This window comes from Triticum urartu, chromosome 3A (genome assembly GCF_056163025.1).
Source record: "Triticum urartu cultivar PI428250 chromosome 3A, HENAU_Tu73, whole genome shotgun sequence".
NCBI lineage: Eukaryota > Viridiplantae > Streptophyta > Magnoliopsida > Poales > Poaceae > Triticum > Triticum urartu.
This window is the reverse complement of record NC_141875.1, coordinates 467,825,759-467,887,905: the sequence shown is the minus strand read 5'-3', so window position 1 is coordinate 467,887,905 and position 62,147 is coordinate 467,825,759. Positions and strand designations below refer to the sequence as shown.

The 62,147-nt window shown below is 45.2% G+C and overlaps 1 protein-coding gene across 1 annotated transcript; it reads right to left on the bottom strand.

The window, feature by feature from the left end:
- Positions 1 to 16,249: 16,249 nt before the first annotated feature.
- LOC147980113 (uncharacterized) lies at positions 16,250 to 29,298 on the bottom strand. The gene is made up of 2 exons (XM_087515482.1): positions 27,438 to 29,298; positions 16,250 to 16,344 (listed from the first exon to the last, which is right to left on the bottom strand). Exons 1-2 carry the CDS (start codon positions 29,296 to 29,298, stop codon positions 16,250 to 16,252), a joined length of 1,956 nt encoding a protein of 651 aa, XP_087371608.1.
- Positions 29,299 to 62,147: the final 32,849 nt, after the last annotated feature.

The window sequence follows — 62,147 nt, the reverse complement described above, 5'->3', positions numbered from 1 at the left end:
ATCTTGTTGTTTTTTATTGCTAATTTCATTATCCTAACAATCTTTCTGAGTTTCTTGACTTGATTGATATTCATGGACAACTCATTTCCCCATATGCAAAAAGGGTCGAACAGTGGGTCAAAACCTCTGACAGCAGGACCTACATGTGTAAGACCAAATTGTTAAAAACCTAAATATTAGAATGGTTCGTGCAATTGCAAAATAATGTGCTATTAGACAACGGACCATGCGCGTGCAGTTAACAAAACACCACAACAAATGAACCAAATGTTAACTGAGCACCATATTGCACAATATAACATACTCCTAATAGAAGATCAGACAGTTAACCAAACCAAGCATGCTTAACAACTTGGAAATATAGCAATTGTATTTGTTTCTCATGTATTTAGTACAGCCAAATTCAATTTACTTTTCACATGGTATACAATAACAGAATGCACTCACAACAATTCAACATCGCATTGCAGAATTGAACCAAACAGTTAACTAAACACCACAAGAAATGAACCAAACGTTAACTGAGCACCACATTGCACAATATAACATACTCTTAACAGAAGATCGGACAGTTAACCAAACCAAGCATGCTAGACAACTTGGAAAATTGCACCCTAAAGAATTGAACATCACATTTGCAGAATTGAACTAAACAGTTAACTGAACACCACATTGCACAACATATAGAACATATACTCTAGAGCAGAAGATTGCATGGTAAAAGTAGATAGCACAATTCACTAGAATTTGTTAAGGAAAGGCAGTAGCTAGCAAATTGAACATGGGTCCTTATAGTGAGCTAATAAGACAAGCTACTCCTCATTGTCGGAGATATCAATGACGATTGGCTCCTTGGACATGGAAGAGGGCGAGGCCTCCGCTTCGTGGGTGCCCATGTCGTAGTGGTGAGTTACCTGAGCCGCTCCAGGCACCGACCTGCTGGCTCTCGAAATGAGGTAAGAACGTGCACGCTGAGAAAACACCTCGTAGTCTTCGTTGAAGGCACCGACAATGGCCTCGAGAAAACACCACGAACTGTCGTTGAAAGCAGCCAACCGCGTCGCGGCGTCAGCGCGCGAGGCGTCGATAGTGGCCTCGACGGCGAGGTGCTTCTCCGCTGCCAAATGCTCCTTGGGATCCTGGCTATACTGTGTGCACCATGGCTTAGGGAGGTGCTTATTTGGTGGAGGGGTCGGTGATTTGGGTGGAAGGTGTCGCGCTCATGCCGGCGGTCGGGGCATGTGGGATGTGGAAGGAGGAGGAGGATGGGGGTCGGGTGTGGATTACCTACCTGGATAGGCGAGGCCGAGCAGCGTGAAGGAGGGTCACCGGCGAGGAGGCGGCGCTGCAAGCAAGGAGTGAAGGTTTCAACTTGGAAAGGAAGGCGGAAACAGGGGAAATGTGGCTTTTGGTAAGGGGGGTGGGCGGGGAGGTAGATATTTCCGCGGAAGCCAAAAATTTGGAATCACTTGAGCGAAAAAAGTGGTGGGCAAAGTGTCATCAGACACAGTCCCTTATTCAGAATTGCGTACGATATGTGAACATCGCAAATGATTCAGATAGTTTAACCCATGTGTGTTGAGTTTGAACGTCAAAAATTTTGTTTCGAAATTTCCTGGTTACAGTGGTCATCCACGTCATTGCATAATTTGGGTACACAAAGGAGACTACAGCACACCCACACTTCTTAATCGAGCAAGTTTAGCAATTAAACAAAGCTAGCTGACCTAAACATTACTCTAACAAATTAAAGACCGTTGCTCTTAATTAAACAAAACAAAGAGTACTACTATGGCTGGTGCTCATTGATCTTTGCCGCCTCCATGTCCAGCTCGCGCCCGATGATCACCTGGGGAAGGGGCTCCATGGCATCTATCGCACCATACTCGTCAAGCATCTCGCCATCCGCGTCCGCCATCTCTTTGGAAAAGGCCGCCACGAGCTGGGCATGGGCGGCCGTGATCTGGGCCTGGACGGGCTTCGTTGTCGCAAGGTATGCGACGGAGGAACGGACGGCTACTCGAACACTCTCGGCGATTGGCAGCTCTTCGACCATGGGTTGCCGACCATTGTCGGAGAAGCTTCGTTTGATTTGTGCGGTGACCGCCAGGAGCTGGGCATGGGCGGCCTCGACATGGACGTGGGCGGCCTCCATCAGGGCTAATGCTGCTTCTACGGAACGGACAGCTGTTGTGCTGCTCTCGTCAGTTGCTATCCCTGAGGCAGATGTTGTTGCTGCCACCTGAGAAGCAAGAGCGACCGTTTGGGCTGCCTTTGCCGCCCGGTCACAGATTGCGGCCGCGCTCATGCACCTTGTTAGCACGTGCAGTGCGGCTGAGGCCGCGCTCTCGCCGGAGTGGGCCACCGAAGTTGCCCTCACGACACGGGTCCACGTTCCCATCTTTCACCGGCGATGATTGAATAGTGAAATGATATTTGGGGAGCGAGCTAGTGTGCTTGAGACGCCGGCTGTGGACTGTAGCCGACGCACCTTCTCGCCTAAGCCATAGGCGTACTATACACCAACGGTGCTCCAGGATATTTTGTGATGCATCTCACACGGTTGGTGATAATAAACTATGTGCGGTCTACTTGATTTTTCATATTGATTTGAATTACATAATGTGGTCACAGCGGCAATGGACGCTGTTTGAATTGCTAGACCTTTTATCTGCAGTGAACATGCACTATATGTGTGTCAAAAAAGAATTGGAATTAACTGAGTTTTCAATGCATTTATGCGCATAATTCAAATTTGAACTACATGCACAGCTCTAATGCATATAAATTGGTTGAACATTCAAATTTGTGTCCTTGGTTGCATGCTTAGGTCCCATGCAAGAAATGGGGATGAATGTCAAACACCCTGCCACGGTTACTCGGCCGCAAATGTTGAGATACCTGGTTTTTAAATTCTAGTAAATCCAAAGCTCGTCTGAAATTCATGAAACTTGGCATGCTATCATGGAGCGGCATCAGCATGTCATGGTAATTTTTTTTGTCCCATTTGGGGCAGGTTTGGGGATATGCTTCTCACAAACCAGAGCTTCTCAAAACAAGCCTGATGGTTTTGGTAGGGAACGTCCCACCTTTGGGGACGAAATGATATCCATTGCCTCTTATTGCTTTCAAATTTTTCTTGTGTCAACATAGAACAACAGGAGTGTTGTGTCAATTTTTGGGATTTTTCAGGGTTCGTTTGGACATTTTTATGCATTAACTGAGTTTTCAATGCATTTATGTGCATAATTCAAATTTGAACTACATGCACATGCTCTAATGCATATGAATTGGTTGGAAATTCAAATCTGTGTCTTGGTTGCATGCTTACGTCCCATGCAAGAAATGGGAATGAATTTCAAACACCCTGCCATGGTTACTCAGCCGCAAACGTTGAGATACCTGGATTTTAAATTCTAGTAAATCCAAAGCTCGTCTGAAATTCATGAAACTTGGCATGCTATCATGAAGCGGCATCAAAATGTCGTGGTAAATTTGTTATCCCATTTGGGGCAGGTTTGGGATATGCCTCTCACAACCAGTGCTTCTCACAACAAGCATGATGGTTTCGGTAGGGAACGTCCCACCTTTGGGGACGAAACGATATCACTTGCCTCTTATTGCTTTCAAAATTTTCTTGTGTCAACATAGAACAACATTAGTGTTGTGTCATTTTTTGGGATTTTCGGGGTTTGTTTGGACATTTTTATGCATTAACTGAGTTTTCAATGCATTTATGTGCTTAATTCAAATTTGAACTACATGCACATGCTCTAACGCATATAAATTGGTTGAAAATTCAAATATGTGCCCTTGGTTGCATGCTTAGGTCCCATGCAAGAAATTGGAATGAATGTCAAACACCCTGCCACGGTCAGTCGACCGCAAACATTGAGATACCTGGTTTTTAAATTCTAGTAAATCCAAAGCTCGTCCGAAATTCATGAAACTTGGCATGCTATCATGGAGCGGCATCAACATGCCGTGGTGAATTTTTTGTCCCATTTGGGGCAGGTTTGGGGATATGCTTCTCACCAAGCAGAGCTTCTCACAACAAGCGTGATGGTTTTGGTAGGGAACGTCCCACCTTTGGGGACGAAACGATATCAATTGCCTCTTGTTTCTTTCAAAAAAATTCTCGTGTCAACATAGAACAACAGGAGTGTTGTGTAAATTTTTGGGGGTTTTCGGGGTTTGTTTGGACATTTTTATGCATTAACTGACTTTTCAATGCATTTATGTGCATAATTCAAATTTGAACTACATGCACATCCTCTAATGCATATAAATTGGTTGAAAATTCAAATATGTGTCCTTGGTTGCAAGCTTAGGTCCCATGGAAGAAATGGGAATGAATATCAAACACCCTGCCACGGTAACTCGGCCGCAAACATTGAGATACATTGTTTTTAAATTATAGTAAATCCAAAGCTCGTCTTAAATTCATGAAACTTGGCATGCTATCATGGAGCGACATCAACATGCCGTGGTAAATTTTTTGTCCCATTTAGGGCAGGTTTGGGGATATGCTTCTCACAAACCAGAGCTTCTCACAACAAGCCTGATGGTTTTGGTAGGGAACGTCCCACCTTTGGAGACGAAACGATATCCATTGCCTCTTATTGCTTTCAAAAAATTTCTTGTGTCAACATAGAACAACAGGAGTGTTGTGTCAATTTTTGAGATTTTTCGGGGTTCGTTTGGACATTTTTATGCATTAACTGAGGTTTCAAAGCATTTATGTGCATAATTCAAATTTGAACTACATGCCCATGCTCTAATGCATATAAATTGGTTGAAGATTCAAATTTGTGTCCTTGGATGCATGCTTAGGTCCCATATAAGAAATGGGAATGAATGTCAAACACCCTGCCACGGTTACACGGCCAAAAACATTGATATACCTGGTTTTTAAATTCTAGTAAATCCAAAGCTCGTCCGAAATTCCTGAAACTTAGCATGCTATCATGGAGCGGCATCAACATGCCGTGGTAAATTTTTTGTCCCATTTGGGGCAGGTTTGGGGATATGCTTCTCACAAACCAGAGCTTCTCACACCAAGCATGATGGTTTCGGTAGGGAACGTCCCACCTTTAGGAACAAAACGATATCCATTGCCTCTTATTGCTTTCAAAACTTTTCTCGTGTCAACATAGAACAACAGGAGTGTTGTGTCAATTTTTGGGATTTTTCAAGGTTCGTTTGTACATTTTTATGCATTAATTGAGTTTCAATGCATTTATGTGCTTAATTCAGATTTGAACTACGTGCACATGCTCTAATGCATATAAATTGGTTGAAAACTCAAATATGTGTCCTTGGGTGCATGCTTCGGTCCCATGCAAGAAATGGGAATGAATGTCAAACACCATGCCACGGTTACTCGACCACAAACATTGAGATACCTGGTTTTAAAATTCTAGTAAATCCAAAGCTCGTCCGAAATTGATGAAACTTGGCATGCTATCATGGAGCGGCACCAACATGCCGTGGTAAATTTGTTGTCCCATTTGGGGCAGGTTTGGGGATATGCTTCTCACAAACCAGAGCTTCTCACAACAAGCGTGATGGTTTCGGTAGGGAACGTCCCACCTTTGGGGACAAAACGATATCCATTGCCTCTTATTTCTTTCAAAACTTCTCTTCATCAACGTAGAACAATAGGAGTGTTGTATCAATTTTTGGGATTTTTCGGGGTTTGTTTGGACATTTTTATGGATTAATTTAGTTTTCCATGCATTTATGTGCATAATTCAAATTTGAACTACATGCACATGCTCTAATGCATACAAATTGGTCGAAAAATGAAATATGTGTCCTTGGGTGCATGCTTAGGTCCCATGCAAGAAATGGGAATGAATTTCAAACACCAGGACACCGTTGATTGCCGGCAAAACATTGAGATTCTTTGTTTTTAAATTCTAGTAAATCCAAAACTTGTCTGAAATTCATGAAACTTGGCATGCTTTCATGGAATGGCACCCGACATGTTGTGGTATTTTCCGTGTCCAGTTTGAGATATGGCACACTCGAATAACAGCCAACAGAGGCATTTTGAACAAATAGCTGCCACATTAATATCTCAAACGGTTGTACAATTCAAATCGTGTGCGTTCTGTTAACCATTCATGTGATGCCACGTGTCTTCGTTTTAATGGCTATAGGAGGTGCCGTGCGGACAGCTGCTTGACCTTAACTAAACGGGAGGCGTGCGAGCGGAGTCCCGTGCGTACGCTGATCGAGAGGCGTGCAAGATGTCCTCCAATGCGCAGGCTCACCGGGAAGTGTGCGAGCTGTACGCTGCACAGGCTCACTGGGAAGCGAGTCCTTTGACTTCCATGGCCGCTCGCCTTCCTCTCCATTAATGGCGCCCGAGCCGCTTTTTAATACGGGCAGCCTTACTGTTCGCATCCTATATTCCCCTCCCTCCCGCAGACCTTCATAACCCACAAGTATAGGGGATCGCAACAGTTTTCGAGGGTAGAATATTCAACGCAAATTTATTGATTAGACACAAGGGGAGCCAAAGAATATTCTCAAGTATTAGCAGTTGAGTTGTCAATTCAACCACACCTAAAAGACTTAGTATCTACAACAAAGTAGTTAGTAGCAAAGTAGTATGGAAGTAACGGTAACGGTGGCAAAAGTAACAGTAGTAGCTTTGGTAGCAATCGTAACGGTGGCAACGAAAAAGTAACTAAGCAAAGATCAATATGTGAAAAGCTCGTAGGCAATGGATCAATGCTGGATAATTATGTCGGATGCAATTCCTCATGCAACAGTTATAACATAGGGTGACACAGAACTAGCTCCAGTTCATCAATGTAATGTAGGCATGTATTCCGAATATAGTCATACGTGCTTATGGAAAAGAACTTGCATGGCATATTTTGTCCTACCCTCCCATGGCAGCGGGGTCCTATTGGTAACTAAGGGATATTAAGGCCTCCTTTTAATAGAGTACCGGACCAAAGCATTAACACTTAGTGAATACATGAACTCCTCAAACTACGATCATCACCGGGAGTGGTCCCGATTATTGTCACTTCGGGGTTACTGGATCATAACACATAGTAGGTGACTATTGACTTGCAAGATATGATCAAGAACTCACATATATTAATGAAAACATAATAGGTTCAGATCTGAAATCATGGCACTCGGGCCCTAGTGACAAGCATTAAGCATAGCGAAGTCATAGCAACATCAATCTTAGAACATAATGGATACTAGGGACCAAACCCTAACAAAACTAACTCAATTACATGGTAAATCTCATCCAACCCATCACCGTCCAACAAGCCTACAATGGGATTAATCACACACGGCGGAGAGCATCATGAAATTGGTGATGGAGGAAGGTTGATGATGACGATGGCGATGGATTCCCCTCTTCGGAGCCCCGAACGGACTCCAGATCAGCCCTCCCGATGAAGATTAGGGCTTGGCGGCGGCTCCGTATCGTAAAACGTGATGAATCCTACTCTTTGATTTTTTTCTCCCTGAAAGTGAATATATAGAGTTGGAGTTGACGTCGGTGGAGTCTCAGGGGGCCACGAGGTAGGGGGCGCGCCCTGCACCCTCGTGGACAGGGTGTGGGCTCCCTGATGTTGATTCTTTCGCCAGTATTTTTTATTAATTCCAAAACGTGTCTCCATGAATTTTTAGGTCATTCCGAGAACCTTTATTTCAGCACAAAAATAACACCATGGCAATTCTGCTGAAAACAGTGCCAGTCCGGGTTAGTTCCATTCAAATCATGCAAGTTAGAGTCCAAAACAAGGTCAAAAGTGTTTGGAAAACTAGATACGTTGGACACGTATCTACTCCCCCAAGCTAAAACCTTTGCTTGTCCTCAAGCAAGTCAGTTGACAAACTAAAAGTGATAAAGAAAAAACTTTTACAAACTCTATTTGATCTTGTTGTTGCAAATATGTAAAGCCAGCATTCAAGTTTTCAGCAAAGATTATGAACTAACCATATTCACAATAACAATTTAGGTCTCATTTTACTCATATCAATGGCATAATCAACTAGCAAGCAATAATAATAAATCTTGGATGACAACACTTTCTCAAAATAATTATAACACGATATAACAAGATGGTTTCTCGCTAGCCCTTTCTGAGACCGCAAAACATAAATGCAGAGCACCCTTGAAGATCAAGGACTGACTAGACATTGTAATTCATGGTAAAAGAGATCCAGTCACAGTCATACTCAATGTAAATTAATAGCAATACATGGGAATGATAGCGGTGCTCTCCAACTAGTGCCTTTTAATAAGAGGATGATGACTCAACATAAAAGTAAATAGATAGGCCCTTCATAGAGGGAAGGAGGGATTTGCAGAGGTGCCAGAGCTCGAGTTTTGAAATACAGATAAATAATATTTTGAGTGGTATACTTTCATTGTCAACATAACAACCAAGAGATCTCGATATCTTCCATGCTACACACATTATAGGCGGTTCCCAAATAGAATGGTAAAGTTTATACTCCCCCACCACCAACAAATATCAATCCATAGCTTGTCCGAAACAACGGGTGCCTCCAACTAACAACAATCCTGGGGGAGTTTTGTTTGCAATTATTTTGATTTGAGCATGGGACTAGGCATCCCGGTTACTAGAAATTTTCTCGTGAGTGATGAGCGGAGTCCACTCATCGTGAGAATAACCCACCTAGCATGGAAGATATAGACAGCCCTAGTTGATACATGAGCTATTCGAGCATACAAAACAGAATTGTATTTGAAGGTTTAGAGTTTGGCACATACGAGTTTACTTCGAACGAAAGGTAGATACCGCTTATAGGAAGGTATGGTGGACTCATATGGAATAACATTGGGGTTTATGGAAGCGGATGCACAAGCAGTATTCCCGCTTAGTACAAGTGAAGGCTAGAAAGAGACTGGGAAGCGGCTAACTAGAGAGCAACAACAGTCATGAACATGCGTTAATATTAATAAACAATGAGTGCAAGCATGAGTAGGGTATAAGTCACCATGAACATAAATATCGTGGAGGCTATGTTGATTTTGTTTCAACTACATGCATGAAAATGTGCCAAGTCAAGCCACTCGAATCGTTCAAAGGAGGATACCACCCTATCGTACCACATCACAACCATTTTAATAGCATGTTAGCACGCAAGGTAAACTATTATAAACTCCTAGCTAATTAAGCATGGCATGGGCAACTATAATCTCTAATTGTCATTGCAAACATGTTTCATTCATAATAGGTTGAATCAGGAACGATAAACTAATCATATTTACAAAAACAAGATAGGTCGAGTTCATACCAGCTTCTCTCATCTCAATCAGTCCATCATATATCATCATTATTGCCTTTCACTCGCACGACCGAATGGTGTGGATAATAATAATATTGCACGTGCATTGGACTAAGCTGGAATCTACAAGGATTTAATACAAGGGAGAAGACAAGGTAATATGGGCTCTTGGTTAAATCAACAATAATGCATATGAAAGCCACTCAACATTTTTATCATGGTCTTCTCCTCTCGACCTGCACACAATAAGAAAAGAAATAAAACTATTTACATGGGAAAGCTCCCAACAAGCAAAAGAAGAACGAGAAATCTTTTTGGGTTTTCTTTTAATTACTACTACTACAAGCATGGAAAGTAAACTAGCTCAAAGCTACAACTATTTTTTTTGGTTTTTCTTAAGGTTTTTCAAACACACAAGAAGAAGGCTTAGAAGAGAAAATAAACTAGCATGGATAGTACAATGAAAAAGTATGAGCACCGACAACTAGAATGAGTGTGTGAACATGAATGTAATGTCGGTGAGAAACACGTACTCCCCCAAGCTTAGGCTTTTGGCCTAAGTTGGTCTATGCCCACGGATCGAAGCTACTCTCTCCGGTGTACTGAGGAGGGTCCTCAGGATGCCACTCGTTGGCGATCTCCTCCGGATCCCACTAATAAACTGACTATCGATAAGGGTCAAGTGATGGCTCAGGCTTAGGCTCTGGGACTTGTGTCAGCCTCCAGTATGCATAAATGGCCTCGGGTAAGATGAGGTACGTGCCTGAAAGTATGTTAAACAAAGAGGGTGCAGGCAAGGTAATACTCTCACAGTGAGTTTTATCAAATATCAAATTATACTTAAGCATCTTCTTCTTATTTTTAACAATAAAATCATGTGCTGCCATACTCTTATAATCTAGAAAAATAGGGGGCGGCAACTTTTCCTCTTTCTCATAATGCCTGATAGGTATCTCAAAATGTTTAGCAAGGCGTGAAGCAAAGATGCCTCCGAAGATGGGGCCCTTTGTACAGTTCAGATTTAGTTGTTTAGCAATAATAGCGCCTAAACTGAAAGTTGTATCACGAAACAAATCATGGCGCAAAATGACAATATCAGGAGTATTAAGATTTCCACTGTTCCCGCAACCAATTAAGCATCTACTAGCAAATATCGCAAAGTAACATAGAACGGGAAAATGTATACTGGTAATTCTTGCATCGTAAACTTTCCTAGTTTCTCCTACATCAATTCTATCAATAAACCCATCCACATCACTACGATGTGGTTCCTCGATGCTGCCCTCAAAGGGTATCTTGCAGACCCGACAAAACTCATGGAGTGACATCTCCTTAACCTCATCATATAAGTGAAACTCCACTGAAGGTGGTGATTTCTTAGCATGGAAATAAAAAATTTGCATGAAAATATTAGTGAGTAAGAGATACTGTTCGCGCTGGACGTGGAGGAAGTCGGTGAGGCCTGCATTCTCAGCCAAATAATAGAAATTATCGTAAATTCCGGCGATTCTCAAGAACTCATCACAAGGTCATTCGCATGGCCGAACCTCCGTAGTGCGAGGAAGATTGTATTTGGGATTTTTATTCTCCTCATTCTTCTTATCTTTCAAGCTTCGGCTCGAAGAGCCTCTCAACAATCTCTTCAACATTTTCTCCCTCTGAAAATTTCTGAAATTTTTAGTGACTCAAAATAAAAGTGGACCAAACTCAACAAAATTCTTAGCAACAACTCCTACAAGTGCCTACAGGCCATATCATGCATTAAAACTACTTTAGACCATATAAATTTGACATGCAAGCTCAAGAATAGGGTCATCTTAGCAGCAAAAAAATTGCAATAAATAAAGCACTAGAACAAAAACTAATTGGACCATTGGAGGATTCACATACCGAAGAACAATCTCCCCCAAACAGTTTCGTGAATGAAGCTTTGAGCAAGGAGATCGAAAATGGCTGCAAGATGAGCTAGAACACGGGTTTGAGCTATGGGAGGATTTTTTTCTCTGGAGGAAGAAGAAGTGAGTGGGTGCTGGAATAAGTGGGGGTCCACGTGGGGTCCATGAGGCAGAGGGCGCGCCCCAGGGGGTGGGCGTGCCCTGCATCCTCATGGCCAAATGGTGGGGGCCCCTGGTGTGTTCTCAGTGCCAGTAATTCTTAAATATTCTACAAGAAAATCATATTTCATTTTCAGGACATTTGGAGAACTTTTATTTTTGGGGTATTTTTATTGCAAGGATAATTCAGAAAACAAACAGAAAATACTATTTTTGCTTTATTTAATCTAAATAATAGAAAGTAAAAGGAGGGTACAGAGAGTTGTGCTTTCTAACTTCATCAATCTCATGCTCATCAAAAGGAATCCACTAACAAGGTTGATCAAGTCTTGTTAACAAACCCTTTTCAAATAACATGAAACCGGAGAATTTTTGAATAACACTAGGTTACGTCAACGGGGATGTGCATGTCCCCAAAAATAAGAATATCATATTTCTTCTTGACGGTAGGAAGAGGGAATTCAAAACCTCCATTAGTTATCGTTGAAATTTTTCCAATAGAATTGATATTGTGGACTTGAGGTTGTTTCCTCGGAAAGTGTACCATATGATCATTACCATTAACATGCAAAGTGACATTGCCTTTGTTGCAATCAATAACAGCTCCTGCAGTATTCAAAAAGGGTCTACCAAGGATAATTGACATACTATCGTCCTCGGGAATATCAAGAATAACAAAGTCCATTAAAATAGTAACGTTTGCAACCACAATAGGCACATCCTCACAGATACCGACAGGTATAGCAGTTTGATTTATCGTCCATTTGCAAAGATATTTCAGTAGGTGTCAACTTATTCAAATCAAGTCTACGATATAAAGAGAGAGGCATAACACTAACACCGGCTCCAAGATCACATAAAGCATTTTTAACATAGTTTCTTTTAATAGAGCATGGTATAGTTGGTACTCCTGGATCTCCTAGTTTCTTAGGTATTCCACCTTTAGAAGTATAATTGGCAAGCATGGTGGAAATTTCAGCTTCCGCTATCTTTCTTTTATTTGTAACAATATCTTGCATATACTTAGCATAAGGATTCATTTTAAGCATATCAGTCAAACGCATACGCAAAAAGATAGGTCTAATCATTTCAGCAAAGCACTCAAAATCCTCATCATCCTTTTTCTTGGATGGTATAGGAGGAAAACGCATGGAGAATCTTGCTCAACTCTCTTCTTAGAAAGGCTAGGTGCCTCAACATTAGTTCTCTAAGAATCTTGCTCAACTCTCTTAGGGTGGCCCTCAGGATACAAAGGTTTCTGAGTCATTTTACCCCCTCTAGTCACAACTCTAATAGCATTATCGTTTTTTCTTATTATTTAATTCATTGAGCAAATCATCTTGTGCTTTAAGCACTTGTTCTACTTGAGTGGTAACCATAGAAGCATGTTTACTAATAAGTTTAAGGTCACCTTTAACTTTAGACATATAATCACTCAAGTGTTCAACCATATAAGCATTATGTTTCAATTGCCTACCAACATAAGCATTGAAATTTTCTTGTTTAACAATAAAATTATCAAACTCATCCAACCATTGGTTAGCAGACTTATTACGAGGAATATCACCTTCATCAAATCTATAGAGAGAATTTACCTTTACTACCTGTGTCGGGTTATTAAGACCATGTATTTCTTCAATAGGTGGTAAATTCTTAACATCTTCAGCTTTAATACCCTTTTCTTTCATAGATTTCTTTGCCTCTTGCATATCTTCGGGACTGAGAAATAGAATACCCCTTTTCTTCGAAGTTGGCTTAGGAGTTGGTTCAGGAAGTGTCCAATCATTATCATTACTCAATATATTATTCAATAGCAATTCAGCTTTATCAACAGTTCTTTCCCTGAAAACACAACCAGCACAACTATCCAGGTGGTCTCTGGGAGCATCGGTTAGTCCATTATAAAAGATATCAAGTATTTCATTTTTCTTGAGAGGATGATCAAGCAAAGCATTAAGTAATCGGAGAAGCCTCCCCCAAGTTTGTGATAGACTCTCTTCTTCAATTTGCACAAAATTATATATTTCCCTTAAGGCAGCTTGTTTCTTATGAGCTGGGAAATATTTAGCAGAGAAGTAATAAATCATATCCTGGGGACTATGTACACAACCAGGAGCAAGAGAATTAAATCATGTTTTAGCATCACCCTTTAATGAGAACAGAAATAACTTAAGGATATAGTAGTAATGATTTTTTTCCTCATGAGTGAATAGGGTGGCTATATTATTCAATTTAGTAAGATGTGCCACAACAGTTTCGGATTCATAGCCATAAAAAGGATTAGATTCAACCAAAGCAATTAACTCAGGATCGACAGAGAAATCATAATCATTATCATAAATACAGATAGGTGAAGTAGCAAAAGTAGGGTCATATTTCATTCTAGCATTCAAAGACTTTTCTTTCTGCTTAGCTAACAATTTTGTAAGATCATATCTATCTTTGCAAGCAAAAAGGTCTCTAGCAGTTTCTTCATCCATAACATAACCCTCAGGCACATCAGGAAATTCATATCTAGAGGGAGAATCTTCATCATCGCTTTCATCAATATTATCTATTTCAATAATTTCATTCTCTCAAACCCTAGCAAGTTGTTCATCAAGAAATTCACCTAATGGCACAGTAATCTCAAGCATAGAAGTAGTTTCATCATAAGCATCATGCATAGCAGAAGTGGAATCATCAATAACATGCGACATATCAGAATCAATAACAGGAGTTGGTGTCGCAAGTTTACTCAAAACAGACGGAGAATCAAGTGCAGAGCTAGATGGCAGTTCCTTACCTCCCCTTGTAGTTGAGGGAAAAATCTTGGTTCTTTCATCTTTCAAGTTCCTCATAGTGATCAGCATATATAAATCCCAAGTGAATCAAAGAATAGAGCTATGCTCCCCGGCAACGGCGCCAGAAAATGGTCTTGATCACAAGTATAGGGGATCGCAACAGTTTTCGAGGGTAGAGTATTCAACCCAAATTTATTGATTCGACACAAGGGGAGCCAAAGAATATTCTCAAGTATTAGCAGTTGAGTTGTCAATTCAACCACACCCGAAAGACTTAATATCTGCAGCAAAGTATTTACTAGCAAAGTAGTATGGAAGTAACGGTAACAGTGGCAAAAGTAACAGTGGTAGTTTTTGGTAGCAATCGTAACAATGGCAACGGAAAAGTAACTAAGCAAAGATCAATATGTGAAAAGCTCGTAGGCAATGGATCAATGATGGATAATTCTGTCGTATGCGATTCCTCATGCAACAGTTATAACATAGGGTAACACAGAACTAGCTCCAGTTCATCAATGTAATGTAGGCATGTATTCCGAATATAGTCATACGTGCTTATGGAAAAGAACTTGCATGGCATCTTTTGTCCTACCCTCCCGTGGCAGCGAGGTCCTATTGGAAACTAAGGGGTATTAAGGCCTCCTTTTAATAGAGTACCGGACCAAAGCATTAACACTTAGTGAATACATGAACTCCTCAAACTACGGCCATCACCGGGAGTGGTCCCGATTATTGTTGCTTCGGGGTTACCGGGTCATAACACATAGTAGGTGACTATTGACTTGCAAGATAGGATCAAGAACTCACATATATTCATGAAAACATAATAGGTTCAGATCTGAAATCATGGCACTCGGGCCCTCGTGACAAGCGTTAAGCATAGCAAAGTCATAGCAACATCAATCTTAGAACATAATGGATACTAGGGATCAAACCCTAACAAAACCAACTCAATTACATGGTAAATCTCATCCAACCCATCACCATCCAGCAAGCCAACGATGGGATTACTCATGCACGGCGGAGAGCATCATGAAATTGGTGATGGAGGAAGGTTGATGATGACGATGGCGACGGATTCCCCTCTCTGGAGCCCCGAACGGACTCCAAATCAGCCCTCCCGATGAAGATTAGGGCTTGGCGGTGGCTCCTTATCATAAAACGTGATGAATCCTGCTCTCTAATTTTTTTCTCCCTGAAAGTGAATATATAGAGTTGGAGTTGACGTCGGTGGAGTCTCAGGGGGCCCACGAGGTAGGGGGCGCGCCCTGCACCCTTGTGGACAGGGTGTGGGCCCCCTGATACTGATTCTTTCGCCAACATTTTTTATTAATTCTAAAACATGTCTCCGTGAATTTTCAGGTCATTTCGGGAACTTTTATTGATGCACAAAAATAACACCATGGCAATTTTGCTGAAAACAACGTTAGTCCGGGTTAGTTCCATTCAAAGCATGCAAGTTGGAGTCCAAAACAAGGTCAAAAGTGTTTGGAAAAGTAGATTCGTTGGAGACGTATCAGACCTCCACCACCGCCATGGCGCAGAATGATCATCTACCACTAGTCTTCAAGTTTGGTGAAGTTGACTCCAAGCTGGAGGAGACAAAAAATAAGGAGGAATGGGGCCTCATGGACATGGCCTAGAATGAGCTGGTCGCGGCTGTTGCTGCCCCTACTCCTGTCCCAGCTCCCATCCCCACGCCCGCGCCAGGACCATCCCCGTAGCATTGACGGGCTGGTCGCCGAGCACTATCGCAGAGCTGGAAGCCACGGGCGTCAGTGAGGTCTCCCCGGACCTGCGCGAGCTCGTGTACATGCCAGTGCCAGCGCCCGTGCCCATGCCCATGCCCGTACGCGCCCCTCCACCCACCATGGCGCCGGACCCCGTGCGTTTGGCTGCACCCGCCGCGCCCGTGCCCCTGTCCGTGCGCGCCCCTCCACCCACCGCAGCGCCGTTCCTCGTGCGTTTGGCTGCACCCGCTCGCCCATGCCCGTGCCTGTGTGCGCGCCCCCCTCAGCGGCATGGGACGTTGCCGTCGACCGCTACCTTTCAGCGGCGCCAGTTGCCGTCCTCCCGCGCCCCGCCCGTCGATCGCGCAACGACGTGATGTTTGATTTAGAAGTGAAGAACATTTTGTGTTGCCTTGAAGACTTCAACAACGGCGCCCCGGAGGACGACAATGACGGCGCGGCATGCCGCCTCCGCCGCCGCTGGAAATAGTTTTTTTGGGATTTTAATACTGTATCTCGAATTCTCGATCATATGAATATAAATTCGCAGTGTGACTGAATGAAAGATATGGTTTGAACGAACTTGCATTTTTCTCTCTTAATGTACAAACTTATCAAAAGATTTTCTTTTGAAAAAAAACGTCAATGGTATTTAAATATAAAATACTCATCGTAAACGTTTTAGTTAGATACAGTTGCTTCTCATAAATGGTAGTAACGTTGTGTCAACATCAGTTGGATCGCCGCCTTTCACCATCATTGGATAGTTTTGTCCAGGGAAGAGCGAGTTTCCTCCAAGACTTTCAATACTGAACCAGGGAGAAGGTGTTGGTGCTAGTACACTAGTATCCATCCCGAATACCCTACAATGGATGTTGGAATAGGTCCGGAGAGTGCGACCATGCGATACAACACCCGCTTCCTTAGTAACATCATAAGTGCCCTGTATACAGACAAGAAGAGGTGATCCATCGGAATAAGTTTACAGGAACCACTGAGTATATGGGTCCTGGTCGTCCTCATGCTCGTGATCATCAGCATCTTCATCTCCCCCTTGGTTATAAAAAATTTCAAGTATAGGTGGTGGAATGTTCACAGGACCTTGGAAACACAAGAAGGTTAATTAATTAGTAAGGGAAAGTAGCTAACCCACATGCATGTGGATGAAACAATTATAATTATGGTGGGAGACCGTACCAAAAGCATGATGATTCCATGCAAAAATAGTGCCACGAGTGGTGGCAGCAAACACAAGACCCTCGTATTGAATTGCATCACAATACTCATCCGTGTACAGAAATTGATTTTTGAGCAATATCCACCGAGGCATGGAAGTAAGGAGGGCAACAAGCTTGTCGAAGATAGCAACAACTTCATAGTTTGTGTAATCCCAAGAGCGGTTGGGAACTCGACAAATTGCTATATTCCATAGACGACGGTCACCATGATCGTATTTGAACTCACGTAGAATACCGGTGTACTCAACCTTTGGGCAGTCATCTAAGATTTTTGGAAGTGGAACCCGGTGACGAGTGTACACATTCACAAGTTCCCACTCGCAGTTGTACCCAATATAAATAACCCAATCTCCATTTGCGCCTACCCAAGCCTTGCCCTCAAGCGATGGCATCTTAACATCACATGTATCATTATCAAGTGACATCAACTTGCACAAGGTGAGGCTTCCCTAGTCCCCGCGCCAGTCAGCAGGGTCACGACGAAGAAGATAGGGGAGATCAAACCTCTCCAGGACCCTTGGGTTGCTTGTAATGATGTTATTAGTTGAGTTGAGAATGGTCTTGAACGAACCTGCCATGCTAGCCGAGGTGATGACGTCGCACCGATCAATGAGTTCCTCCACCACGTCAAATTTCAGATCTAGGCAAGAATAACGGGGTCGTTTCCGGCCTGTTCCCTCCATGGAGAAGATGATCAAACAATGGCATAAGGAAGGGTGAAGGCAAATGGAGGGAGGAAGAGCGTGCGAAAGCAGTTCCAAATCGAGAGGGAAAGGCGAAGAGGCGATGGATGGTTGCCACGGTACAAGAAGAGGCTAGTGGGGAGCGAACGGTTGCCACAGAGGTCACACACTGACGACAAGGCCGAGTGAATGATGTCGCTTGAAGCTACGTCGGTATTTCCCCAAAGAGGAAGGGATGATGCAGCACAACGGCGGTAGGTAGTTCCCTCACATAAGAAACCAAGGTTATCGAACCAGTAGGAGAACCAAGCAACACAACGTAAACAGCCCCTGCACACAAATAACAACCACTCGCAACCCGACGTGTTAAAGGGGTTATCAATCCCTTTCGGGTAATGGCGCCAGAAATGGCATGTGGACGGGAGAAAGTTGTAAATATTGATAGATCAAACACCAAATAAAATAAATTGCAGCAAGGTATTTTTGGATTTTTGGTTTAATAAATCTGAAAATAAAAGCAAATAAAAATAGATCACAAAGGCAAATAATATGAGAAAGAGACCCGGGGGCCTTAGGTTTCACTAGTGGCTTCTCTCGAGAAAAATAGCAAAGCGGTGGGTGAAAAAATTACTATTGGGCAATTGATAGAACTTCAAATACTCATGACGATATCCAGGCAATGATCATTATATAGGCATCACGTCCAATATTAGTAGACTGATTCCTGCCTGCATCTACTACTATTACTCCACACATCGACCGCTATCCAGCATGCATCTAGTGTATTAAGTTTATGGAGAAACGGGTAATGCAATAAGAACGATGACATGATGTAGACAAGATCTATTTATGTAGAGATAGACCCCATCATTTTATCCTTAGTAGCAACGATACATACGTGTTGGTTCCCCTTCTGTCACTGGGATCAAGCACCGTAAGAACGAACCCACTACAAAGCACCTCTTCCCATTGCAAGACAAATAGATCAAGTTGTCCAAACAAAACCCAAATATCATAGAAGAAATATGAGGCTATGAGCAATCATGTATACACTGGTGCACGTCGGTCCTAAACAAATGGTTTTTAACCCCTTTTCGCGACGGCATTTGGAACCGTCGCCAAGTGAGTGTGTGCGATAGGGTGTCCTTCTCACATGACCTAGAAATCGTCGAGGATAGGCCCTCCTGGGACCCAGGCTGGGGCCGTGTGAGATCGGGGGAGGCATCGAAACCCAATCATTTCTGTAGGTATGTACATCCCACACGGTAATCCGAGAAAATCATTTCCGTAGGTATGTACATCCCACACGGTGAATCCTAGAAAAAATATTTCCGTTCGTATGTATATCACACGCAGTCAATTCAAGGAATATGTTTCTGTTCTTATGTACATCCCACATAGTCAATCCAGGGAAAACGTTTCCGTTCGGACGTACATCCCACACAGTTTTATGTGTAGGCTCGTGTCTGAAAGGTGTAACTATCACACACGGTCTTCCTTGGTTAACTGTTTGCTTTTATCAACTATATCACACACGATTTGACGAAGAAAACTATGTGGCATTGGGCTATCCATCGCAAGCGCTTTTACTGCTAGAACCGTTTGCAAAGATCCATGACACATTTAGCAGGTTTATTAGTTTACAATTAATAATTCCAGTATTACGCAAATTCACATTTCATATCGAACAGCTGTTTGCCAATTTCATATGAGGCACATAAATATATTATAACATCACAGTACGGTAGCTACATGAAAACAGCACAGTACAACATATAGCTAGTTCAACTTCATAAGAAAAATATATTCATTTCCCTAATCGAGATCATCCAGGCTCGTCTTATCCACCTTTGCTTTTAGTTCAGTAAGAACCCGTTTTGCACGGGCCAACTGGGAAAGTGCCTCCTCCTTCGCCAACACCATCTTAGCAAAGTCTGATTTAAAAAATATGAGCTCATTCTCCACCTTCAACTTTTTATCCCGCATCTTGAAGTATGCTTCAGTGTCGACAAGACTTTCTCTAAGCCTACGTGTGTTCTCTTCCTCATACATGCTCCAGAGCTTCGTTAGGCACATCTTCAAAGACTGTGGCAGTTCTTGATCAACCCACTCCAAGTAAGAATACTTCCGTTCATCCTATAATATTTAAACTAGATCAGTAATGATAGTAGGGGAAACGGGCTTATAGCAACATACAAAATCACCAATGCTTAGTTTGAAAAACTGAAGAAACATGTTAATTATGACATATCTTCTCAAAAAGATCAATGTGCAAATGAAATAATCGGTACTGAGACAACAACCGAATTATGGAACATCGGAAGCTATAATTAACTACAACGGCGCTACAAGTTCTTACTCATGTACAATAAATAACAAATTGAACATTTTATGACGAAGGTAAATATAACTGCAACAGCATCGTGACAGTGTTTGGATGACAGCAAATTGATACTAACAGGTGTATACATGCACAAATTTAGTAACATGGAACTAATAGCACTAAGGTCGTCCACTATGTATGCCAAAACTGGGGTAAAGACAATTGTTCCTACATCTCGCACTAGTGCCCTGCACTGGCGAGCCGATGCAGTGGAAAAAAATCAGGGACCCGGATTCTAGAGCACGTAGTTGCTCCGATGCCCAGTTCCTTCGTGCCATAAAGATTTAGTATTTTACTGCTTGGCTGCTCGGATGTGTGGACCAAAGTTGGCTGCACAAACTGCTGAAGCGGTGCCAAATAATTTTCTAATGGCACCGCTGATGAGATGGCAATAATTTAAGATACTAGGTACAAATTGTGACACTGTCTTAGGATGCGTTTGGTTGAAGGTGTGGTATGAATGGGTTGGGACCGTGATAGTGTCTGAATCACATCTAACAAATGATTTGTAACAACGAAAGAGGGTCTAACTTTCTCTACACATGCCAGAAACTTCCTCCCACTGTCCACAGAATCAAACGCAACGAGCTTCACGCATGGAGATTGATGGTGACAACGAGCAGATAGATCTTCAGCCACCCTGCCCTATTCGTTGCCACTGATGGTCTTAGGGAGCTACAAGAGGAAGAAACGACTCAAATCAACCTCCGGGTAAAAATCCTTCATTCCAAGTCATAGCCCGAGAGGGAGAAGAGAGGCATACCCGGGTGGTGAAGGAGTAGTCGCCGGAGGAGGAACCGTTGGAGATGTCTTTGAAGAAGACCATGGCGACCCCGGCGATAGGATGCGAGACGGCGAGAGCGAGGAAGCGACTATAGCTTAGCAAGGAAGGAATGAAGGAGGAAATAGGGGAAATATGACTTGTGGTCGGGGATAAAAGGGGGTGGGTGTAGGACCAAAAGTAAGTCTAGAGGGGGTGATTAGACTACTTGACCAAATAATAATCTAGCCTTTTCCCAATTTTAATTCTTTGCAGATTTTAGCAACTTAGCACAAGTCAAGCAAACAACCTACACATGCAATTCTAAGAGTATAGCAGCGGAATGTAAAACAATTGCATATGAAGGTAAAGGGAGGAGTTTGGAGGGAGCAAACGCAATGTAGACACGGAGATTTTTGGCGTGGTTCCGATAGGTGGTGCTATCGTACATCCACGTTGATGGAGATTTCAACCCACGAAGGGTAACGGTTGCGCGAGTCCATGGAGGGCTCCACCCACGAAGGGTCCATGAAGAAGCAACCTTGTCTATCCCACCATGTCCATCGCCCACGAAGGACTTGCCTCACTAGGGTAGATCTTCACGAAGTAGGCGATCTCCTTGCCGGTACAAACTCCTTGGTTCAACTCCACAATCTTGACGGAGGCTCCCAAGTGACACCTAACCAATCTAGGAGACACCACTCTCCAAGAGGTAACAAATGGCGTGTTGATGATGAACTCCTTGCTCTTGTGCTTCAAATGATAGTCCCCCCAACACTCAACTCTCTCTCATAGGATAGGATTTGGTGGAAAGATGATTTGAGTGGAAAGTAACTTGGGGAAGGCTAGAGATCAAGATTTATGTGATTGGAATGAAGTATCTTGACCTCAACACAAGTGTAGGTGGTTCTCTCTCAGAAAACGTATGTTGGAAGTGTAGAAATGTTCTGATGGCTCTCTCCACGAATGAAGAGTGGGTGGAGGGGTATATATAGCCTCCACACAAAATATAACCGTTACACATAAATCACCAAACTCGGTGGGACCAAATCATACAACTCGGTCAGACCGATTTAGTTCATAATGTGACTGTTAGGGTTTTCGGTGGGACCGACATGTCAACTCGGTGGGACCAATATCATTAGGGTTAGGGCATAACGTAATCTCGGTGAGACTGATTACACAAACTCGGTGAGACCGATTTTGGTAATAGACTAACCAGAGAGTTGGTTAGGCAAACTCGGTGGGACCGATTTGCTCTCTCGGTAGAACCGAAACGTTACGAAAGGGAAACAGAGAGTTTGCATTGCAATCTCGGTGGGACTGATCGCTCATCTCGGTTTGACCGAAACGTTACGAAGGGAAATAGAGAGTTTGCAATCCCATCTCGGTGAGACCGAGATCCCTATCGGTAAGACCGAAAAGACAAGGGTTTCTTGCAGTGGCTATGCCAACTAAACTCGGTGTCTCGGATAGACAGTTTCGATGGGGCCGAGTTTGACTTTTGGTTTGGGACATATGTGGATGTGAGAAAGTAGTTGAGGGTTTTTGGATCATATCACTAAGCACTTTGGGCAAGAAACTTGTTAAGAAACACCTCACCCCGTCTTGATAGTATTGGTTTTTCCTATGGACTCAATGTGATCTTGGATCACTTAAAATAAAAAATGTAGAGTCCTGAGCTTTGAGCTTGAGCCAATCCTTTGTCCTTAGCATTTTGAGGGATCCACTTTCTAATCCATGCCATGCCAATCATTGAGCTTTTCCTGAAATATTTATCTTCAAGTAGCATTAGCTCAATGAGCTATATGTTGTTAGGAATTACCAAAACCACCTGGGGATAGTTGCACTTTCAATCTCCCCCTTTTTGGTAATTGATGACAACATATAGATCAAAGCTTCGACAAATGATTATAAGTTTTAAAAACATCGTCGCTTTGAGAAGTATGTGATAAGCAAGAGCTCCCCCTAAATTTGTGCATTATTTAAAATTTGCTTTTGAATGCAAATGCACAATCGATTAGGATCATGGGTTATTCTTCCATGTCACATACATCTTGGTGGAGCGCTCAAAATGATAGAAATTAAAAGCATGCACTCATCACCAAGCAAGTGAATGATCATATAGGGAATATAAAGGATAGCATCATTCAACCAAACATTAATGTAGCATATGATCAACCACATGATCATATAAGTATCTCACAAGGACATAATAAAAGTAGTTCAACCAAAATAGCAAGAGAGATAAAAACAAGACACTCTCTCTCGAAGCCTACACTCTCTCTTGAAGCCTATGATCTATACATTTTTATCCCTCTTTGGCAACAAGTTACCAAAAAGTTTGAAAATGCATAGTGCTATACGTCTCTCAGGCTTGGTCTTCGGGAGGAGGTGTGGATAGAACTCCAAGGACGAAGGCTTCCGATGAAGTAGTTGGAGCTGCTGGAGTGGGTGCTAGAGGTGGCACTGGAGCTGTAGCTACTAGTGCTGACACTGAAGCTCTAGCATCTGAGACTGGCACTGCAGCAGACCTTGGACCTCGTGTCACACGCTTGAAAGCATCAATTGTTGCTTTTCCTCTCCTCTCCTCTGCTTCCTCCTGAAGCTGCTCAACTGCAGTCTGAATCTCAGTCACCTTCAGATCAACATCATAGAATTTTGTTTCCACAATCCTCTCCAGGCTCTCCTTATTCCGAGTCAGGGTGGCCAAGACCTTCTTAATCCTCAGTGTAGCTTGAATCAGATATCCAAGCTGATCTTGCTTGCTCTTCAGGAATACTTGAGATGCCTCTTCAGCAGTTGGCATCCTTGCAGCTTTCCCTGCCCTTGCCTTCTCTCTCTTCTCATGTGCTTGCACAGATGATGGATCTTCCTCAGTCATCACAACGGTATTGCCTTCAAAATCAGGATATATGGGTAGATGCTCCTTGTCTAGCAAATAAGTTCATGTGCCCATCTTAGAGTTGATGAGCTCCTGAATGTGTGGAGCATACCCACAACTTCTCTTCTGGTCAGCAGCAGCCCTCTTGATTGTTTCTACCATTAAGCTCATAACCTTGAACTTCTGAGGGACATCAAACAGTTGGAGCAGATTGATAGAATGCCCTCTGATCATCTTGTGATCTCCTGACTTGGGTAGCAGAGTGTGCCTCAAGATCCAGTTGATCGTAGGCAGACCAGACAACAAGAAATGCACAGATCCAAGCTTGTGAGTTTCCAAAGCCTTGTCGGGGATCTCCTTGTACACGTTTGCCATGGAGTTGTGGTCTTTCTTCTTCTTGGCATATACATCCAAGTCATCTTCATGCTCTGCAGGGGCATTGATCAGCTTAGCCCATTCATCAATTGTGGACTGGTACCTGGTACCCTCAGACATCCAAACTACCCTCCCATCTGGATAGAAGTGGGCAGTGGAGTAGAACTGCATGATCAACTCATCATTCCACTTGGTGAGCTTTTGTCCAACGAATTCATCAACTCCACATGCCTTAAAGTTGTCATACACTCCAGGGAAGTGATCTTCATTTTCCCAGATGAACTCCCAGTCCACCCATTTCATGTCACACACTATGGGATTCTTGTCAAGCAGAATGGTTTCATAGAAATCTTGTTGTTCCTTTGTGTGAAACCTGTAATCCACAATAGTTCTCCTCCTGACAGCATATGGGTCAGACTGTCTCCATAACCTCAATCCTGCATCTTTCCTGATGTGCGTGTCCTTAGCGACTGGATGAGCATCATTATGGTCAGGAATTTTGGGCTTCAACTTCCGCAAAACATGGGATTCATCATCCTCTTCTTCAGCAGCTTCGGGCACTGGGGCCTTGTTCTTTTCCTCGGCTGGTATACTCCTAGTGTTCCTCTTGGGTTTTGGAGGTTTCTGAGCAGCAGCTTTGGGAGCAGGTTTGGGCTTAGATGGAGCAGCCCCTGACTTGATTGCATCTCCCATAAGCTTCTGAGCCTTAGGAGCTAGTGCAGCATCCTCTTCCTCTTCATTTGAACCTCTCATTATGGATGATCTGCCAAGCACTCTAGCAATGGTCTTCTTGACCCTTTCCTTCCTTTTATTCCCTTCTCCAACTGCCTCTTTAGTTGGCTTGGAGGTTACAATAGTGGATGCTCTGGCCTTAGACATAGGAACTCTCTTTGCTGGTGCCTTCTTGTGCATCCCTGACTTAACTGTAGCAGCTGAGCCATACTCCTTTTTAGCACCTTTTTCCTTGAAGTGGCCTCACGCTCAATGGCCACATAATCCTCATCCTCAGATTCTGAGGTTTTCTTTTTCCTGGATCTAGTTGCTGCCTTAGGTAAGTTGCTTGGAGTGCTCCTGCTTCCATCATCAGAAGAGCTGGAGGGACTAGTTCCCTCACTCATCTGGACTTGTTCTTCAGATTTGTTCTGACTGTCACTTTGATCGGACATCTTGCAGGCAAACTGTCAGCAGACCCTGTGAATAGATTGTAGATGAGGTATAGTAGATGAGCATCACAAAGTACGGAGGTTTTGCAAAATAATTGAGTCAAAAGCTTAGTTTTAGTTCTCTACAGAAGTGATCTCGGAGCTACCGAATTGACCAACTCGGTGGTACTGAAGCAACACTTGGAACCTAAACTAGTGTACTCGGTAGGGGCGAGTCACTGTTCAGTGGCACCGAGATTGCTAGGGTTTCATAGAATCTTGAACTCGGTCACACCGATTTGCACGTTTCGGTCAGACCGAAAAGGGCATGTGCAATGGCCAAGGCCGAATCGGTGAGACCGATTTCTACAGTTCGGTCGGTCCGAGATGAGTTCTGCGGAGAGCTAACCCTAAAATTTTCGAATAAATCTAGACCTAAGGGAATTTTAGCTGGATGAATCAATCTCAATCATGGCAAGAAACATGGCATTGTCCTTGTGCTAGGAATAGGAGTGAAGAAGACAGCTTAAGGGGTCGAACACTTACCCTAGAGCGGCGAGTGTTCGCTACGGTGGCAACGGCGAAGCAGATTTCCGTTGATGGTGGCGGAGACCAGCGGTGGGAGGTCGCTGGCAGTGAGAGGACGATCCAGAGACCCGAAGAGGCAGAGCAGGTTACGTGCGGGTGAGGGGTTTCGGAAAAAAATTCCAAAATTTGACTCGTCAGTATATATAACCTGACCCTGTCGGTGTGACCGAGTGGAACGACTCGATGGCACCGAGATGCAGAACTGCAAGCGGTTACTGCAACTCGGTGTGACCGAAACGTTCTAATCGGTTGCACCGAGATTGAAAACCTAGATGAACTTAGTGGTCTTGGTGTGACCAAAATGGATGACTCGGTCATACCGAAATTCACAAAGAGATTTTGTAAGTTTAAGTCTATGACGAATCAGGGACTCCGAGTGCTCCTCACACAGAGTGGTTCGAATATGACTTGATCAAACTTTGTGATGTAGCATGAATAGAGTTTGAGACGAGGAAAGCATAGATAGCTAGAGGGAGTTCTTAGGCATTCTTGTCCCTCCATTTGGCAAAAGAGAAAAAGGCAAACAATCAAAGCAACAAATGGATGCCCTTGAATGAGTAAAATATGCATCCAACATGCTCACACAATAAGATGGTAAACGAAATATGTGAAAAAGCATGCACAAACACTCTAGCATCTACCAAGCAATTTGGCGATGACTAGGTCATCTATATATATGAGTATATTGACTTAGGAGTCAAATGAGAACATTTGATCATAGGTCATACTCATCGTTAAGCGCAAGTGGGGTTGCCACTTTTACAAAGCATTGTTGTGTTCACACCATTAGAGTTGTTTTAGCTCAATTGATTGGAGCAAAGCTCCCCCTAGATGTGATATCCCCCCTGAGAGGGATGAACTAACCTTGGGTTTTGTCGATGATGACTTCATGTAGGTGTTGAAGATGTAGATGCTCAATGTTGATGTAGATCCTTTGGAGCAATCCTTTGGAGTGAGTTGCACTTTCAATACCTACATGGGTTAGTCCCATAAGGAACAAACAAGGATATCCATAGACATAGAGTAATGTTCACATAGAATGATGTCCATGAAAGCATTGGGTTACCTTGTCCCTTGTCTTACCAACAAGAGGGTTTGTGACTCCTTAAACTAGTGCAAGATATGGAAGTTGTTTGCACTTGTCCTCGCCAAAATGATATGAGTGAAGTATGTTGGCGGAGTCACCCTCAAGAACTCTCTAGTTCTTCTTCTTCAGGATCCACACCATCTTGATGGGAATCCTTGGAGTTGTAGTCGTACTTGATGAAGTAGAACTTGATGTAGTCTTGGGAACCCACTTGACCAAGGCTTTGGGAGCTTCTTCAAATGCATCAATCTCCTCTTGAAGCTTGTCCTTGCCTTTTAGCTTGTGGTCTTGTGGTGGAAGATCATCTTGAGCTTGTGTTCCTTGGAAAGAAGTAGGATCGTACTTCTCTTGTTGAGGAACAAACTTCGTCTTGGGGTATTGATCTTCTTCCACTCAACTCCATGGGCATTGAACTTTCGTTCAAAACCAACACCTTGATTCTTCTGGTGTCTTCCTTGCTTGCGTACAATTTCCTCAAATTGCTTACTTCCGGCAAGGCTCTTGTAAACACCTTTCTCTATAATTCCCTTCAATAAGCTATTTTCTTGCTCAAGTGTAACTTGGCTAAGAGAATCATTAGTGGAATCAAGATAACTACTAGAAGCAACATCATTGAGTTTAGCATGATTATTGTTACTACTAGAAGAAAAATATTTCTTACTCTTGTTGCTAGATTTAACTTGTGGCATGTAATTAGACAAAAGTAAACGCTTGGCAATGTAAGAAGAACTTTTCTTGCGAAGATCATCATTGATCGCCTTTAAGAACTCATGCTCTTGCTCAAGGTTGAGCTTTTCAAAGCGTAGCTTCTCATGAGTCTTTAAAAGCTCTCGATGATTTTCCATGGTAGTTTCATGAGTTAACTTAAGAGTGTTTAGCTCTTTAGTTAGACGCTCAATCTCCTTCTTATCATCGTCATTCATTTTGTCTTGATTAGCATGATTATTAGCAAGTTCATCATAGTTTTCATCACTAGAATTGTCAACAAGTAAATCATCATCACCTAGCAAGTCATCTTCATCACTATTGAAATCAACATACTCGTGGTGTGATAACTTTGGGCCTTTAGCCATGAAGCATCTTCCACTTCCTTCATTTGGTGACTCAAATATGTCGTAGGAGTTGGTTAACACAAGTGCTAGACCGGCAACACCTTCATCTTGAGTATATTCGGAGTCGGAGTGATAGCTTCTTTCAGAGTGACTGTCGGAGTCGGAGCCGGATACCCATTCACCAACATGAGCTTGATGTCTTCTTTTTGTGTATCTCTTTGATGATTTGTCCTTCCTCTCCGAATCCTTGCTTCGTCGAGAGGATATTCGTTCATAACGATCATCTCTACTCCTTCTCTCTCTTGGCGGTGATTCTTCTCTCCTACTTCTTCTTTTGGGAGAATCTTCTCTTCTTTTGTAAGGAGCCGCACACTGATTTGAATAGTGTCCGGGTCTTCCACAATTGTAGCAGTTACGCTCATGACTAGAAGATCTTTTGCCATTGTAGGACCTTGACTTAGAACTTCTTTCCTTGCTTCTATTCTTGTAGAACTTGTTGAAGTTCTTCACCATTAGGCTCGATTCTTCATTGAAGGTTTGCTTCTCATTTGATGATGTGGGGGCATCACATGAGGCCTTGTAGGCACCACTTGACTTGTTGTGGAGCTCTTCCTTATCCTTGAGTGACATCTCATGAGCGACAATTCTTCCAATGACTTCCGTTGGCTTGAGATCTTTGTAGTTAGGCATCATTTGGATCAATGTGCACACGGTATCATATTTTCCATTCAAGGCTATTAGGATCTTCTTGATGATGAATCTATCGGTCATCTCTTCACTTCCTAAGCCGGCAATCTCATTTGTAATGAGAGCAAGCCTAGAGTACATTTCAGCGACACCTTCACCATCCTTCATTTTGAACTTGTCAAGTTGACTTTGAAGCACATCCAATTTGGATTCCTTGACGGAGTCGGTACCTTCGTGCATATCAATCAAATTATCCTTGATTTCCTTTGCATTCTCAAGACGGTTGATTTTGTTTAATTCTTCGGGGCACAATCCGTTGAAGAGAATATCACGAGCTTGAGCATTGTATTGCAGCATCTTTAACTCTTCCGCGGTAGCTTCACGGTTCGGTTCTCTCCCATCAAAGAATTCACCTTGCAAGCCAATACACACAATAGCCCAAACGGCGGGGTTATGTCCAAGAATATGCATTTTCATCTTATGCTTCCAACTAGCAAAATTAGTACCATCAAAGTAAGGACCTCTACGGTGGTAACTTCCCTCGCTAGACACCATACTCTCCTAAGTTGTGAAACCAAGGCTATGACCACCAAAAGCTATGGAAATCAAAGCAAATGGAGACCAAAGCTCTGATACCACTTGTAGGATCGAAAGTAAGTCTAGAGGGGGTGATTAGACTACTTGACCAAATAAAAATCTAGCCTTTTCCCAATTTTAATTCTTGGCAGATTTTAGCAACTTAGCACAAGTCAAGAAAACAACCTACACATGCAATTCTAAGAGTATAGCAGCAGAATGTAAAACAATTGCATATGAAGGTAAAGGGAGGAGTTTGGAGGGAGCAAACGCAATGTAGACACAGAGATTTTTGGCGTGGTTCTGATAGGTGGTGCTATCGTACATCCACGTTGATGGAGACTTCAACCCACGAAGGGTAACAGTTGCGCGAGTCCATGGAGGGCTCCACCCACGAAGCGTCCACGAAGAAGCAACCTTGTCTACCCCACCATGGCCATCGCCCACGAAGGACTTGCCTCACTAGGGTAGATCTTCACGAAGTAGGCGATCTCCTTGCCCATACAAACTCCTTGGTTTAACTCCACAATCTTGACGAAGGCTCCCAAGTGACACCTAACCAATCTAGGAGACACCACTCTCCAAGAGGTAACAAATGGTGTGTTGATGATGAACTCCTTGCTCTTGTGCTTCAAATGATAGTCTCCCCAACACTCAACTCTCTCTCACAGGATAGGATTTGGTGGAAAGATGATTTGAGTGGAAAGCAACTTGGGGAAGGCTAGAGATCAAGATTTATGTGATTGGAATGAAGTATCTTGACCTCAACACAAGTGTAGGTGGTTCTCTCAAAAAATGTATGTTGGAAGTGTAGGCATGTTCTGATGGCTCTCTCCACGAATGAAGAGTGGGTGGAGGGTTATATATAGCCTCCACACAAAATCTAACCGTTACACACAAATCACCAAACTCGGTGGGACTGAATCATTCAACTCGGGCAGACCGATTTAGTTCATAATGTGACCGTTAGGGTTTTCGGTGGGACCAATATCATTAGGGTTAGGGCATAATGTAATCTCGGTGAGACTGATTACACAAACTCGGTGAGACCGATTTTGGTAATGGACTAACCAGAGAGTTGGTCAGGAAAACTCGGTGGGACCGATTCGCTCTCTTGGTAGAACTGAAACGTTACGAAAGGGAAACAGAGAGTTTGCATTGCAATCTCGGTGGGACCGATCTCTCATCTCGGTTTGACCGAAACGTTACGAAGGGAAACAGGGAGTTTGCAATCCCATCTCGGTGAGACCGAGATCCCTATCGGTAAGACCGAAAAGACTAGGGTTTCTGGCAGTGGCTATGTCAACTGAACTCGGTGGCTCCGGATAGAAAGTTTCGGTGGGGCTGAGTTTGACTTTTGGTTTGGGACAAATGTGGATGTGAGAAAGTAGTTGAGGGTTTTTGGAGCATATCACTAAGCACTTTGAGCAAGAAACTCATTAAGCAACACCTCACCCCCTCTTGATAGTATTGGTTTTTCCTATGGACTCAATGTGATCTTGGATCACTTAAAATAAAAAATGTAGAGTCCTGAGCTTTGAGCTTGAGCCAATCCTTTGTCCTGAGCATTTTGAGGTATCCACTTTCTAATCCATGCCATTCCAATCATTGAGCTTTTCCTGAAATATTTATCTTCAAGTAGCATTAGCTCAATGAGCTATATGTTGTTAGGAATTACCAAAACCACCCGGGGATAGTTGCACTTTTAGTGGGGAAGGGGGGCGAGGGTAGATATTTTGGCGGTAGGCCAATATTTTGGAAAACTGGAGGGAAACTTTGCACGCGGTGCCGTCAGACTAAGGGAGTCCTGGATTAGGGGGTCTCCGGACAGCCGGACTATCTCCATTGGCCGGACTGTTAGACTATGAAGATACCAGATTGAAGACTTCGTCTCGTGTCCGGATGGGGATCCACTTGGCGTGGAAGGCAAGCTAGGCAATACGGATATGAATATCTCCTCCTTTGTAACCGACCTTGTCTAACCCTAACCCTCTCCGGTGTCTATATAAACCGAAGAGTTTTAGTCCGTAGGACAACAACCATAACATACAATCATGCCATAGGCTAGCTTCTAGGGTTTAGCCTCTCTGATCTCGTGGTAGATCTACTCTTGTACTACCCGTATCATCAATATTAATCAAGGAGGACGTAGGGTTTTACCTCCATAAATAGGGCCCGAACTTGGGTAAAACATCGTGTCCCCTGCCTCCTGTTACCATCCGGCCTAGACGCACAGTTCGGGACCCCCTACCCGAGATCCGCCGGTTTTGACACCGACATTGGTGCTTTCATTGAGAGTTCCGCTGTGCCGTCGCCACCAGGAAGGATGTCTCATCCCGTCTTTAAAGACGGCACTATCGCTGAGGGAGCTTTGGCTATCGGCCAAACTCTCCGGCTAGGTGGTTTTCTTATGACCGCCTGTTCGGCCGCCGCGCCGACGATGACTTCTCGGGTCATCGAAAGCAATATTCACGTCAACTCGGAACTCGCCGAGTAGTAAGATCCAATGGAGCTCTCTTCCCTGAACGAGCTCTTGGATCGCATCGCCGCCCTGGGAGTCGCTACAGACTAAGATCAGATTGGGCCTAAACCCGATCTGAGAGAGATCAACTCTCCTCAGGTCACCCATCACATTGCAGTGGTGGAGGAACAATGCGGCAACCCTTCATCTATCTTAAGGACTAGCTATGTCCAGATTCCCGATCCCTCCAAGCCGGATACCCGCGGAGGGGAGGACGTCACTCAAGGCCTGAACCTAGAATCAGGCAGCGGGCTAGATTTATCGAAAAACATCCAAGAATCCAAACTTCCGAGTTCGGAAACTCCTTGGCCCCTAAGTCTCAGATTGGGTGAGGATTCGGATATCCTCGCCCGCATCGGTGCAAAACGTGACGCGGTCCCTCCCAACATATTTCTGGAAAGGCTTTTCAAGCCATCCGTAGCATGGGAAGGTGACACCGGTAACAATAGTCCGGACCTGGCCAAAATACCCGATACCGAACTCTCTGACACAATCGGAGGCTCCGCCACCGAAATAACACAATCAGCCCATGAAATAATGACCATTATTGCCCCGTGGACAGAACCATTCCTGGCCTACCTAACTAGACAGGAACTTTCGGAGGACCAAAATGAGGCACGCTGTATAGTGCGGCGATCCAAGGCCTACAGGGTCCATGAGGGAGAATTGTACAAAAAAAGCGCTACCGGAGTCCTTCAAAGGTGCATCTCCGAAGAGGAAGGGCGGAACCTTTTGGCAGAAATTCACGCCGGACTCGGTGGTCATCACGCCGCAGCCCGGGCTCTTGTAAGCAAGGCCTTCCGTACAGGATTCTATTGGCCAACGGCCCAGGCAGATGCACAGGACTTGGTCCAACGTTGCGCCGGTTGCCAGCTCTTTGCAAATCAAAGCCACATGCCACCCACCGCCCTCCAAACAATCCCCATTACATGGCCGTTCACGGTCTAGGGGCTCGACATGGTTGGACCCCTTAAAGGGGGAACCCACAAGAAAAAATACTTATTGGTCATGGTGGATAAATTCACCAAATGGATAGAGGCTAAACCGGTTAAAACAGCCGAATCTGGACCTGTGATAGATTTCATATCCGGGGTTGTACACCATTACGGCGTCCCCCACAGCATCATCACTGATAATGGCACGAACTTCACGGCCGACGAGGTAAAACTCTGGTGCAGCAAAATGGGCATCAAGCTCGATTATGCTTCAGTCTATCACCCATAAACGAACGGTCCAGTCGAACGAGCAAATGGTCTTATAATGAGCGGCATTAAACCCAGATTAGTGCGCTCCTTAACGGAGTCTGACACGCACTAGGTAGAGGAGCTCGACTCCGTACTCTGGGGGCTGCAGACCACGCCAAATCGTAGTACTGGATATACACCGTTTTTTATGGTGTACGGCGCAGAGGCAGTCCTGCCCTGTGACATAATTCATGACTTACCTCGAGTGCGCATGTACGAAGAAAGAGAAGCCGAGCTTGATCGGCAGGACAGTCCGGACACCTTGGAGGAAGAGCGCGACGTAGCCAAAGCCCGTTCCGCATTTTACCAGCAACAGGCTCACAGATACCAAAGCAGAGAAGTACGGGCCAAAACTTATAACATTGGCGAACTAGTTCTACGGCTGCCGGATAAGAAAAAGAACAAGCTCGAGCCCAAATGGGAAGGTCCCTTCATTATTGACCAAGTTCTGACCGGTGGAGCGTACCGACTGCGGGATGCATCGACTAATCGACTCGAGCCGAACCCATGGAATGCAGCCAGGCTCCAAAGATTCTACGCCTAGCACCAGACTTTATGTTAGTCCCCTCCCTTTGTCCATTTTCTGCATATGCATCATCTGTCTTGTTTCCCTTTCTTTCTTTTATTTTTCTAGGCCTTCAAGGGTCACCTTGTGCCTCACTCATACATCACAGATGCGCTAGCCGCACTCTTCATACCTGGGGGCTTCTTTCACAGAAGCTTAAATTATTTACCTGGGCCTCACGCCCAACACATGTGTTATACTTCCGCATGTACCGTTTTTCACCATTATATGCATCGATATGATGTAAGTTTTGGCCAAGCTATGTTGCCTGGCTCTTGTATTTATGCCCTACGTTCCCGTTATTTCGGCTAGGGCATAAGGGGAGCACCTCTGCGATTGTTACCGCTGGGTCAGCCGGACGTGTACCTCAGACTAGGTGAAGCCGAAAGCTAGCGTTCTTAAGAGAATATTCGGTCGGTGAACAAAAGATGACTTTTATTTATTATCCATATCTGCCCCCAGATGCTTTTTCTGCACTTCTTGTCGCAGTCCGGACATGCACTTTAGGGCATGCCTACCCAGGGAAAGGAACCCTTAACAAAACTATTCTCTCTGGAAGATGTTTCTTACTACCCATGTAATATAACATAACTAGTTGGGCACTTGTCTGATAAAGCACTAATGACCCCTACGCCTGGTCTCCACGCATGCCCCGGTTCTTACATAACCGAGAGGGTATTCAGATACACTCCGGACTGTCGGGTCCCGAGGTTAAAGAGAAAATGTCCGCCACGACAAACGATCTACAATCCGGCTAGAAGGCATTATACATGTCACTTTAAAATTACATAGTCAATTTGACTAGTTGAATTCCTCTTCAATGCCATCCAATAGGCTGTCTAGTCTACAGTCCTGTTGGGAATACTTCGCGGCCAATTCTACTTGGCCGTACACTAAGCTCACAGGGGTCTCCTTCCCATCAGGCCCCACAGGTCCGACTTCGGCCATGTGGTTTGGGTCAGCCTTCGTGTACCGTGTCTTCACCATTGCCCAGGCTTCCCTGGCGCCTTGACGGCAGGCCGATATCTTCCATAATCGGAAGCGCCGCCGTGCTCCCTTCAGCTTTTCTGCAAGCTCTCCAAGGCCTTCGGGTATGGAGATGGATGGCCACAAGGCCTGGGCGACACCTTGCATCACCTGCCGAACTCGTTCGTGCAACTATGAGAGCTCGGGAAGAAGATCACCCGTTGAACCAGGCATCTCCTCGGCAGGACGACCTGTTAGCATACCTACAGACATAACTCTGTCAACCAGCTTCCTCACCGAACTCTTTTTCAAAGTTCGTTCAAGCACTTACTAAATATGCCGCATCGAAGCCGCCGATTCTCCTTAACAGAGTCTGACAGTTGGGCACGAACATCTTTTAGTTCTACGCCCAGCTTGGTGTTGGCATCTAGGAGATCATTCTTCTCCTGCCTCACCCTCTTAAGCACGCTCTCACCGGCCTTCAGCTGGCGTATGAGTTGTTGCTTATCCGGATTTACTCCAGCGTCATCTGCAATTTTATCATCAGATCTTCATATACGCCACATTCTAATATCATACTTATCATTCGAAGGATATGTTACCAGAGGGGGTCTCTTTGGGCTCCCCTGCTGCGGCCAGTGTGGCCTGAAGTTGGGCTTTGCACTCTTCCAGCTCCTGGGACAGTCGAGTATTCTTTTGTGTAAGAACCTGCATAACAAATGATCCTTAAATCAGTTATCCTAACTGTTTCAAGTCTCAGGGGCTACTTATATATATAATCTTCAAATTTTCTCACCCGTATGTCTTTTACATACTGCTCCGTGGCTCTGGCTAGACCATTTTGAGCGGCACGGAGGTGCACGTCTCCCGAGTTGAAGGCATCCAATGCCTCTTGGGAGAAACAAGCGTCACGAAGAACAGTCCAGCGACGCCTGTGGTTCATGGCACTTTCCACCTCGGAATTGGTGGCGGACAGTTTGTCCGCATCCTCTGTCGGAGGAGCGCCCGGCGCACGCCTCACATTCGTTCCCGCCTCCGAATCCGGCCTTGGAGCCTGGCTGGTGGAGGCGCGATGGGTAGCCTCTCCGGGTATAGTCCGGCGAGCGCTCTTTTTCCTGAAGAGAAGGCATGGGCGCTAGTATGCCTCTGAGAATAGTGGCTTGCAATAAAGACGGTGCGCCGTACCGCTGCGCCGGTGTCTCAATCCGGACTGCGGGTCTTTTCAGCCCGCCTGGCCTCATGGCCCCTTGTTGGCTAGTTGCCACAGGCTCGGCCTTCTGCCCTGAGGACCTTCCCTGCAAAACACGGCTGTTATACGGCAATCAAAAAAGCACAAGGACGGATCCCTTTTTAAGTGCTGGGACTTCGGTCTCAGTCACCTGTGAGGCTGGAACTAGCCCAGGGTAATCGGCCGTAATGGCCACCAAGGCGTTGTCATTACTCGATTGGTAAAATACCCCATCGATCAGCTCCACAGATATGTCCTGATCCTCCTGGGAGGCCAGGTCAAGGGACCGTCCAGGGTCCTCGGGTTGTGGAGGAGGGCTGTTTATCTCCTTTACAGCCTGGCGCAGCTCCTGTGATGAAATCGCTAGACTGAATACTTAACTACGGGAATACGAAACGGATGGGCGAGAAAAAGTCTCCGCTTACCCAGGTCGGAGGATTGTACATAGAGAATCCTCCCTGCGGGTTGACACGAAGGAATTCCTCCTCTTCTCCCTTGTACAAAGTGGACAAGATCTTTATTAGATCAGCAGCCGATCCCGGCCCTTTGCGGCCGTGGCGGCTGGCGTCATCCTCCCCGTTGAAATCCCACATGGGGTGGCCTCTATACTGGAGCGGCTGCACCCCCCGCATGATGCATATGGCCATGACCTCGATCATGGTCAATCCGGATCGAGGTAAAAAACTTATCCGGCTCATCAGGTAAAGAATGTCCCTGTCATCTTCCTCCAGGGAGCTCCGTGGATGCCAGCTCCGACGCTTCTTCAAAGGGGCGTTGTCGAATTCAGGAAGGCCGATCCGAATAGGATCCGGGAGGGGGGCGTCTTCTATATAAAACCATTCTAAAGGCCAGTCTTCGGACGTCTTCTTTGGGGTCCCGGACAGGTATCCGGTCCCGGCAATACGCCACACTTTGGCTCCGCCCACTTGATATATTGACCCCTTCTGAGAACGGGGCACAAGGCAGAACAGCTTCTTCCACAGAGCGAAATGAGCCTCACAGCCCAAAAACAACTCGCAAAGGGCTACGAATCCCGCGATATGCAGCAGGCAGGCGGGCGTAAGGTTATGCAACTGGAGGCCGTAGAACTCCAGGAGCCCCCGGAGAAACGGATGAATTGGGAATCTGAGCCCTCTTACCAAATAAGGGACAAGGCATACCCGCTCTCCCTTGGAGGGATTGGGAAGGCTCTCCGCTTGCTCTCCGCCATTATAGGTGGCAAGCCCGGCTCGAACCGGGACCAGGTACGCTGGGGGAAGAAATCCCTTGGTCTGAAGCATCACTAATTTTCTGTGTGGGACGGAACATCTCTACCAATCTCCAGGCTTGGAGCTAGGGGGCGAGAGGAGGAGCTGCATCGACCGGCCATAATGGAATGGATCTCTGTCGGGTGCGCTCCGATGAAGGCTCGCCGAGGGAGGATGGTGTGATTTGGATCTGAATCCTCGTCTTTTTAATAGGCGGCTCATTCATACAGCTAGGGGGGTAAATGTGAAAACGCCCTGGGTCTTCACATTCGCTCGACACGTGGAAAGTGGCCGTTATTAGGTGTGGAAGCCAAGGAGTGCAACATTCACAAGAGACCGGACACTATTTCGACAGGTACACAGAATTTGGAGAGGAACCCGCCTTGCAATGCCGAAGACAATACTGCGCGCCGGACTCATCGTCATTGAAGCCTGGTTCGGGGGCTACTGAGGGAGTCCTGGATTAGGGGGTCTCCGGACAGCCGGACTATCTCCATTGGCCGGACCGTTAGACTATGAAGATACAAGATTGAAGACTTCGTCTCGTGTCCGGATGGGGCTCTACTTGGTGTGGAAGGCAAGCTAGGCAATACGGATATGAATATCTCCTCCTTTGTAACCGACCTTATGTAACCCTAACCCTCTCCGGTGTCTATATAAACCGAAGAGTTTTAGTCCGTAGGACAACAACCATAACATACAATCATACCATAGGCTAGCTTCTAGGGTTTAGCCTCTCTGATCTCGTGGTAGATCTACTCTTGTACTACCCATATCATCAATATTAATCAAGCAGAACGTAGGGTTTTACCTCCATCAAGAGGGCCCGAACCTGGGTAAAACATCGTGTCCCCTGCCTCCGGTTACCATCCGGCCTAGACGCACAGTTCGGGACCCCCTACCCGAGATCCGCCGGTTTTGACACCGACACGGACCATTCACTTTGAACGATTGTGTGCATCACAAATGATTCTTCTACTTTACGCGCATGGGATGAGTTTGATAATTCAAATTTTGGTCTCAAGGCATGGGCACATTCACTTTGAACAAGCATGGTGGCACCGGACCATTCACTTTGAACGATTATGTGCATCGAAATGATTCTTCTGCTTTACGCGCATGGGATGAGTTTGATAATTCAAATTTTGGTGGCAATTTCCCTGGGTACGTCTGTCGGTGTCAAAACCGGCGGATCTCGGGTAGGGGGTCCCGAACTGTGCGTCTAAGGCAGATGGTAACAGGAGGCAGGGGACACAATGTTTACCCAGGTTCGGGCGCTCTTGATGGAGGTAATACCCTATGTCCTGCTTGATTGTTCTTGATGATATGAGTAGTACAAGAGTTGATCTACCACGAGATCAGAGAGGCTAAACCCTAGAAGCTAGCCTATGGTATGATTGTATGTTGTCCTACAGACTAAAACCCTCCGGTTTATATAGACATGGAGGGGGCTAGGGTTACACAAGGTCGGTTACAAAGGAGGAGATATACATATCCGTATCGCCTAGCTTGCCTTCCATGCCAAGTAGAGTCCCATCCGGACACGGGACGAAGTCTTCAATCTCGTATCTTCATAGTCCAACAGTCCGGCCAAAGGATATAGTCCGGCTGTCCGGAGACCCCCTAATCCAGGACTCCCTTAGTAGCCCCTGAACCAGGCTTCAATGATGATGAGTCCGGTGCGCAGTGTTGTGTTCGGCATTGCAAGGCGGGTTCCTCCTCCGCATACATCATGGAAGAGTTTTGAATACAAGGATAGTGTCCGGCCCTGCAAAATAAGTTCCACATACCACCGTAGAGAGAACAATATTTCCATAAATCTAATCTGCTGACATGTTTTGACAGCACGACATTATGCCATCGCCCGGTTATTATTCGAACCGCTTTTCTCAACCAGCTCCGCACATATCGCGAGGCGGTTTTCTTGACACGTCTTGTCAAAGCAGAGATCGTGTTCCCCTTATCATGGGATTCTCATCAATTACGGCGCTTGGGGAATAAGCGGTTTAACCAGGCAAGTGGGGAGACACATCGCCTCTTCCGCCCTTATAAAGGGACAAGGATTTACTTTTTTCACCCACGCCTTCTTCCTCCTCGCTTACCCATTCCCGCACACTCGAGCTCTAGCGCCCAAGCTCATGTTCTTCTTCTCAAACCACTACAAGCATGTCTGGAGCAGGAGGCAAGTGGATGGTCTCCTCCGTCACGGAGGAGAACATCAAAAAGTTACGGGAAGCCGGATACCTGGCCGCGGATATCGCGCACCGGCTGCCAAATGCGGGGCAGATCACCCCAACGCCCGAACCCCATGAGAAGGTAGCTTTTCTTACCCATTTTGTCCCCGGACTGGGATTTCCCCTCCACCCATTTGTCCGCGGGCTCATGTTCTACTATGGTCTGGATTTTCATGATCTGGCCCCCAACTTCATCCTCAACATCTTGGCGTTTATCGTCGTGTGCAAGGCCTTCCTCCGCATTATGCCCCACTTTGGCCTATGGCTGAAAACCTTCAATGTTAAACCGAAGGTAGTGTGTGGCCAGCAAGTAGAGTGTGGAGGCGCCATGGTGGGCAAGATGCCTAATGTCACCTGGCTCAAGGGCACCTATGTGGATACCATAAAGGGGTGGCAATCAGGGTGGTTCTACATCACCGAGACGCGCGACTCCAACTGGGTGGCGGCCCCCAAATTTCGATCCGGAATCCCCACACGGCTCACCTCCTGGAAAGAGAAGGGCCTGTCTTGGGGTTCTTCGGTAGAGTTGACCGGACTCCGGACTTGCATCCAGAAAATGACAAGCAGAAAAATCAAGCTCGTCAATGTGGTCCAGGTTATGCTCTTCCGCCGGATCCTTCCGTGTCAAAGACGGGCATTCAACTTATGGGAGTTCGACTCGGCCAAGCACCAGACGCTGCGAGAGCTCTATGACACGACGCACGAGGACATTTGGAGGGTGTTGTTCAAGAGCGCCGAGATTCCTCCCCCCCCCCTCAACGAGGACCGCGGACTCAGCGCAAAGCGCCGCGCCAATCCGGTAGGCTTTTTATATCTCTCAGGGTATCTATTTGCCCCGGTTTAGTTGTGTGCAGGATCTGAACTTCCATGTCATTAACAGGACTGGATAGAGATGGTGGAGCAGCTTGATAGCCCAGCCCCGCTGCCCGAAGATCCTGCAGACGCTCTTCTAACGAAGATGCTGACTCCGGCACCCTACGAGATGCTGGAAAAGAAGACCAAGAAGAAGGCCGCAGGGACCCGAAAGGGTCTCCGACGCAAGGTTCTATCGGAGTCATCGGACGATGACTTCGACGCGCACTCCTCCCACGGAAACGAGGAGGAGGAGGAGAAAAGTTCTCCCCTCCCAGCCGGGGGAGACAATAAAAGGAAGGCTGACCCATCCGAGGAGGCCGAAGGGTCCAAGAAGGGAAGGACCCTCCCTCCGGACTGTGCCACGACGGCCGCTGATAGCGGCGACGAGTGGCTACCCTGGGACAAGCCCCTGGCGAAGTCGTAAGTGTCCGGAAACCATAGTACTTCATGGTATGTTCTATTGCACTACCTCTCCTCATGCCGAACATGATTATGCAGTCCATCCCGAGCTCATCTCGACGTACCCTCGTCGAGCGGCTCTTTGGACTCGTCATATATGAATAGCGGTTCTCTTCCGACCGCTACCACCCCTCGCCCTACGGACAACGCCGAGGTGTTGTCTCAAAAGGCACCGAGCCAAGGGGAGGTGGTCCTGGGGGCGCCTCACGGCAACTTCCCGGACCCTGGGCACCAAGGGGGCGAGGCTCCTACGGGCTTCGAGTTCGGGCCCTAGCCAGACACTGCACCGAAACCTTCGATGGTTCCGGACTCCGGCGGGCGGTCCCCCGTCAAGGGGGGCCAACCATCCGTGCCGGTGTCCTCTGTCCAACCAGAGGCACCGGACAACCTGCTGGAAGCGCTTCGCAGCGCTTCCATCGAAGAAGAGCACCGCACTATCATGAGTGCGGTGGTCGAGAAGGTTCAGTCTGCCAAAAATGGACTGACCGAAGCTTGTGCCAGCCTCCTAACAGGCTTTGAGGTAAGCAATCAAAATATAAGAAAATATTACCGCATAGATAGTAGCCCCTGATGCTCTGTTCGGCGTTCGCGAAGAAAAGCCGAATAGAGGATCAAATGATGACTCAGGAGTCTAATTAGAGTATATCTATGTGTATGTGCAGGCTTCACTGCTGACCACTGCCGCACGTACTGCGGAGGTCTCAGCGCTGAAGCAGGACCTGAAGCGGTCTGAGGACGAGCTCGGCCTTACCAAGAGGCAGCTCGAAGAGAGCAAAGGTAAGAAATACCACTGTCTATATAGTAAAAAAGAAGTTCGGGTGTAAAGTAATAGGATCATCATGGATTTGTCAGGGTCCACGATCGAGGTGGCAACCCTGAGGAAGGCGTTGTCCGAGGCCGAAGACAAAGCGCCAAAGAACGCATTGAACGGGAGAAGAAAGAAGCCCAAGTAGGCGAGGTGCAGCAAGAGCTCGAGGCTCTCGCCAAAAAGCACGAGTCCTTGGAGCTTGACTCTAAGACGCGAGAGTCTGAGCTCGCATAGGCGCTTGAAAGTGTCCGGAGCGCCAAGGCCGAAGCCCACAAGGCCCTCCAGGAGATTGACGCGGTGAAGAAGATAGCAGCGGGTAAGGCATTCATTATGCGAAGCAAGCACGTGAAGGAGACTTTCCTTTTTCTTACCCGAGTTCGGAGCTCTCCACGAGCGTTTGCAGATCTTCCTCGCAGTGTACTGGATGCCGCGGAGTTTTACTGGGCCGAGGAGGGGAGCTCAACGGAGAAGTTGTTCTGGTCTCAGTATACTGGGACCGAACAACCCGTGCCTTTGAGCGACCAGCTGAAGCAGTTGGTCGAGCTTCACAAGGCGGCCGAACAGGCCATGAGGGGCCTTATAGTCCGGATGTGGCCTGGCGAGCCCCTGTTCGGCAGCTACTTCGGTCTGGTGAGGCGGCTTGTGGAAGCCTGCCCACGGCTTGAAGTCATCAAGCGGTCCGTCTACATCGAGGGTGCATGCAGGGCTTTTGCCCGGGCGAAGGTGCACTGGGCGAAGTTGGACGCCGTGAAGCTGGTGAAGGAGGGGCCGCCGGAGGGTAAGGAGCATCGCTGCCCCGAGAATTATTATGAAAGTGTCCTGAAGGGTTCTCGCCTACTGGCAGATGAGTGTGCCAAGGATGTAATTTTTGAATGAACGTGCTCATGTGATCCTGTAATATGAAACGAGTTCCTTTGTGCCATGTGACGCTTTCTTAATTTAAAATATTACCTTATATGCGGTCATTTATAAAATCTGAGAGTTGGCCAGTCGTCGGCTTCTATCCCCATGTAACTAGTACTGGGGTGTTCGGGATAAACCTGAGCACTCTTTACCCCAATTTTGGGTCCTTCAAGGGAGGTGTTCAGCGCAACGAACCAGGCAATCAGACTGTAATGCTTTATCACTCTCACTTAGCCATAGAAGTCTATGATTTTAAATTTTGGTGAAGCCCCTGGTATTCGGAGGGCCAAGTTTGGGGCGCTATACACGCCTAAGCCGGACAAGGCCGACTCCTCGCCCAAAGCAAAAAAAAGTCTTTAAGGACTTGAGACCTCTCGAACAGCTACCAGTCTCTCGCCTTATCATGACAGTCAGTTTTTGGCTTTCTCTACTGAGGTGCTCGTCCGGAAGAACCGGGACACAATCGCAGTAATTCTCCCACCGCTACCTTAGCCAATATAGCGGAACATAAGGTACCAAAGCATGGGAGCCGGGCAACCCAACATTTGACCAAAGACATGATTTGAAGCTGATGCATATAATGCTATAAGTTCGGGGTGCCGCACTGTCGAAAGTGTTCGGACTTCTTGCACCATATTGTGGGGTAAACGAGAACCCCTGGCGAACTGACCGTACCCGAACGTGCGGGTGCGGATTGTCGTAAGTGGACATATAAGAGAAAGAAAAAACTTAAATAATGCAATGATAGATTAATGATATGCATCGTTATTTAAATAATATGTCGAAGCATACTGGGTACAGGTAGTGCAATAAGAAAAAAGTAGGATAATTCGAAATGTCCTATCCCAGGGCAAGCTATGCATAAATAGTGAAAAGCGGGTATATCAATTATTACTAGAGACCACCTGGCGGTTCCCGTGTTCATCTTAGCTTCTTGCCGCCTTGGTTGTTGCTTCCGGAATGTGTCCGGCAATCGTACTGCCGGAAAGGGCTTCCAGAGAGTTAGGCCCTAAAGAGAAAAGGAATGAAAAAGGTATACAGCCCCTAGTGCGGTTAAGCCACAATGCGGGGCCTGTCCTGATCGTGCCCCCGCCTATGTCCATGGTATTTTCAATGCGTAGTTATGTACGTGCGGCACAGATTTCATTGCTTCACTGGGAATGGGACGGGGGCTGAACTGCTAGGCGAGCTCTGATCGTGCCAGGCGATCCTGTTGCAGCTTGTTCCGGACTCGCTTGAAGGTGTTCGGGGGCTGTGACACTGAATGAATGGTCTGCCTCAACAAGCTGCTTTGTGCTTCTGCTACAAGGGCCGCAGTGTGCTATTCCGTACGGAGCGAGCGTTCTATGTTTCCATTTACTGTTATGACCCTGCGAGGTCCTGGCATCTTGAGCTTGAGGTATGCGTAATGCGGCACTGCATTGAATTTTGCAAATGTTGTCCGTCCGAGCAGTGCATGATAGCCACTGCGAAACGGGACAATGTCGAAGATTAACTCTTCGCTTCAGAAGTTGTCCGGTGATCCGAAGACCACTTCCAGTGTGATTGAGCCTGTGCAATGGGCCTCTGCACCTGGGATGATGCCTTTAAAGGTGGTTTTGCTAGGTTTGATCCTCGAGGGATCGATACCCATTTTTCGCACTGTATCCTCATAAAGCAGGTTTAGTCTACTGCCGCCATCCATAAGGACTCGAGTGAGGTGAAATCTGTCAATGATGGGGTCTAGGACCAGTGCGGCGGATCCGCCATGACGGATGCTAGTGGGGTGGTCCCTATGATCGAAGGTGATCGAGCAAGCAGACCACGGGTTGAACTTTGGGGCGACGGGCTCCATCACATAGACGTCCCTTAGTGCACGCTTCCGCTCCCTCTTGGGAATGTGGGTTGCGTATATCATGTTCACCGTCTTCACTTGTGGGGGAAACCCCTTCTGTCCTCCTGTGTTCGGCGGCCGGGGCTCCTCCTCATCGTCGCTATGCAGCCCCTTGTCCTTTTTTCGGCATTTAACTTACCGGCCTGCTTGAACACCCAGCATTCTCTATTAGTGTGATTGGCTGGCTTGTCGGGGGTGCCGTGGATTTGACACGAGTGGTCTAGTATGCGATCCAGACTGGACGGAGCCAGAGTATTTCTTTTAAATGGATTTTTCCGCTGACCGGATATAGAGCCTCTGAATCCGGCATTGACTTCTGTATCTTCGGTGTTATCGCCGTTATTGCGGCACTTTGGTCTGTTACGACGTTGCCTACCATTAACATCTTTGGTATCTGAGGTATCTGGATTCCTCGATGTGTTGTTGCTGCGAGCCAGCCAGCTGTCCTCGCCCGCGCAAAAGTGGGTCATGAGTGTCTTGAGGGCTGCCATAGATTTCAGCTTTTCCTGGCCGAGGTGGCGAGCGAGCCACTTGTTGTGGATGTTATGCTTGAATGCAGCTAGGGCCTCTGCATCCGGACAATCTACAATTTGGTTTTTCTTAGTCGAGAACCGTGTCCAGAATTGTCTGGCCGATTCCCCTGGCTGCTGGGTTATGTGGCTCAAGTCATCAGCATCCGGTGGCCGCACATAAGTGCCCTAGAAGTTGTCAAGAAATGCGTCTTCCAGATCCTCCCAACTGCCGACGGAATCTGCTGGCAAGCTATTCAGCCAATGCTGAGCTGGTCCTTTGAGTTTTAGTGGGAGGTACTTGATTGCATAATTTAACATCGCTTGCTAATTTGGGCACACAAAAGAGCGTACAGCAGACAGACCACACATACTGAATCGAGCAATTTTAGTAATTACACAGAGCCAGTTGACCTAAACATTGTTCTAACAAAAGACCAGCATTAAAAACAAAGCCTAAGTACGCATAACTAAAAATCCGCCGCCGCGCCGGCCTATGCATCCCGGTGTGAGATGAGATGACGATGACTTGTCCTGGCGACATGCCGCCGTTGGTGGACTCCGCGTCCCCCCTGCTGAAGTCGACCGCGTCCTCGTTCTCGGCGCCGCCCTCAGGGTTGTAGTACTCGTAGTAGTGGCTGTGCCAGAGCTCGCGTTGGTACTCCACCGCCGATTCCTCGACGGACAGACTCTTCTCTACCTCGACCTCTGCCACGCGTAACTCCTCCTCCCGGCGCTCCTCGATCTCCGCCCCCTCCTGCATCTCCAGCTCCCGCTCGGCGACCTCATGAGGAAGCAAATGCTCCATGGCCGCCGCCGCCTTTTCTGACGTGGGTTGCATGCTGGAGTCCGAGGTGTCCTGGAATATCTTGGCGTGTGCTTCTTCGATCTTGCCGTGGATAGCCTCGACCTGGGCCAAGGCGACATCAGCGACACAAATGGCAGCTCGAGCGCTCTCGGCGTTTGCAGCCGCCATCGTAGCAGCAGCTGCAGCCGTCTCGGCTGCTGTAGCTGCCCTGTCGGCTGTCGCGGCCGCGCTCGGGGGGGGGGGGGGCGGCCATCATACGGGCCTTCACAAAGCGTTTCCACGGTGTCATCTTTGCAAGAAGGGGCTGCGGGAATGGGGATCGGGATTCGTGGATTCGGGGGTTGCCGGCACTAGAGCAGACGAGCCGACGAAGCTTAAGGAGGGAGACTTAAATAGACCCAGATATTTTCATCGCAAAAGGTTCCTAGAAAACAATTGTGAGTGATGTTGTAGATATTTTTAATTAGCTGTGAAAGACGAATTTGGAATAAAGTGCCAACGGATGGTGTTTTAAATGAACGAGAATTTTTTTAGTACTAATACAACTGTCATGTCAACTTTTGGAAAATTTCAGGGGTCATTTGACCTTCTAAGACATTTAAGTGATTTTCTATCCATTTAATGACCATAATTGAAATTTGAACTACATGTACATGCAACAGCTAACCATAACGGTTTGAAAACTCATATTTCGTGTACTTGTGTGCGATTTAATTCCATGTGCAGTAAATTGGAAGGAATTTTCAAACATATTGGTCTAACGGCTGTGACACAATTAAGCATGGAGTAGCATGGTATTTTAATTCCAAAAAAACAGAAACACATGAAACCTTGGTTGATGTAATGTCATGCCACCAAGATGATGTGGTAAAAAATTGGCATGTTTGACCAAAGTTTGGACACACACCCCTCACAAACCGGAAAAACTGAAGGAAATATGCCCTAGAGGCAATAATAAAGTTATTATTTATTTCCTTATATCATGATAAATGTTTATTATTAATGCTAGAATTGTATTAACCGGAAACTTAGTACATGTGTGAATACATAGACAAACATAGTGTCCCTAGTATGCCTCTACTTGACTAGCTCGTTAATCAAAGATGGTTAAGTTTCCTAGCCATGGACATGTCTTGCCATTTGATGAACGGGATCACATCATTAGAGAATGATGTGATGGACAAGACCCATTCGTTAGCTTAGCATTATGATCGTTACAGTTTCATTGCTACTACTTTCTTCATGACTTATACATGTTCCTCAGACTATGAGATTATGCAACTCCCGAATACCAGAGGAACACCTTGTGTGCTATCAAACGTCACAACATAACTGGGTGATTATAAAGATGCTCTACATGTGTCTCTGATGGTGTTTGTTGAGTTGGCATAGATTGAGATTAGGATTTGTCACTCTGTGTATCGGAGAGGTATCTCTGGGCCCTCTCGGTAATGCACATCACTATAAGCCTTGCAAGCAATGTGACTAATGAGTTAGTTGCGGGATGATGCATTACGGAACGAGTAAAGAGACTTGCTGGTAACGAGATTGAACTAGGTATTGAGATACCGACGATTGAATCTCGGGCAAGTAACATACCGATAACAAAGGGAACAACGTATGTTGTTATGCGGTTTGACCGATAAAGATCTTTGTAGAATATGTAGGAGCCAATATGAGCATTCAGGTTCCGCTGTTGGTTATTGACGGGAGATGAGTCTCAGTCATGTCTACATAGTTCTCGAACCCATAGGGTTCGCATGCTTAACGTTCGGTGACGATCAGTATTATGAGTTTATGTGTTTTGATGTACCGAAGGTTGTTCGGAGTCCCGGATGAGATCAAGGACATGACGAAGAGTCTCAAAGTGTTCGAGGCGTAAAGACCGATATATTGGAAGGCTATATTCGGACATCGTAAAGGTTCTGAGTGGTTCGGGTATTTATCGGAGTACCGGAGAGTTACGGAAATTCGCCGGGGAGTATATGGGCCTTATTGGGCTTTAGGGGAAAGAGAGAGGGGCTGCCTAGGGCAAGCTGCACGCCCCCCCCAAGGCCTAGTCTGAATTGGACTAGGGGGAGGGGTGGCGCCCCCTCCTTCCTTCTCTTCTCTCTTCCCCTTCCTTCTCTCCTACTCCTACTACTTGGAAAGGGGGGAATCCTACTCCCGGTGGGAGTAGGACTCCCTAGGGCGCGCCATAGTAGAGGGTCGGCCCTCCCCCTCCTCCACTCCTTTATATATGGGGAGGGGGCACCCCATAGACACACAAGTTGATCATTGATCTTTTAGCTGTTGGGGAACGTAGCAGAAATTCAAAATTTTCCTACGTGTCACCAAGATCTATCTATGGAGAAACCAGCAACGAGGGGAAGGAGAGTGCATCTACATACCCTTGTAGATCGCTAAGCGGAAGCGTTCAAGTGAACGGGGTTGATGGAGTCGTACTCGTCGTGATCCAAATCACCGATGATCAAGTGCCGAACGCACGGCACCTCCGCGTTCAACACACGTACAGCCCGGTGACGTCTCCCATGCCTTGATCCAGCAAGGAGAGAGGGAGAGGTTGAGGAAGACTCCATCCAGCAGCAGCACAACGGCGTGGTGGTGGTGGAGGAGCGTGGCAATCCTGCAGGGCTTCGCCAAGCACCACAGAAGAGGAGGGAGAGAGAGATGCAGGGCTGCACCAATGAGAGATCGAATCGCGTGTGTTATGGGCAGCCCTAGGCCTCATATATATAGGGGAAGGGGAGGGGCTGCGCCCCCTCTAGGGTTCCCACCCCTAGGGGGGGCGGCAGCCCTAGATGGGGAGCAAGGGGAGCGGCCAAGAGGGGATGGGAGAGGGAGGCGCACCAATATGGGCCCTAAGGCCCATATCCCATTAGGGTTTGCCCCCTCTCCATCTCTTAGGCGCATGGGCCTTAGTGGGGCTGGTGCCCTTGGCCCATGTAGGCCAAGGAACACTCCCTACAGCCCATGTTCCCCCCCCGGGGCTGGTGGCCCCACTTGGTGGACCCCGGGACCCTCCCGGTGGTCCCGGTACGTTACCGATAAACCCCGAAACTCTTCCGGTGACCAAAACAGGACTTCCCATATATAAATCTTTACCTCCGGACCATTCCGGAACTCCTCGTGACGTCCGGGATCTCATCCGGGACTCCGAACAACATTCGGTAACCACATACAAACTTCCTTTACAACCCTAGCGTCATCGAACCTTAAGTGTGTAGACCCTACGGGTTCGGGAGACATGCAGACATGACCGAGACGATCTCCGGTCAATAACCAACAGCGGGATCTGGATACCCATGTTGGCTCCCACATGTTCCACGATGATCTCATCGGATGAACCACGATGTCAAGGACTTAATCAATCCCGTATACAATTCCCTTTGTCTAGCGGTATGATACTTGCCCGAGATTTGATCGTCGGTATCCCAATACCTTGTTCAATCTCGTTACCGGCAAGTCTCTTTTACTCGTTCCGTAACACATCATCCCGTGATCAACTCCTTGATCACATTGTGCACATTATGATGATGTCCTACCGAGTGGGCCCAGAGATACCTCTCCGTTTACACGGAGTGACAAATCCCAGTCTCGATTCGTGCCAACCCAACAGACACTTTCGGAGATACCTGTAGTGCACCTTTATAGTCACCCAGTTACGTTGCGACGTTTGGTACACCCAAAGCACTCCTACGGCATCCGGGAGTTGCACAATCTCATGGTCTAAGGAAATGATACTTGACATTAGAAAAGCTTTAGCATACGAACTACATGATCTTGTGCTAGGCTTAGGATTGGGTCTTGTCCATCACATCATTCTCCTAATGATGTGATCCCGTTATCAACGACATCCAATGTCCATGGTTAGGAAACCATAACCATCTATTGATCAACGAGCTAGTCAACTAGAGTCTTACTAGGGACATGGTGTTGTCTATGTATCCACACATGTATCTGAGTTTCCTATCAATACAATTATAGCATGGATAATAAACGATTATCATGAACAAGGAAATATAATAATAATCAATTTATTATTGCCTCTAGGGCATATTTCCAACAGTCTCCCACTTGCACTAGAGTCAATAATCTAGTTCACATCGCCATGTGATTAACACTCACATGCCACATCGCCATGTAACCAACATCCAAAGAGTTTACAAGAGTCAATAATCTAGTTCACATCACTATTTGATCAACACTCAATGAGTTCTGGGTTTGATCATGTTGCTTGTGAGAGAGGTTTTAGTCAACGGGTCTGAACCTTTTAGATCCGTGTGTGCTTTACAAATCTCTATATCATCTCCTAGATGTAGCTACCACGTTCTATTTGGAGCTTATCCAAATAACTGTTCTACTTGGAGCTATTCTAAATTGTTGCTCCATTATATGTATCCGGTATCTCTACTCAGAGCTATTCGGATAGGTGTTAAGCTTGCATCGACGTAACTCTTTACGACGAACTCTTTTACCACCTCCATAATCGAGAAAATTCCTTAGTCCACTAGTTACTAAGGATAACTTTGACCGCTGTCCCGTGATCCATTCTTGGATCACTCTTGTACCCCTTGACTGACTCATGGCAAGGCACACTTCAGGTGCGGTACACAGCATAGCATACTGTAGAGCCTACGTCTTAAGCATAGGGGACGACCTTCGTCCTATCTCTCTATTCTGCCGTGGTCGAGCTTTAAGTCTTAACTTCACACCTTACAACTCAGGCAAGAACTCCTTCTTTGACTGATCCATCTTGAACACCTTCAAGATCACGTCAAGGTATATGCTCATTTGAAAGTACCATTAAGCGTTTTGATCTATCATTATAGATCTTGATGCTCAATGATCAAGTAGCTTAATCCAGGCTTTCCATTGAAAAACACTTTCCAAATAACCTTATATGCCTTCCAGAAATTCTACGTCATTTCTGATCCACAATATGTGAACAACATATACTTATCAGAAATTCTATAGTGCTCCCACTCACTTCTTTGGAAATACAAGTTTCTCATAAACTTTGTATAAACCCAAAATCTTTGATCATCATCAAAGCATACATTCCAACTCCGAGATGCTTACTCCAGTCCTTAGAAGGATTGCTGGAGCTTTGCATATTTATTAGCATCTTTCAGGATTGACAAAAACCTTCCGGTTGTATCATATACAACCTTTCCTCAAGAAAATCGTCGAGGAAACAATGTTTTGACATCCTATCTGCAAGATTTCATAAATAATGCAGTAATCGCTAATATAATTCCAACAGACTCTTAGCATCGCTACGAGTGAGAAAGTCTCACCGTAGTCAACTCCTTGAACTTGTCGGGAAACACCTTAACGACAAGTCGAGCTTTCTTAATGGTGGCACTTACCATCATTGTCTGTCTTCCTTTTAAAATCCATCTGTACTCAATAGCATTACGACCATCGAGCTGTTCTGCCAAAGTCTACACTTTGTTTTCATACATGGATCCTCTCTCGGATTATATGGCCTCGAGCCATTTATCGGAATCCGGGCCCACCATCGCTTCTCCATAGCTCGTAGGTTCATTGTTGTCTAGCAACATGACTTCCAAGACAGGATTACGTAACACTCTGAAGTAGTGCGCATCCTTGTCATCCCACGAGGTTTGGTAGTGACTTGATCTGAAGTTTCATGATCACTATCATAAGCTTCCACTTCAATTGGTGTAGGTGCCACAGGAACAAATTCCTGTGCCCTGCCACACACTAGTTGAAGAGACGGTTCAATAACCTCATCAAGTCTCCACCATCCTTCCACTCAATTCTTTCAAGAGAAACTTTTCCTCGAGAAAGGACCCGATTCTAGAAACAATCCCTTATTGCTTTCGGATCTGAGACAGGAGGTATACCCAACTGTTTTGGGTGTCCTATGAAGATGCATTTATCCGCTTTGGGTTCGAGCTTATCAACCTGAAACTTTTTCACATAAGCGTCGCAGCCCCAAACTTTTAAGAAATGACAGCTTTAGGTTTCTCTAAACCATAGTTCATACGGTGTCATCTCATCGGAATTACGTGGTGCCCTATTTAAAGTGAATGTGGTTGTCTCTAATGCCTAACCCATAAACTATCGTGGTAATTCGATAAGAGACATCATGGTATGCATCATATCCAATAGGGTGCAGTTATGATGTTCGAACACACCATCACACTATGGTGTTCCAGGCTGTATTAGTTGTGAAACAATTTCCACAATGTCCTAATTCTGTGCCAAACTCGTAATTCAGATATTCATCTCTATGATCATATCATAGATCTTTTATCCTCTTGTCACGACGATCTTTCAACTTCACCCTGAAATTACTTGAACCTTTCAATAATTCAGACTCGTGATTCATCAAGTAAATATACTCAACATCTACTCAAGTCATCTGTGAAGTAAGAACATAACGATATCCACTACATGCCTCAGCACTCATTGGACTGCACACATCAAAATGTATTACTTCCAACAGGTTGCTTTCTAGTTCCATTTTACTGAAACCGAGGCTTTCAGTCATCTTGCCCATGTGGTATGATTTGCATGTCTCAAGTGATTCAAAATCAAGTGAGTCCAAACAGTCCATTTGCATGGAGTTTCTTCATGCATATACACCAATAGACATGGTTCGCATGCCTCAAACTTTTCAAAACGAGTGAGCCCAAAGATCCATCAACATGGAGCTTCTTCATGCGTTTTATACCGATATGACTTACGTGGCAGTGCCACAAGTAGGTGGTACTATCATTACTATCTTTTGGCATGAACATGTGTATCACTACGATCGAGATTCAATGAACCATTCATTTTAGGTGTAAGACCATTTGAAGGTATTATTCAAATAAACAGAGTAACCATTATTCTCTTTAAATGAATAACCGTATTGCGATAGACATAATCCAATCATGTCTATGCTCAACACAGACACCAATCTCGATGGTAGAAGGAGCGTACGATATTTGATTATATCAACATTGGAAACACTTCCAACACATATCGTCATCTCACCTTTAGCTAGTCTCCGTTTATTCCGTAGCTTTTATTTCGAGTTACTAACACTTAGCAACCGAACCGGTATCTAATACCCTGGTGCTACTAGGAGTACTAGTAAAGTACACATCAACACAATGTATATCCAATATACTTCTATCAACCTTGCCAGCCTTCTAATCTACCAAGTATCTAGGGTAATTCTGCTCCAGTGGTTGTTTCTCTTATTACAGAAGCACTTAGTCTCGGGTTTGGGTTCAACCTTGGGTTTCTTCACTAGAGCAGCAGCTGAATTGCCGTGTCAGGAAGTATCCCTTCTTGCCCTTGCCCTTCTTGAAACTAGTGGTTTCACTAACCATCAACAATTGATGCTCCTTCTTGATTTCTACTTTCGCGGTGTCAAACATCGCGAATATCTCAAGGATCATCATATATGTCCCTGATACATTATAGTTCATCACGAAGCTCTAGCAGCTTGGTGGTAATGACTTCGGAGAAACATCACTATCTTATCTGGAAGATTAACTCCCACTTGATTCAAGTGATTGTTGTACTCAGACAATCTGAGCACAAGCTCAACAATTGAGCTTTTCTCCCTTAGTTTGCAGGCTAAGAAAATCGTCGGAGGTCTTATACCTCTTGACGTGGGCACGAGCCTGAAATTCCAATTTCAGCCCTCAAAACATCTCATATGTTTCGCGACGTTTCAAAACGTCTTCGGTGCCTCAACTCTAAACCGTTTAACTGAACTATCACGTAGTTATCAAAATGTGTATGTCAGATGTTCACAACATCCACAGACAACATTCGAGGTTCAGCACACTGAGCGGTGCATTAAGGACATAAGCCTTCTATGAAGCAATGAGGACAATCCTCGTTTACGGACCTAGTCCGCATAATTGCTACTATCAACTTTCAACTAATTTTTCTCTAGGAACATAACTAAACAGTAGAACTAAAGCGCGAGCTATGACATAATTTGCAAAATCCTTTTGACTATGTTCAAGATAATTAAGTTCATCTTATGAACTCCCACTCAGATAGACATCCCTCTCGTCATCTAAGTGATTACATGATCCGAGTCAACTAGGCCGTGTCCGATCATCACGTGAGACGGACTAGTCAACATCGGTGAACATCTTGATGTTGATCGTATCTTCTATACGACTCATGCTCGACCTTTCGGTCTTCTGTGTTCCGAGGCCATGTCTGTACATGCTAGGCTTGTCAAGTTAACCCTAAGTGTTTTGCATGTGTAAAACTGTCTTACACCCGTTGTATGTGAACGTAAGGATCTATCACACCCGATCATCACGGCGTGCTTCGAAACGACGAACTTTAGCAACGGTGCACAGTTAGGGGAGAACACTTCTTGAAATTTTAATGAGGGATCATCTTATTTACTACCGTCGTTCCAAGCAAATAAGATGTATAAACATGATAAACATCACATGCAATCAAATAGTGACATGATATGGCCAATATCATATAGCTCCTTTGATCTCCATCTTGGGGCTCCATGATCATCTTGTCACCGGCATGACACCATGATCTCCATCATCATGATCTCCATCATCGTGTCTTCTTGAAGTTGTCACGTCATCTATTACTTCTACTACTACAGCTAACGGTTAGCAATAAAGTAAAGTAATTACATGACGTTTAAGTTGACACGCAGGTCATAAATAAATAAAGACAACTCCTATGGCTCCTGCCGGTTGTCATACTCATCGACATGCAAGTCGTGATTCCTATTACAAGAACATGATCAATCTCATACATCACATATATCATTCATCACATCCTTTGGCCATATCACATCACATAGCATACCCTGCAAAAACAAGTTAGACGTCCTCTAATTGTTGTTTGCATGTTTTACGTGGCTGCTATGGGTTTCTAGCAAGAACGTTTCTTACCTACGCAAAGACCACAACGTGATATGCCAATTGCTATTTACCCTTCATAAGGACCCTGTTCTTCGAATCCGATACGACTAAAGTGGGAGAGACAGACACCCGCCAGCCACCTTATGCAACTAGTGCATGTTTGTCGGTGGAACCGGTCTCACGTAAGAGTACGTGTAAGGTTGGTCCGGGCCGCTTCATCCCACGATGCCGCCGAATCAAGATAAGAATAGTAACGGCAAGCATATTGAACAAAATCAACGCCCACAACTACTTTGTGTTCTACTCGTGCATAGAAACTACGCATAGACCTGGCTCATGATGCTACTGTTGGGGAACGTAGCAGAAATTCAAAATTTTCCTACGTGTCACCAAGATCTATCTATGGAGAAACCAGCAACGAGGGGAAGGAGAGTGCATCTACATACCCTTGTAGATCGCTAAGCGGAAGCGTTCAAGTGAACGGGGTTGATGGAGTCGTACTCGTCGTGATCCAAATCACCGATGATCAAGTGCCGAACGCACGGCACCTCCGCGTTCAACACACGTACAGCCCGGTGACGTCTCCCATGCCTTGATCCAGCAAGGAGAGAGGGAGAGGTTGAGGAAGACTCCATCCAGCAGCAGCACAACGGCGTGGTGGTGGTGGAGGAGCGTGGCAATCCTGCAGGGCTTCGCCAAGCACCACAGAAGAGGAGGGAGAGAGAGATGCAGGGCTGCACCAACGAGAGATCGAATCGCGTGTGTTATGGGCAGCCCTAGGCCTCATATATATAGGGGAAGGGGAGGGGCTGCGCCCCCTCTAGGGTTCCCACCCCTAGGGGGGCGGCAGCCCTAGATGGGGACCAAGGGGGGCGGCCAAGAGGGGATGGGAGAGGGAGGCGCACCAATATGGGCCCTAAGGCCCATATCCCATTAGGGTTTGCCCCCTCTCCATCTCTTAGGCGCATGGGCCTTAGTGGGGCTGGTGCCCTTGGCCCATGTAGGCCAAGGAACACTCCCTACAGCCCATGTGCCCCCCCCCGGGGCTGGTGGCCCCACTTGGTGGACCCCGGGACCCTCCCGGTGGTCCCGGTACGTTACCGATAAATCCCGAAACTCTTCCGGTGACCAAAACAGGACTTCCCATATATAAATCTTTACCTCCGGACCATTTCGGAACTCCTCGTGACGTCCGGGATCTCATCCGGGACTCCGAACAACATTCGGTAACCACATACAAACTTCCTTTACAACCCTAGCGTCATCGAACCTTAAGTGTGTAGACCCTACGGGTTCGGGAGACATGCAGACATGACCGAGACGATCTCCGGTCAATAACCAACAGCGGGATCTGGATACCCATGTTGGCTCCCACATGTTCCACGATGATCTCATCGGATGAACCACGATGTCAAGGACTTAATCAATCCCGTATACAATTCCCTTTGTCTAGCGGTATGATACTTGCCCGAGATTCGATCGTCGGTATCCCAATACCTTGTTCAATCTCGTTACCGGCAAGTCTCTTTTACTCGTTCCATAACACATCATCCCGTGATCAACTCCTTGATCACATTGTGCACATTATGATGATGTCCTACCGAGTGGGCCCAGAGATACCTCTCCGTTTACACGGAGTGACAAATCCCAGTCTCGATTCGTGCCAACCCAACAGACACTTTCGGAGATACCTGTAGTGCACCTTTATAGTCACCCAGTTACGTTGTGACGTTTGGTACACCCAAAGCACTCCTACGGCATCCGGGAGTTGCACAATCTCATGGTCTAAGGAAATGATACTTGACATTAGAAAAGCTTTAGCATACGAACTACACGATCTTGTGCTAGGCTTAGGATTGGGTCTTGTCCATCACATCATTCTCCTAATGATGTGATCCCGTTATCAACGACATCCAATGTCCATGGTTAGGAAACCATAACCATCTATTGATCAACGAGCTAGTCAACTAGAGGCTTACTAGGGACATGGTGTTGTCTATGTATCCACACATGTATCTGAGTTTCCTATCAATACAATTATAGCATGGATAATAAACGATTATCATGAACAAGGAAATATAATAATAATCAATTTATTATTGCCTCTAGGGCATATTTCCAACAGTCTCCCACTTGCACTAGAGTCAATAATCTAGTTCACATCGCCATGTGATTAACACTCACATGTCACAACGCCATGTAACCAACATCCAAAGAGTTTACAAGAGTCAATAATCTAGTTCACATCACTATGTGATCAACACTCAATGAGTTCTGGGTTTGATCATGTTGCTTGTGAGAGAGGTTTTAGTCAACGGGTCTGAACCTTTCGCTTACAGTCTACGAGGGTATGTAGACGATACTCTCCCCTCTCGTTGCTATGCATCACCATGATCTTGCGTGTGCGTAGGAAATTTTTGAAATTAATACGTTCCCCAACAGTGGCATCAGAGCCAGGTTTATGCGTAGATGTTATATGCATGAGTAGAACACAAAGGAGTTGTGGGCGTGTGTATATACATATTGCTTGCCGTCACTAGTTGATTCTTGATTTAGCGGCATTGTTGGATGAAGCGGCCCAGACCGACATTATGCGCATGCTTAAGCGAGACTGGTTCTACCGACGTGCTTCGCACATAGGTGGCTAGTGGGTGTCTGTTTCTCCAGCTTTAGTTGAATCGGATTCAATGAACATGGTTCTTTCTGAAGATCAAAAAGCAATCACTATACTGCGTTGTGGTTTTGATGCGTAGGTAAGAACGGTTCTTGCTCAACCCATAGCAGCCACGTAAAACTTGCAACAACAAAGTAGAGGACGTCTAACTTGTTTTTGCAGGGCATGTTGTGATGTGACATGGTCAAGACGTGATGAGATACAAATTGTTGTATGAGATGATCATGTTTTGTTAAAGTTATCGGCAACTGGCAGGAGCCTTATGGTTGTCTCTTTATTGCATAAGATGCAAGCGCCATATAATTGCTTTACTTTATCGCTATGCGATAGTAATAGTTGCAAAGGCAATAGTTGGTGAGACGACCATGTGACGACACATTGATAGAGATCAAGATGATGGAGATCATGGTGTCATGCCGGTGACGGTAGAGATCATGACGGTGTTTTGGAGATGGAGATCAAAGGCACAAGATGATGATGGCCATATCATGTCACATATTTTCATTGCATGTGATGTTTATCCTTTATGTATCTTATTTTGCTTAGTTCGGCGGTAGCATTATAAGATGATCTCTCACTAAATTTCAAGGTATAAGTGTTCTCCCTGAGTATGCACCGTTGCGACAGTTCGTCGTGCCGAGACACCACGTGATGATCGGGTGTGATAAGCTCTACGTTCACATACAACAGGTGCGAGCCAGTTTTGCACTTGCGAATACTCGGGTTAAACTTGACGAGCCTAGCATATGCAGATATGGTCTCGGAACATTGGAGACCGAAAGGTCGAGCGTGAATCATATAGTAGGCATGATCAACATAGTGATGTTCACCACTGAAAACTACTCCATCTCACGTGATGATCGGACATGGTTTAGTTGATTTGGATCACGTGATCATTTAGATGACTAGAGGGATGTCTATCTAAGTGGGAGTTCTTAAGTAATATGATTAATTGAACTTTAATTTATCATGAACTTAGTCCTGATAGTATTTTCCTATCTATGTTGTAGATCAATAGCTTGTGATGTAGCTCCCCGTTTATTTTTTGATATGTTCCTCGAGAAAAATAAGTTGAAAGATGATAGTAGCAATGATGCGGACTGGGTCAGTGATTTGAGGATTATCCTCATTGCTGCACAGAAGAATTATGTCCTTGATGCACCACTAGGTGACAGACCTATTGCAAGAGGAGATGCACACGTTATGAACGTTTGACAAAGCTCGGTATGATGACTACTTAATAGTTTAGTGCACCATGCTTTACGGCTTAGAACCGGGACTTCAAAACATTTTGAATTCCACGGAACATATAAGATGTTCTAAGAGTTGAAATTGGTACTCATGCCTGTGTCGAGAGGTATGAGACCTCTGACGGTACTTTGCCTACAAGGTGGAGGAGAATAGCTCAACCAGTGAGCATGTGCTCAGATTGTCTGGGTACTACAATTGCTTGAATCAAGTGGGAGTTAATCTTCCAGATAAGATAGTAATTGATAAAGTTCTCTAGTCACTATCACCAAGTTACTAGAACTTAGTGATGAACTATAATATGCAAGGGATAATGGAAACGATTCCCAAAGCTCTTCGCGATGCTGAAATCGGCGAAGGTAGAAATCAATAAAAAAGCATCAAGTGTTGATGGTTGACAAGACCACTAGTTTCAAGTAAAAGGGTAAGGGAAAGAAAGGGAACTTCAAGAAGAATGGCAAGCAAGTTGCCACTCCCATGAAGAAGCCCTAAGCTAGACCCAAGCCTGAAATTGAGTGCTTCTACTCCAAAGGAAATGGTCACTGGAAGTGGAACTGCCCTAGATACTTGGCGGATAAGAAGGATGGCAAAGTGAACAAAGGTATATTTGATATACATGTTATTGATGTGTACTTTACTAGTGTTTATAGAAAACTCCTCGGTATTTGATACTAGTTCAGTTGCTAAGAGCAGTAACTCGAAACGGGAGTTACAAAATAAACAGAGACTAGTTCAGGGCGAGGTGGTGATGTGAGTTGGAAGTGCTTCCAAGGTTGATAAGATCACCATCGCACACTCCCTTTTACCTTCGGGATTAGTGTTGAACCTAAAATAAATGTTATTTGGTGTTTGCGTTGAACATAATATGATTGGATCATGTTTATTGCAATACGGTTATTCCTTTAAGTCAAAGAGTAATTGTTATTCTGTTTACATGAATAAAACCTTCTAAGGTCATACACCCAAGGTGAATGATTTATTGAATCTCGATCATAGTAATACACATATTCATAATATTGAAGCCAAAAGATGCAAAGTTAATAATGATAGTGCAACTTATATGTGGCACTGCCGTTTAGGTCATATTGGTGTAAAGCGCATGAAGAAACTACATGCTGATGGACTTTTGGAATCACTTGATTATGAATCACTTGATGCTTGCGAACCATGCCTCATGGGCAAGATGACTAAGACTCCGTTCTCCGGAACAATGGAGCGAGCAACTGACTTATTGGAAATAATACATACTGATGTATGCGATCCGATAAGTGTTGAGGCTCGCGGTGGGTATCGTTATTTTCTGACCTTCACAGATGATTTGAGCAGATATGGGTATATCTACTTAATGAAACATAAGTTTGAAACATTTCAAAAAATTCAAAGAATTTCAGAGTGAAGTGGAAAATAATCGTAACAAGAAAATAAAGTTTCTACGATCTAATCGCGGAGGCGAATGTTTGAGTTATGAGTTTGGTCTTCATTTGAAACAATGTGGACTAGTTTCGCAACTCACGCCACCTAGAACACCACAACATAATGGTGTGTCCGAACGTTGTAATCGTACTTTATTGGATATGGTGCGATCTATGATGTCTCTTACCTATTTACCACCATCGTTTTGGGGTTATGCATTAGAGACAGTTGCATTCACGTTAAATAGGGCACCATCTAAATCCGTTGAGATGACACCGTATGAACTATGGTTTGGCAAGAAACCAAAGCTGTCATTTCTTAAAGTTTGGGGTTGCGATGCTTATGTGAAAAAGTTTCAGCTTGATAAGCTCAAACCCAAATTGGAAAAGTGCGTCTTCATAGGATACCCAAAAGAAACTGTTGGGTACACCTTCTATCATAGATCCGAAAGGCAAGATCTTTGTTGCTAAGAGTGGATCCTTTCTAGAGAAGAAGTTTCTCTCGAAAGAAGTGAGTGGGAGGAAAGTAGAACTTGATGAGGTAATTGTACCTTCTCCCGAATTGGAAAGTAGTTCATCACAGAAATCAGTTCCAGTGATTCCTACACCAATTAGTGAGGAAGCTAATGATGATGATCATGAAACTTCTGATCAAGTTATTACCGAACCTCGTAGGTCAACCAGAGTAAGATCCGCGCGAGAGTGGTATGGTAATCCTGTTCTAGAAGTCATGTTAGTTGACCATGACGAACCTACGAACTATGAGGAAGCGATGATGATCCCAGATTCCGCAAAATGGCTTGAAGCCATGAAATCTGAGATGGGATCCATGCATGAGAACAAAGTGTGGACTTTGGTTGACTTGCCCGATGATCGGCAGGCCATTGAGAATAAATGGATCTTCAAGAGGAAGACGGATGTTGATAGTAGTGTTACTATCTACAAAGCTCGAATTGTCGCAAAATGTTTTTGACAAGTTCAAGGTGTTGACTACTATGAGATTTTCTCACTCGTATCGATGCTTAAAAGTCTGTCCGAATCATGTTAGCAGTTGCCGCATTTTATGAAATCTGGCAAATGGATGTCAAAACTGCATTCCTTAATGGATTTCTTAAAGAAGAGTTGTATATTATGCAACCAGAAGGTTTTGTCAATCCTAAAGGTGCTAACAAAATGAGCAAGCTCCAGCGATCCATCTATGGACTGGTGCAAGCATCTCGGAGTTGGAATATATGCTTTTATAAAGTGATCAAAGCATATGGTTTTATACAGACTTGCGGGGAAGCCTGTATTTACAAGAAAGTGAGTGGGAGCACTACAGCCTTTCTGATAAGTATATGTGAATGACATATTGTTGATCAGAAATAATGTAGAATTTTCTAGAAAGCACAAAAGGAATATTTGAAAGGAGTTTTTCAAAGAAAGACCTCGGTGAAGTTGCTTACATATTGGGCATCAAGATCTATAGAGATAGATCAAGATGGTTGATAAGATTTTTTTTCAATAAGTACATACCTTGACAAGATTTTGAAGTAGTTCAAAATTGAACAGTCAAAGAAGGAGTTCTTGCCTGTAAGGTGTGAACTTGAGTAAAGACTCAAAACCCGACCACAGCAGAAAATAGAAAGAGAATGAAAAGTCATTCCCTATGCCTCAGTCATAGGTTCTATAAAGTATGCTATATTGTTTACCAGTCCTATTGTATACCTTAGCATGATTCTAGCAAGGGAGTACAAGATCTAGGAGTAGATCACTAACAGCAGTCAAAATTATCCTTAGAGGACTAAGGAAATATTTCTCGGTTATGGAGGTAATAAAAGAGTTCATCGTAAAGAGTTACATCAATGCAAGCTTTTTACATCAATCTAGATGACTCTAAGTCTCGATCTAGATACATATTGAAAGTGGGAGCAATTAGCTAGAGTAGCTCCGTGCAGAGCATTATAGACATAGAAATTTGCGAAATACATAAGGATCTGAATGTTGCAGACCCGTAGACTAAACTTGTCTCACAAGCAAAACATGATCACTCTTTGGGTGTTAATCACATAGCGATGTGAACTAGATTATTGACTCTAGTAAACCCTTTGGGTATTAGTCACATGGAGATGTTAACTAATCACATAAAGATGTGAATTAGATTATTGACTCTAATGCAAGTGGGAGACTGAAGGAAATATGCCCTAGAGGCAATAATAAAGTTATTATTTATTTCCTTATATCATGATAAATGTTTATTATTCATGCTAGAATTGTATTAACCATAAACTTAGTACATGTGTGAATACATAGACAAACAGAGTGTCCCTAGTATGCCTCTACTTGACTAGCTCGTTAATCAAAGATGTTTAAGTTTCCTAGCCATGTACATGTGTTGTCATTTGGTGAACGG

Excerpts from the sequence above, each read along its gene's own strand:
- LOC147980113 (XM_087515482.1), bottom strand. The coding sequence starts at position 29,298 with ATGGTGTCTAGCGAGGGAAGTTACCACCGTAGAGGTCCTTACTTTGAT. Across the intron at positions 16,345-27,437 it reads AAGACACCAGAAGAATCAAG|CGGCGGCGGAGGCGGCATGC; the intron begins GTGTTGGTTTTG and ends AACTATTTCCAG.